The sequence below is a fragment of the Anarhichas minor genome, unplaced genomic scaffold, assembly GCF_050575085.1.
Source record: "Anarhichas minor isolate MPS153535 unplaced genomic scaffold, ASM5057508v1 ptg000017l, whole genome shotgun sequence".
Taxonomy (NCBI): Eukaryota; Metazoa; Chordata; class Actinopteri; order Perciformes; family Anarhichadidae; genus Anarhichas; species Anarhichas minor.
Window position 1 is genome coordinate 19,337,766 of NW_027466463.1, and position 66,236 is coordinate 19,404,001.

General features: G+C 42.5%; 2 protein-coding genes across 2 annotated transcripts; one reads left to right on the forward strand and one right to left on the reverse strand.

Annotated features, from left to right (window-relative positions):
- Positions 1-1,980: 1,980 nt before the first annotated feature.
- osbpl7 (oxysterol binding protein-like 7) lies at positions 1,981-10,179 on the forward strand. Its single transcript, XM_076092891.1, has 22 exons — positions 1,981-2,106; positions 2,571-2,714; positions 2,799-2,852; positions 2,930-3,043; positions 3,121-3,273; positions 3,363-3,489; positions 3,572-3,690; positions 3,777-3,866; positions 4,015-4,038; positions 4,577-4,727; positions 4,920-5,026; positions 5,134-5,302; positions 5,771-5,917; positions 6,048-6,184; positions 6,537-6,674; positions 7,126-7,189; positions 7,348-7,426; positions 7,607-7,751; positions 7,860-8,010; positions 8,203-8,329; positions 8,513-8,635; positions 9,296-10,179. Exons 1-22 carry the CDS (start codon positions 1,981-1,983, stop codon positions 9,402-9,404), a joined length of 2,598 nt encoding a protein of 865 aa, XP_075949006.1. The 3' UTR covers positions 9,405-10,179.
- Positions 10,180-14,968: 4,789 nt separating this feature from the next.
- tbx21 (T-box transcription factor 21) lies at positions 14,969-32,901 on the reverse strand. The gene is made up of 6 exons (XM_076094130.1): positions 32,043-32,901; positions 22,300-22,454; positions 18,410-18,531; positions 17,944-18,102; positions 16,427-16,488; positions 14,969-16,109 (listed from the first exon to the last, which is right to left on the reverse strand). Exons 1-6 carry the CDS (start codon positions 32,591-32,593, stop codon positions 15,287-15,289), a joined length of 1,872 nt encoding a protein of 623 aa, XP_075950245.1. The 5' UTR covers positions 32,594-32,901; the 3' UTR covers positions 14,969-15,286.
- Positions 32,902-66,236: the final 33,335 nt, after the last annotated feature.

Sequence of the window (66,236 nt, forward strand, 5' to 3'; positions counted from 1 at the left end):
CGCTGGAGCCGATCCCAGCTGACATTGGGCGAAGGCAGGGTACACCCTGGACAGGTCGCCAGTTCATCGCAGGGCACATGTAGAGACAGACAAACATTTGCGCTCACATTCACACCTACGGGCAATTTCGAGTCTCCAAATAACCTAAGCTGCATGTCTTTGGACTGTGGGAGGAAGCCGGAGAACCCGGAGGGAACCCACGCTGCAACAGGGAGAACATGCAAACTCCACACAGAAGGACCACCCGGGATTGGGGATCGAACCCGGGCCCCTCTTGCTGTGAGGTGATAGTGCTAGCCACTACACCACCGTGCAGCCGTGTCTTTAAACTTGTTTTTGAAAAGTGCTTATTGTATTGATCATTTCAGATTCACCTAAGCGGATAACTTCAAGTCTTTTATGAGCCAGCGGACGAGGTTACATTGTTCTCACTGTTGTCCTGCTGTGACTGTGGTCTGCACATTTGTACTTTTCATGTTGTGTCGGTGCTCTCTGCCTCGTGTTGCTCCTCCACCGAGTGGCTAAAAAAACATCCTCTGAAAAACCAATTAAGCAGAGGTTAGTAATCCTCCCCCGAGGAGAACGGAAGCTGTTCCACCAGCTTGTGCAAAATCATACCGTGTCCTGTGTGAGGAAGTTCATTCACTTATAGGAAAGTAAACAAGAGCTAAATGAATCAATCAATATTCTAGCATGAAAAATGACATATTTCATGTTGAGCAATTTCTCTCACAGGACTCAAAATGACAAGAATGTTGCACTGCAGCACCACAAGATATGTTCTTAAAAAATGACTATTTGGGTTTTTTAACCACCTTACTCATGTTCAAACACTCAAGATTAACAGATTGTTCTGTGACAGTAACCACAAGAATGACTCTTCATAGCCTGTTCCTGTTTTTTATTACCTTAAGCACATTATAAAGGAACCTCTTGGCAAATGAAAATTATTTTCTTTATGTGCTTACTTTTATTAAAAAGACTTTGAAGCCCAAGTTGCTCTTCTCAAAACAAAGGTATTTTATGCATGTCAGAAATTCTCCCATTTATTGTGAAGCATATTTAGTTTTCTGTGTCTTTAAGACCCAGAGCAGTCTAGATGAGGATCCCGGATGTCCAAAATGTGTCCAGGTCGCTCTGTTAGGTAACTGGATTACACAGAGTCCCATCTCGTCTCCTGCTCTGTTGAGCCGGTTTAACACTTTCACTTTGGTTTCTTTCTGGTGGAGCCGACTCGTCCTCATGGGTCATTAAACAGCTCTTCACGAAGAGACGATATAATATAATAGATGTTCAACATTTGGTAAAAGAATGACGTTAAAGGAAGAGCTGGCTCCACTGCAACTTAAGGATTGATTGCATGTGTAATTCATTTACGCTGCAACAGTTTGTTCATGTATTCCACGTAGACCATGATGTTTAAGAGATCATTTATTATTTGTTGTTTGACGATTAATAAGCAACAACTTAATAATGGATTGACGTACCAAAAGTAATTTATCAGGGAAAAAAGCCAAAACTTAGACGATTCCAGCTCCTTAATTGTGCTTTTCTCTGATTTACAATAATGTAATTTGTGTTGAAAACAATCTCACCAAAAGGTCCATTCAGTAGCTATTCTGGAGCTTTTGATCAAATCAGATGATCTTCATCAGCAGCTGTCATGAATGTATTTGTATTTTGAGCTGTTTGTTGGTAAAACAATGACTTTAAGGACTTGTGAGGAGGAGTTTCCCAGTTTTCTGACGTTTTGTAGAAACACACATTTTAACCAAACAGAAGAGACATAATCAATACCTGTGGCTCCACCTCAGAAGGCTTCACATTTTTATTTCCAGCCGTAAAACTGCACACGGAAAGCTACTTTGATGTGTGTTCTTATTTGTTGTAACACAGACAGGAGACATAACATTGATGATATGATCTCTCCACAACCAGCGGATCCCAGTGCAGAGGGGAGTCTGAGGTCGGCGCTCCGACATGGATTCACACGGGTCTTCACTCAACCGCAGCCCATCGCTGGCGAGCGGCCTGGAGAAGTCTTCACCGACGTGGAAGCCGTCCCACTCTCGCAGCAGTAGCACCTCCCGGTCCTCCTCCAGACAGGTGAGGCGCCAGATACAGACAACACCAAAGGGATTATGGGTATATCTATGTAAATGATTGTTGTTTAAAGGAAACTTTAAGTCCTTGCTTTATATCAGTAAAGATTTCCCCAGAATGACATCTGACCTTTCGAGATTATATTCGTTATTTTGCAGAAAGCTACTGAGTTTAGTGAGCCTTGATGCTTTGGCTATTCGTGTGAAAGGCAGTAAAGATGCCAAAGAGTCCTGGGAGCCAGAAATGAGTTAGCATATTTGCACTTCTGGATTCTGAAAGTGTTTTTGGTGAGATGCCTGAAATAAAGTCTGTGTTTAACACAAACTGAAGAGATTTTAACGTTTTGTTCTACAACATAACATCAGTCAGTGAATACCCCTCTGGTGAATTTAGAAGCTTTTAAATGTCTTTAAAAAGACTAAAGCTCAGTGGATATTCCCCGTTTTCTCCATTCACACCGTTTATAGGTTATCAAAGACTGGGAAGTGATTGACGACCTTCAGGTAGAAACCCAAGCAGGAAGTGACAGTCTTCACGACATGACCACCCCGGGAATCTGTGAAGGATATCTCCTGAAGAGGAGGAAGTGGCCTCTGAAAGGTTGGCACAAGGTGAGGAAACCGTCCTCTCGGTCACCTCGTGTGTTTACAGATAAAGTCGGTGTCTAAGAGGATGGTGTTTGATCTCTTTTTCAGCGATACTTTGTCTTGGAAGTAGGAAACTTGCGTTATTCCAAAAATCAACAAGATGTAAGTAAATATCATAACGGGATTTTTCACCTACTACTTTTAACAACGCTAAATAAATGCACCTTTTTGCACTGTAGGTCTCCAGGGGAAGAGTCCAGGGCTCTTTAGCTGTTAGCCTCGCAGTCATGTCCATAAACAAGAAGACAAATCGGATTGACTTGGACGCAGGAGACATTCTCTATCACATGAAGGTAAGCATGTCCAAACAAATAACCAGAGTGCCTTTAGATTAAAAAGACAAATATATGATTTTTCTTGTCTCTCCAAGGCAAAGAGCCACGAGCTCTTCTACATTTGGGTAACCAAGCTACAAGCCCACCGCCTGTACAAGAAGAATGAGGCGGCTCACGTTCACAGCGGCTTCCTCCACACTTTGTCCCACGGCGCCGCGGCCGGACAAGCTCAGAGCAACGGAGACTTGGTGATTATCAAAGGAGCTGTGAAGTCAAACGTAACACGACAACTTTTACAAGAGACTCAAGGTGAACTCCTCTTCCCTGTGTTTACCAGAGCTCTGCAGGCATGGCGCATCCAGCTAGAGCATCGGCAGGAGTGCTGCGCTCCGCTAACGCCGCTGTGAACAGCAAAGTGTCGGCCTGGCTGCAGCAGAGTCACGACCCAGACACCTGTGTTCAAGGTACGTGTCTTCTAAAATATATTGGTAGACCAGCAACTGCTGTCAATAAATAGATCATTAAATACATCATGTTTTCTTACAGAGCTGAACCGCTGCCATTTGGACCTTTCTGAGATAAACTGCTTAATCCAGAGGCTGCAGATGTCGGAGACGGGTCAGACTTTGACGAACGGAGACCTGAAGCGCATCATCAGCATACAGGTAGACCGCTGTTCACTTTGGAGCCGCTCCTCCCTGGGCAGCATCACGTGAAAGTAAAGATGACTTATTCTCATAATCTGATCCAGAATCTCTCGCTTGAGAAGCCGAAGAGGCCGAGGTCAGGGAAGATATGGGGCCACTCTCGCACACTATCCAGAGTGGAGGCCCTGGGAATGGTAAGAATGATCTGTAACTCACTCAAAGATATGTGACGGACATTGTTTTGAAATGCTAATTGTTTATAACCATAAATTAAGTCGTAATACTCACAATTTCACATCCCAACCCTTCTGTAACATTTTGGGACCTTTTTCTAACCCAAAGCCGATACGTGGGATTACTAAATCGGTGAGTTGGCAACGGGAAGAGACGACCTAATTTATGAAAATGATTAAATGTTCTCTGTAGCAGCCTGAAAATGAATTGTGACTGTATTCATTTTGACAAAATGCTTTTTTCAGATTAAAGTTACAACAAGGAACTTTTAACTGTTCATGAAACGGTCTCAATTTGATATATGACCTACATAAGTAAACAAGACCATCAGCCGGACAATTGGCTATTTCTAGATAGTTAATCTTCTCTAAATCAGACTTAACAGTTCACAACATGCAGGACGTAGTGCTGGGCCCGCTGGAGGCACGGGAGAACCAGAACCAGGACTGAGAGGGGCAGACTGTCAGACCCTGCTGCAGTAAAATGAGAGGTTTTCAGAAAACCTGCAGGGCTGTGATACTAGAGGATCAGGTTTGAGCTATAAAAAAGAAGTCAACTTGATGTTCCAAGTTTAAATAATTATGTCAAAAACAGAAGTGTATAAAACACAAATTAGTGGTTTTACGGTACCTTTCAACCGTCCTCCATCGTTCTCTGTTCCCCTTCATAGCTGTCCTCCAGTCACCTGGGCAGCTCGCCTAACCTCGGTGCATCAGCCTCCTCCATCCCTGACTACGTCTCCTCCCAGCTGTCCCCTCCTACTTTCACGTCGCCCGAGGGCAAGAAAATCCAGCAGGACATCTGCACCATGTCTCTACGAGGTCAGAAAAACAGAACATGCGTGTTTACACACAGGTAGACGGGGTTCCTGTGTTGTAGGTAGATGAGCAAAATCCAAGGCAAGATCAGAGAATCCACAGAGACGATTATGCAAAAGGAATAATGTTATAAACGTTCATATTAAAAGAAATCTGACATGAATATGCATTAAAATGATTCTTATTCCTCCTCAGTGATTGCTTCCCTGAAGGCAGTGCATGAAACTCTGTCCCAGGAGAGGCAGAAGCTGCAGGAAGTCTGGGAGACCAACAACATCCACCAGTCCAACACATTAGCTGAGGTAAGATCCATGCAGCGCCTGTCTTTTGGATTCTCGGACACATATTCCCTCTGTGGGTTTTGATGGCTGGGTTTTCTTTGTTCCTCTTTCTCCTACTCCGTCGACAGCCTGCAGCAGCGAGGCATCCATCCCACGGGCCTCCCTCAGTGGCAGATTCGGCTGCGGAGTATTTTGACGCCAGCGATGACGTCCTTTGTGGAAGTTCTTCTGAGGTGTCCGATGAGTCGGGACTCAGCGATGGAAGCACCACCAACTCTGAGCCAGAGGAAGGATATGGTGGGTACATTTACACGAGTACCATTTAGCTGCGTTTCCGCCAGGCGGCAACCTCCGGTTATGCCGAGTGCAGACGATGCGGAAGCGTCTTAAAACGTGCATTCTCTGTACTTACCAGCAGGGGGCGACTCCTCTGGTTGCAAAACAAGTCCGATTGTATGGAAGTCTATGAGAAAATGACTCTACTTATCTCTTGATTTATTACCTCAGTAAACATTGTAAATGGACCATAAAGCAGGGTATGCTTTAGGGCGGGGCTACTGTGGTGTGACGTATACAGCGTCATTCCTCAGCATTCCGAATATGGTAACTTCCATTCATCGGTTGCAAAAAAAAAACACATGGCGACCGCCGTAATCCAAGATGGAGACAATGAAATCTATGGTTTCCGCCAAAAAGTTCCTGAACAGATGCATCAAACTGCCCTTTTGCTATGATTAATATTGTTTTCTTTCACCTACATCACAGCATCGGCCACCAGGAAGTACCGTGCTAGCATTTCCAGGGCTCCAAACAGCGTTGTTCCCAAGAGCACCGGCCGGCAAACCACACTGCCTGCTCACTGTCCCGACAACAGCCACGTGGGCCTCATGGCTATCCTCTACAATAATATCGGCAAGTCACACCGCTCTGCAATTGACCCTTTCTCTAAGCCCCTCCCCCCTTGGTTACAATTAGGCCTGTCAAGCTTTCGCACGCGGCATGTCAATATGGTGGTATTCTTATGTGCTGTGTTTTTCCTCAGGTAAAGACTTGGCTCGAGTGTCCATGCCAGCGCCTCTCAATGAGCCTCTTAACTTGCTGCAGAGGCTGTGTGAAGAGCTGGAGTACAGTGAGCTGCTGGATACCGCCAACAACACACCAGACCCCTACCAGAGGATGGTAAGACTATTCAAATCTATGAAATAGATGGGAAACAATGTCAACATAGTAATGTTGCAACCCTGATAAATCTGCACCTGCTGAGATGTTGATAATTCTCCCTAAATATATAACTCAGACTCCCGTCCTGGAATATTTTTGTGCACCAATCTTGACTCTATTTCAACTGATTGGAAAAGTTCATGTCCATTTTAAAATAATATTTAAAAATGCTGGGCCTGGGTTAAGCAAACATGGCGACAACACCTTCAAGGGAAGCAAGGTTGTCATAGAAAAATAGACCAAAAAGTCTGAACCTATTCTCTTAACAATGAAATAAAGATGAAACAAAATGTTATTTTATCTCCGACAGATTTACATTGCTGCCTTCGCTATCTCTGGTTACTCCACCGCAACGTTCAGGAACCGCTACAAGCCGTTTAATCCGGTGCTGGGCGAGACCTACGAGTGCGCCAGAGAGGACCGGGGCTTTCGTTTCATCAGTGAGCAGGTATCTCACAAACACTACATTCATTACCAGACATACTGTTATTACATAATGTCTTATTCTTAAGTCTGTAAAGTCCCAGTGAAACGGGAAGTTAGCTTCTGATTCCGAGCGTCAGTGATATTGGTGAGAAGAGGTGCCTGCGAAGAGCTCAAAGGATATTAAAAGACAATACCCAGCCCCAGATTGGGTACATTTGCATTTAGCATTTATATATTTCTTTTGCTAACATTAGCATTATGAAAATTAGTTAGCTAGAGCGATCGCAAACTTTAGTTGACGTTCTCGCGAGTGTGTGGCTGAGACAGAGAAAGGTCTCGAACATACTTAATTATCTCCTGATGTGTGCAAGTGTCAGAGCAGCAGCTTTCTATCTCTTCAGTACTTCTTCTTCCACACCCATAAAGACTGGAAGTATCTGTTTTATAATTCTCAGTAAATGATATTTCACCAGGTCTGCCATCATCCCCCCATCTCTGCCTGCCATGCAGACTCAGAGAACTTCTCCTTCTGGCAAGGTGACACTCTTCTGTTATCAAACCAAATTCATAATTTGGGTTTCAGTTAGTGGTTAGTAGTAATCACGTGTATTTATATCCTCTAACTTTGTTCTGAGATGAATTTGAGAAAGTTGATCAGACGTTTATTCTCAACAATATTTATATGACCCGAACAGACCAGCGATGGAAGAATAAATTCTGGGGGAAGTCGCTGGAGATTGTTCCAACAGGAATGGTGAACGTCACTCTTCCAAGGTAAACAGGCTACACCTGACTTGACACTAGCCGTTACATGCAGGTGATCTTCCAACCAACAGTCCTAAACTTAAAGATACTCGGTTTACAACGATGTAAAACAGAGAAAACCAGAAAACATTTGCATTTGACTGACAAACTTATTTTGGCGCTTTGCTTGAATTTGGGTGTTTTGTCCAGGTACGGAGACCACTACGAGTGGAACAAAGTAGTGACCTGCATCCACAACGTCCTCAGTCAGCAGCGCTACCTGGAGCATTACGGAGAGGTCACCATCCGCAACCTCAAAAGCAACGTCTGCACCTGCAAGATCACCTTCGTCAAGGTGAATGAAACGTCTTCCCGCACCACTCAGCCCTCTTCTCTTCATAATGTGTTTGGTTCCACAGAAAATCTCAGGCTTCTGTCTGACCAGTTTGTGTTTTCGTTGTAGTCTCGTTACTGGGGTTCAGACATGAACAAGAACGAGGTGCAGGGCACGGTGCTGGACCAAAGTGGGAGCGTCATTCACCGGTTCGGAGGTCTTTGGCACGAAGGCATCTTCTGCGACACTCTGCCTACTCCGAAATGTGTCTGGAAGCCAAGTGGGTCTGCGATCATAACAAACAACACTCAGGAGATGTTTAACCAACCTGTTTGTCCCTGAAGGTTTTCATGCTGAGATTTCTGCTTGAGAGGTTGAGGGTTTAAATCTGACGTGACTGGAATTGATCAAGCACTCCCTGTTGCCAAAACCGCTAATCGGCATAACCTGAGCGGCTTGTGTCTCCCCACAGATCCCCAGCCAAAGGATTACCTGCTGTACTACGGCTTCTCCAGCTTCGCCATGGAGCTGAACGAGCTCACCCCCGACCTGAAGCCTCTCCTGCCTCCGACAGACAGCCGCCTGCGCCCTGACCAAAGGTGAGCCGAGCTGCAGACGGTGGTGCAAAGATATCTCCATAGATGAGGAGGGAAAACGTGTCCATGCTTTTATCTTCAGTAGAAACAACTGAGGTCTCCCTAAAATATTAAATTAGACAGCTGCAGCTGATTCACTTGAATTCAGGGTCAAGATACTCTTCAAATTCGTCTTCTTTTGAATAGAATGCTGGAGGACGGAAAGGTGGATGAAGCGGACAGAAAGAAAGATGATATCGAGGAGTTTCAGAGAGAGCGGAGAAAAGAGCTCGGCAGAAGAGGAGAAGAACATGTCCCACGTTTTTTCAGGTACGTTTTTTACGATGATGACAAACTATTAAGTCCTGTTACAACAAATGTATAAACCCTCTTACTATAATGATTAATTATACAGGTCTATATTATTAATAATACATTTTAAATCTTACTGTTTGGTTGCATGTCTCTATATTTTTGATGGAGTTCAACGTGGAATGCAGTTTATTTTTGTTATCGATCGTTTGGTCTTTAAAAGATTAGAAAACGGCACAAATGGTACAAATGGTCATCACGATGTCCTAGAGCTCGAGGTAACTTCATGCAATGTCTTGTTTTTTACAACAAACAATCTAAAATATTGAATTCACTATAATGTCATGTTCTGTTCAAGTGTTTTGTTCAAGTGTTCTTGAGCAAAATCATGAATCGTGTCAATATCAAAGCATGTAAATTATCTTCTGCTTCTTTGTTCTTCTTCTTTTTTGTACTGGTGGTTTTAAGTGAGATGTTTTATTCAAAGACAACAAAAGTAAAATGTTTTCTTCTTCATCCTTTTTCTTCTTCATCCTTTTTCTTCTTCATCCTTCTTCTTTGTACTTTTACCTCTTATTTTTGTTCTTCCTTTTTCCTCCTCTCCTTCCTTTCTTCTTCTTCTTCTTCTTCTTCTTCTTCTTCTGCCTCTGCTTCTTCCTCTTTCTTCTTCCTCTTCAGGAAAGCCAAAGATTCCTGTGGACGGGACGTGTGGTTGACAAACGAGACGTACTGGAAGCTCAGACAGAATCCCGGTTTTGCTAAAACTGAAAACATAACTGTGTGGTAACGAGACACCAGACACCAAATGACATTAAAGAGAGAGAGAGAGAGAGAGAGAGATTTAAAGATATCAGCATTGGATATTTGGACAGCATATATGAACCGCTCTGAGAGGTTCAGGGTGGAGATAGTGCTGCTGGTCTCCTCTCGTTCCTTCTGTGCACCCGTGACCGGATCACGGGAACCCTCGGCGCCGAGTACCTCCATCAGACCATCAAGTCCCCCAGCGTCCAGCAGCACAGGTGAAGAACCGTGGACAGAACTTTCTCATCATCGTCAATTTTCTAATGCATTTTAAAAAACTTTTTTTTTTTTTTTTAATAATTCGATCAGCTCATATATGTTTATATTTTTGAGAGTTTTCTGCAGAAAAGAATGTGTGATGCACACTGATTGCATTTCTCTGCCAGGTTATTAAGAGGCCTGCTGTATTAAAAACATTTATTTAAATCATGCTCTCCTCTTGTGATGAGTACAGTTTGACTGTATGAATGTACTGAACTTGTTCTTTATCTGTGTCGGCCCACACATTCTTCAATCTCTTCTCTGTCATGGCCGTTTTTCAGCCGCAGCTGTTTTCATCATAAAAGCTCTTAAAACGAATTCAACATAAATACGTACGTATGTCGGTACATACACATATTTAAAAGAGTGTTTTTATGTCATTTATAGTGAAAATAGTATCCAGCTGGTTGGAACCATGTACATACTGTACTTATACAGTACATTGAACTGTGTTTTATTCTTCTGTGATATCAATGAATGTGTTCTGACTTCATTTGACTGCAGATAAATGTATTTATGGACTCGTGTCTGGAAATAAAGTTGAATGTATAATTATAAGTTGTTCGATAGTGATATTCCAGCACAAATTAATTCTCACATAATATCTCATTAAATTGGATCTGCAGCATTTTCTTTACTTTGTTCAGTTGATCAAAAGTTCTATACCGTCATTAAATAAAAGGAAATCAGACGAGGTTTGACGTGTGTAAGCTTTAATTTCATGAATAAAAAAACAATACAACACACAATTATGCCACTTTTTTAATAAATAACAGTTTTCCCCGTTCAGAACATTTTCATCTTATTTTTGCAATTTATAAGCTCTTAACAAAAGAGTCAGAGGATTATTGCTCCCTCGACATAAACAGTGCACTTGGCTCACACACAAAAATAACATGCTTGTTGCTCGACCTCGTCTGGTCTCTCTTCTTCACTCTATTTCTATATTATACAGTAAAATCTCTGGAAATACAGTTCCCACACAGTCGTACTCTCTTGCTGAGGGGAAACATGTGCGCGAGGGAAACGCAGACTCATGGGAAATTGAGGAATTGGATTGTTAAACATCAGGGATCGGCTGAAGTTGATTGTAATAGCTGAGATGTCCAGCAGGGGTCGTTCCTGAGGCGTCTGAAAGCTTTTTCATTCTGTTTTTATGTGAGATCTTGCACTCGTGTATGTGCAGGAGTGAACCACGTCAACAAACCACAGCACGTTAAAATAAATAACCGACATCGTCCACAGGCCAGCGATCACATACAACGTTGCTCTCATTGTTTTCTGCAATGCCACCGTTGATCCTAAACTAATTTACTTTCTATTAATTGCACTTGAAGCTCGAGTTGTCTGTCGTACACCTTCATTAAGGTCCATCGTCACCTCTTTCCTACGACATAAAATTTAAATAGTACATCTTTTGGAAATGTTACACAAGCAACATACAATATATCCATTCTGTTTACAGCATAAACACTTCATTACCATTTAACTTTATTTAAATGTTGAGGTAAAGGACTGAGCTGTCACACACTTTGTCCCTTTTTGCATCAGCATCATTGAGACCATTTTGCAGAGTAGGCCTACTGCAGTCAGACTTTAGACAAAACTCGTAAATAAAACCAGCTCGGCTCAGAAAAGAGCTTGAATTTTGTGTCGACATGTGAAACCTTAATAGAGTGCTGCAGTAATGAGTCCGAAAAGCAGAAATGAGTTGGCGTTTTGGCACTTCTGTGTCCCAAGTCTTGAAATTCATGTTTTTGTTTGGGTTAGGGGCCTAAAATAAGGTCTGTGTTTAACACAAGCTGAAGAGAGTTTCACGTTTTGTTCAACGATTTAAAATAAGTCAGTAAACACCTCTCTGGTGAATTTAGAAGCTTTTACGTGTCATAAAAAAGAGTGTAAATGAGACGACTAAACGTCCTCACGAGAACACTAGTCCTCCTTTAGCTTAGTGGAGGAGACGGGAAGTCATGTGACCGTGGTGGAGTTCCTTCATAGCCTAACGTTAGCTTCTTACTGCTGCTGATTGTACTCACGCTTCAAACATCATAAAAGTGGTGTTCATTTGTGAAGAATCATCAAAAACATTTGTTTGCCAAAGAGATTATTTCGTGCAATCATCCAAAATACAAAGGAATAATCCTATTGGCTTTTTGTGGAGGGTGTGAGAGTGTGATGCTAACTTCCTGGTTGGCCTTTAAAAACACGTCATCCCTGCAACACTCTAAAAAGGAAACAGGGATTTAAAAAGACAAATTGAAATACTTAAGTCCAATCATCCAACTCAACCATTAAATATTAACCAGGCACCGAAAACAAAAGCTGTATTTTATCAATTCAGTCGACAGATTTTGCAGATTTCATTTTCCAACATTAAGGTCTTAAAGTTCTCTCTACGCTGCCAGGAATTTAATTCCTTTATTAGTTAACGCTTTGCCGGCCTAAGTCTCATCAAATTTAAATATATTGAGTCTAAAAATACTGCAATCAGCCTGTAAAATACCCGACATATTTAAGTCTCAACTGTACGAGCGGAACTCCTCGCTGGCCCCTAAAACCCCCAAATTCTCTGAAGAAGAATATGAAACGTTTGGTATCAGAAAGTTGATATGTGCTTTGATCACATTCGGTTTTTCTGTTTTACTGTGAAGGAATAGTTTAATAGGAGTTTTTTGACGAGCTAGGCTAGCTGTTTCCCCCTGCTTTAACTCTTTATGCTATGCTATGCTAGGATAGGCTAACGGTCTCCTGGCTCGAGCTTAATTTGTAGCGTACAGAAATGAGAGTGGGATCAATCTCAAAATGCAAAACTATTTCTTAAAGTATTATGTTTTCTTTTCTGGTTGTTGTCACTATTTTAGATACAGCTTAAAAAAATCAGATATCTACAAAAGTACAGAATGCTGCTACCGTTTTCATACGACAATCAAGCATTTCAGACAATCAAGCATTTCAAGTGCAGATGTATTTGTACTTTCCTCTCTCCCTTTAGAAAAGACTAAAGTCACCCTGTACTGCACCGAACGAGTGCCCGTCTGTCGCCTCCAGTGTTGTCTGAGGCCATTAGCACACCTAGGTTTAGGAATGAGGAGCAGATCTCTGATCAGCGCTGACTGCAGCCTCACTCTTCATTTCTGTCACCCGGCTGGGAGCCGGGACTCTTGTCAGCCAGAGTCACGACATGATTGGCCCGAAGACTTGGGAGGAAATTCAGAGTGTCTGTCTGGTCACTTTGTGCTTCCTGTTTATCGAGGGTCTGAGGGTGACAGGGCCCCGTCTGTTTACCTACCGGTGCATGGAGCCGGTCTGAATGACCCACTTTTTAACACGTCTGCACTGGAAAACATGAACAGTGGGTGCACTTAGTTTGTGTTTCCAGTTCCGTCGTTATCGATGTTGGGTTTGATCGCAGGCTTTATGTGTGTGTGTGTGTTGACAGCAGCGTCTTCACATCCACTGACTGCAGCAGAGGCCTGGGTCTTGTCAGCCAGGCCTTATAATGAGGCCTTTTTCCACTCTATGAAACCAAACAGTTTTGTGATGAAATGTTTTGTATCAAATCCTTAAATGAGCATAAAGCTCATGCAATAGGAGAGGGTGAGCTACAGGAACACTTCACCCACAAAATAACCATCTGTGTATTGATTGCTCATCCAGAAACGGCTGAAAATTTAGTAAATCCTTCATGAATTTTGAACGGATTTTGTAATTTGGTTCATCAAGGATTTTCTCCGTCTTTTGAGTCTTTGATCAGCGTGGAGGCATGTCAAAGCAACGCCGGATGAGTAATGGATATACAAATGGTGTTTTACAGATAGTATTACTTTAAAATGGGAGTATTTTAAATTTTTTGTGACAAATTGGTGTAACTCAATGTCTTTAAAACACATTTTTTGCCCAAAGGCTCACATTGCTCTACCTCCACCTCTACTCCAACAGCATCGTTCTTCTCCCACCACACTAACTAGTGGGTAGTACTGCAGCTTTGACCTATCATTATTTAGGGCCATTTTATAGCCGTTTACAGACCCAGAATTGGAAAAGTCAGACAGTGAATATCACTCGTTTTTCAACATGTGACATCCCATAGAAAGGCAGTCAAAAGGTTTATGAAGTTAGTGCTTCGTTCATGCTTTAAAGCTGCCGGTATCCTTCATCGGAACTGCCTGTCAGGTGGTCGAATAGCTTCAAAAACTAGTGTCTGATGTTCAATAACTTTCCATAAACCGACAATCAGACACTCGCACCCATTTCACGGCGTGATTAGAGGTGATTGGGAAACAGAATACTTTGAGGAGCTTTGAAGATGTTGGTTTGCCGCCAAGAGAAACCAGAGTATAAAAGAGCCAAACGTTTGTTGTGTGAGAGCCTGTCCTCTTAAAAAGTACAACTGAGAGCTGTTTGGTAACTAACACCAGAAGGATCCCAGCAGGACTCCCTTACATGGTTACATGGACGTCTTTTTTGCAAAACCCAGGCAATGTTCAGTTCATTTTTGTTTGAGCGATGAATCGACTAATCGTTGCAGCTCTAATGAAGCTAAATGATTCAATTTTATCCTATTGGATGTATTGGATGCCTCTAATGTTAACAGTCTCTGCATTTTAGACATATGCAAGGATCTAATCACATGATAGTGCAAACAGCGTAGATTTGCAAACACCCATATGGGCATTATGTTGCTATGAAATGCAAATTGTTGCAAAATTCATAGGAACTTCACAGATACAAGCTCTGTTTTTACACCTGTGAGATATGTTGGATTGTCTCAGGACTTGCTATTTCTGCTGTGGTTGCTGATTTACTTAACACACACACACACACACACACACACAGAAAAGGTTGTTCTGAGCCGGGTTGACTTAGATTAGTGTGCCGAGCTTCAGATCATGTGCTTGCTAAGCCATTTTAACCTTCTGCCATCGGTTCACTCGGCACTGTCGGCCGTGCAGCGCTCCTCTGCAGCCACCGGTTGGCGCTGCACTTGAGCCGTATTCGGAGAGATGACTGTTTGTGTGATGGTGTGTGTGTGTGTGAAATGTAATTTCTGCTCAGAATCATCAAGGGGAAATGACCGCAAGCATATTGCATGAGTATGTGTGAAAGGTTGAGGGTGAGAAGGAAGAGACAGACGGAGACAAAGACGGAGCAAAAAGAGACAGAGAGAGTGTTTGACGCGGAAAGAACAGACAATCCCTGCAGGCGTCTGTCAGCAAAGCAGATATGCAGATATCATTTTTCTCTCCCCCCCCCCCCCCCCCCTCCCCAAATCTCCAGATGTTTCAAGGGCTTAAGTCACAGGTCTGTTTGTCTGTTTGGTGTTTGTGTGACTCTAGGGCAGTTTCCCCCAGTCACATCCACTTCTGTTCAACACTAACTTTGACAGTAACCCTGGAAGTTTCTCCTGTAATCATTCAACACTTTGAGGGGGGGGGGGGGGCTTTTGTGATGTGACAGAAGATGAGGCTGCACGCTCTGTTTTTTTTTTGTCTGCAGCAGAATCAGAGGCTGTTCCAGCCCTTAATCATGACCCGACCGGACAGACATGAGGGCGGTGTGAGTGTGCGGGGGAGACGCAGGGAGAGACTGTGGCGACTTGTGGTTTCAGTGAGTGTAATAGCCGTAGTAGTCTGCGTCGCTGTTGCTGTCCTTCTCGCAGACATCTCCACCACGCGGAGGCGGGGAGTTTTCAGTGCTGGACGTGTATGGAGACACCCTCCTCTTCTTGCTGTCCCCCACGTTGCCCTCAAACAGGCCCGAGTCAGCCGAGGCCGCTGATTTCACGGAGGGGGGCTCGAGCCAGGGGTCCTCCACCACCACCTCCACCACAGTGTCTTTGGGCTTGTCCTGCAGCAGGGGCGGCTGCAGGGCCTCGAGGAGCGAGGGCGGGTGCAGCCGGGGGTTGCCGGGTGACGTGGAAGAAGATGAGGAGGATGAGGAGGACGATATGGGCCTAAACCAGCCCAGACTTGGGGCGGGCTTACTCGGGTGGCTGAGGTACTGAGGGGTGGGCCGACTGGTGGTCCAGCCCGCCGAGGTGGCCCCTGAGACGGACACGCTTGAAGATGCAAAAGGATGGTCTGGGTAGTAGCTGAGCGCGTGGTGAGCAGATGTCTGCAAGGGGAAGGGCTTGTAGAAACCGTTTCCAGAGAAGTCCCCATCGTAGGAGGAAGTGAAGTCGAGCCGGTTGGCGGCCACGCCCTGCTGAGGCGGCAGGTACCAGCGGCTGTGAGGACCGGGGCTGGAGGACGGGTCTTTGTGCTGCTGGCCCACGGCGATGGGCTCGCGGCTGAAGAAGCGGCTCTGGGGCAGGGGGCTCATGTACTGCTCAGAGAGGTAGCCCTGAGGGTAGCAGCCTCCTGCCAGCAGCTGCTGGCTCTCTGTAGGGGAGGGGGTGAGGCGATCAGAGTCGGGAGGAGCGTACAGCCTATAGGCGGGAGGGAGGAGGGAAGGCAAGAGAAAAGAGTGTGAGAAGAGAGAGAAAAAAAGAAGAAGGTGTTATTTCCTGCCCAAAACCTCAAACTATCTATCAAACATCACACAGCCCCTCACACCCTTTTCACTGCAGCGAGCTCCAGCAGCACAGTAATGACATCTATTACAATATTAAAACATAGCACCAGCAATTATCCAGTCCCACTGTTGATGGTGAGAAAATCCTAGATTCAAAAACACGTGTTCTTTCTGATTTACTGTAGTTTTTACAAATGCATCTTTAAAAAAAAAAAAAAAGATTTTACTTACGTGTCGTAATTGTCGCGGAAACCTTTAGCGAAGGGGTTATGATCTATTTTCAGCTGAGTGATCTGTGTAAGGAATCGGAGGAGGCCAATGAGAGAATGTAGGCATCGGAAAAAAAAAAGAGAAGGAGTGAGCAACCACGTAGGAGAAACAAGAGAGCGGCAGAGAGAGGAGGTCACTGACTAATAATTACTGAGGATTACATGCAACTTCTAGTCTTGTTGTTGGAAAGAGTGGGCACACACACACACACACACACACACACACACACACACACACACACACACACACACACACATATATATTGTGACAAAATCAACATCATCCAAACAGGACGAGTGTGTGTTGCATTTGGATTTCAGTAACTCCTCCACAATGTATTTGAACAGCTGTTACAGATATACTATATGCAGCACATGCTGGGGAGGAGGGAGCAGCAGCGCTCAGGTCAGGTGGGGTGAGGTGACTCTGAGTTGAACTGTATAGTGACCCGTGTTTACACTCGCAGTAGATCGTAGGATTGTAAATTAGCGCGTGTGTGTGTGTTTTTGATACATGCATAAACCAAAGGCTCTATCTGAAGCGTGGCCCTGACACGAGTCACTGAAGACGGATCTCTACTCGTTGGTTCAAAATGTGAAACAAATACGGACGCAAGATTAAAAACCAAGGGGAGACGAGACACTGCAGGTGAAGAGGGTAAAACATGTAGCTAACAGATGTTACTGTCAATCTTCCCAAGTTGATTACTTACATCAAGAGAATTAAGTTTTTGTTATATTGTATGTTGAGGCATTATCTTATATCTTAAATATGTGCGTATTTTCATGCATTTCGGGAACAGAAATCGACATTGGATGAAGCCAGGTTCAAAACTGTTGTTTCATTTTGTTGACATATTAGAGTCAAAGGTTCTTTACAGAGGGACGTTTGGATAATCTCTTTGTATCGCTCCATAATTCAGAAAATACTGTCAACAGACAGACTTTCTCCATTTTTTAGCAATCAAATGTTGTATAAATGAGTCTCTGAATGCTGTGTGAACAAACCCCTCTGTGTGAACCTTCAGAGTATAGAGAGGAATGAAAGTGTACAGTTTGGTGCATGTAAGAGCTGCTGAAGTGGAGATTTCTGGATCAGAGTCTGAAAAAAATGTATTTAGAGAAAACGGCCTTTAAAGATATGTTTTGGTAAATTACAGACATTATGAAGACACTACAGGTCTATGTCAATGAAGTTTTCTGAAATGTTATGTTTGAATATGCAAATGAGGTATTATCTAATGGTAGATTTTGGTGAATTTAGGAGAAATCTACAGACACAAAGTAGTAAAATAAACATCTAAATGTGTATTTTAGACGTTTTCTTTCAACTAGTCTGAAAGAAGACTCTCTAGATCAGTGCATGAAAAATGATGTTTTCACCTTTAGTGTCTCTCCTTAAAAAACTAAACTAAGCTGATGTTGACCATCGTTTGCAAAGAAACAACACAGAACACTACCTTCCCTGATGAGACTTACGTCTGCGTTCTGATAGGCGGTGACGGCGATGAACTGCGTCTCCGGGAAGATGAAGGTCTGAGCTTTGGATGAGAGGTAGGGATCCTCAGAGCCGTCCTCCTTAACCTCCACGATGTGAAGACGAGGCTGGTACTTGTGGAGCGACTGAAGCACGATCATCTGCAGGAGAGAGAGAGAGAGAGAGAGAGAGAGAGAGAGAGAGACAGGTATTTCTAAGACTTTCTGTCTTTATTGGATAGAAAACAATCAGACAGGAAATGTGACGGCAGAGAGGAAGATGTTACAGATAATGAAGATACATTGGATGCATCTTAGACACACAACAATGTGGTTCATTTTCATTTGGTATATCAGAAACATGATGCAGAAGACGTGTACTCGTTTACAAAGATGAACACAAAGCAGAACAGGTTTCAGAAGCTCTTAATATAGTAGCAGGCAGACAACAGGAAACAGGAAACAGTACCTGTGCTACATTATTGGTGCTGCCCTTGTTGTTGGTGAGCTTGAGTTTGCTGAAAGACACTTCTTGTCTCATCCAGTGAGCTCCAGTGTTGGGAGAGTCGGGGTGCATGTACATCCTGTTCCCTGGAAGAGCACCACGAGCAACACTTAACAACATTCTGAAAGTATTTCAAACAACTAACAGCAGTTATTGTTTACTCGTTTTGGTCACTTTAACAAGCGTGACTCTAACGTCAGCCTGTCAGACCGGCATTGTTTATGCAAACGTTATAGATGTGCAAACAATGAATTTGAATATAAAGTAATTGACGGCCATGTCTAATGCATCACTTATAATACGTTATAATCTGCTCATAGCTTGAAAAGAAAATCAGTGACTGACCAGCAATTATGAAAAATGATGTTACTTGACCTTAAAAAATCATTATAAAATGCTTTATAATGTGTTATGACTGTTGTTCTAAAGCATTATGAATATTTAACTATAATTATAAGTAGATTATTACACATTATAAATATATTTATAATGCGTTATAGACATGGGCCTCATAGAAAGTTTTTTAACTCCCCTTCTAGTGAGATGTTTTGCATTTCTTTGCAACAAACACGTCACAGTTCAAGCAGTAAAATATACAGAAAACAGAAAATCAAACATGCAACAGCTGTAGATGTTGTGGATGCTACTGCCAATCTGTGTTTGAAACAATAAGTCACGTTCATGTGTCTGATTCTGTTAAATAGGTGAGAAGCTGCACCATATTTTACCTGAAATAAAATAAAAATGTGTTTCTGCCAACGGCTCCGACGTTGTTTCGTCTCTTCTGTATTTGATGCGTTCTTATTGCAGGATACAATCCGGGCGCCATGACTTTTCACAGCGTCACCACAATGGCCTGCTAACCTTCGCCGAGCACACCACATAAGTGAACTATTAAATCTAATTGAGTAAAGTTGTTTCACCACAGTTTCCACAACTGTAGCACATCGTCACCTTTCCACAACACCTGGTGCATGTGTGACAACACCTTGCACTTTCTCTCATTTATATAATTGTGGTTAGTCGATCATCAATCACACACTAAATATCCTCTCGCTTGACTTGCTGTTGTGTTGTTGTTGTTTTTAATTCTCTGAGGTGTGAACAGGAAGAATAATAATGATGGAGGAAGTAAAAGAAGAAATCCATGTTCTTTACAGAGATGAAAACTGGAAATAATGAAATATTCAAATAATTATGTCCAAGAACAACTCCCTACAAATAAACGAGTAATGTGATATCACAGTATATTTGGGGAGAAGCATGAAGGGATTTAATGACCGATTTTAATACTTTATAGTCATAAAAACGATCGGAAAGACGTTTTCAGTTCCCTTATTAAAGAGTTGTTTCTTCATGATATTCCCAAAGATCCCAACGCAGTCCTCCAGAGACTCGTTGCAAGAGAACTTTTCATGAGCTATTTCAAATCTGTGACGATGCATTTTTTCAGATACTTTCTTCATAAATAGTTTATTTAGTTAAAAGGAATAAGAGACACAAAAGAAACAGTTAAACCTTCATCGTTTCTTTTGCAAAATCCACACTTGGTCGGCCGTGACGTGGTTGATACTCTAATGATTCTGGATTTTTGGATCTGATATTGATATTGGAAAGCTTAAATAATCAGATAAAGACATGTCGGCCGAAAGCAGTATTTTGTTTAAAGAAAAACAAGCAACGTTGATACAAATCCCGTAGATTAGTTTGCGACCAAGATACACTCTGAGCCTTTACAGTTGAAGACTTGTCAGAAGTCTCTGTGGAGACACAGTTCCATCTCCTGCAGTTCCTTGTCACATAAACACTGATCCTAATATATCAACGGACATCTACTCATTATGCGGGACGTCCCACTTCAGAGGTGGGGCTGAATTGAACTACTTTATGATTTATTATTACGGATAAATAATTGATTTGTGCATGTTTTGTATTAATAGTAGGATTCTGCAAATCGATCATAGACTTTCTTAAAATCCTTCCAACAGTTTCTAATAACTGATGCTTCTTCTTCCACGTTCAACACCTGCTGTCACAGAGTCTTCCTCTCTGTCCTTCCCTTCGTTCTCCATCCGTCCACCAGATGACCTCAGACTTTCCCACCTGTCCCTGTCCCTGTCCCAGTCACCTGACTGAACCACCCACCTGCTCACCTGTTCCCACTTTCCCTCGTCAGCCCTGCAGTGTAAAACTGGCCCATTTCCTCTCACCACCTGGCAGGTTGCCTTAGATATATCTGAACCTGAACTTGATGTGATCCTGTCTCTAGTTCCTGACCTGCTCACCTGTCTCTTGGGCTTGTCTGCTCCTGACCATCGCCTTGAGTAAGTCTCACACTACTCGTGTCCCCTACATGCTTACAGTAAACAATACATAAAGATAGATGTACTTTATTGATCCCACATACAAATAATCACTCCTTTCCTAATTTAGTTTTTGTGACGTAAGGTATTTGGTTTCTTTGAACTGTTTTTATGGATTTAAAGCAGAACAATGGATCAAGACAAACTGACGATAAATGTGCAAATGTATTAAAAATGTTTACTGCAAAGAGACTTAAATAAAAATGAAATGTAAGCAACTTAAAACATTTCAGAGAGTTGCTATAAATATTCAGTTTGACAAAGATAATCGAATCGATTATAAACTGAAATAAATAGATGCGGTGTTTGTCTTGCATCAATAAGTTCTTAAGCTCCGCCATTGACTTGTCTTGAATCAGCTCCCTGCAGAATGACTTAAACAAGACAAACATGTCCACAGAAACTTCTCAGACTACTTGTGCATCATGATGCACGTCTTGGTTTCTCTGCTGTGTGCATGTAGGTTTGCTACCATATTGCTAAATAAACCACTTCCTCAGGATCCCCCATGTTTTGCGCACTGAGCTGAAGTCTCCGGCTCGTTGCTTGACCAGAGTTCGTGCTCGATCGCCTGCTTTGTGTCAGTATTTTGCTATCGGAAGCCCCAGAAAGAAAAGTCAGCATCGTTTATGGCTGCTGGGGGTACGTTTCTTTGATTCAAGAAGATTCTAATGTTTGGGAGACAAAAACTCTGATTCAACTTTGCATCTTAGTGCTCGGATTAACAGGAAACTTTCAGAATTAGATTGCATGTTAATAGCTGCATGCTCTGCTAATCATCATTTCAAATGTAGGAATACTAAATTGGAAGAAAGGACACTTTTTTTTTTATCAGAGGTTGATGAAGCACTCATATTTTACTAAAGTAAAAGTACCACAGGGAAGAAATACTTTTGTTAAAATTGTATTGGAGTAAAAGTACAAAAGTCTTAGCTTTGAAATATACTTAAGGTACTAAAACTACTTAGTATATATGTTGCCCCATTTCAAAATAATAAAGTCTAACTACTCAATATACTTTATGATTTTTAATTATGCCTGTATGATTTATTTGGGGATATTTTGGATTAATATATATATATATTTTTTTAAACATAGAAGGGCAAAAAGTACAAGTATAATGTCGCATAAAATGGAAATGTTCTAGTACCTAAACATATTGTACATGAAATTCCTTGTATGTTGAAACCTGCTTGGCAATAAACCAGATTGTGATTGTATTTAGTACTTTCTCGCTTAATGTTTTTATTTGATTTTTCTTTTACTAATATATAAAATATGCCTACTGTGGCTTCTGTAACAAAGAGCCATCATAATATATTCATGTAAATTTACTAAAATAACATTCTAGTTCTGTTTTTGCACATTTGAATGTTAATTATTATATTTTCTGATCCTGGAAATGAGTCGAGTCATAAAGACGGCAGCAATAGAAAACATAAAGGACTCCGTTACTTTGGGCCTGATTATGTGTCGTGATTTGAAGCGTACCTGGCATGTTGCCCTCTGCTTTCCCACATTGGACCCACTTGCCGCCCTGGTACCTCCAGTGGTGCTGATCCGCCAGAACCACGTCCACGTAGACGTTGTAGTGGGCGGACGGATCCAGAACACTGATGTTGAAGCTCAGGAAGGGGAACATCCTCCTGGACAAACGCACAGGGGAACATATGATTAATAGAATATCTATGTCCACGCATATCTATATTTAATTATTATTTGAGTTGTGAAACGCATTAAAACTGGTTTAAATATAACGAAATAGACGTCAAATCTGATATAATGAGCAACAGATCTTAACAATACTTCCCTTTGGAATTTGATGCTTAAAGTATTTGTTGGGATATAAAATGCATGTAATACTACCATTAGGATCTGCCCGACTGAGATTGTGTGTTTTTTTGTTTTATTTTTACAAACTATGCAAAGACAAAGTGATCCTCCATCACTGAGCTTCGTCGGTGCAGTTTGTCCTTATTTGTGCAACTAATGGATCTTTTCAGTAGTTTTCCCCCCCCCCCCCCTCCCCCCAAACAACTGTATACGTCTTCCTCAAATAAGACGATGAAGATGAAGTCACATAATATCAACTGACATGGAAGATATTCCAAGTGCCCTTATAAGAACAATGTATGAAACGGAGGTGATTCCTGTTTGGACCTCATGACTGAAAGACTCTTCTTCGCCAGATGAAGAGTAGTAGTAATGGACGAGGAGATGGCTGACGGTGGGGGTGTATCGGTGAATATTTAATGCTGCTGTTAATAAAAGAGCTCCCTGAATAACTCCTATCTTGTAAAAACAGATGTGCTCAGATAGAACCAGGCTAGCTGTTTCCCCCTGCTTCCAGTCTTTATGCTAAGCTAACTGTCTCCTTGCTGTAGCTTCACATCTACACACGGAAATGAGAGTGGCATTGATCTTCTCATAGCTCTCGGAAAGAAAAACAAATGAGCGCATTTCTCAAAGTGAATTGAAATAAAAACACACTCCACAGTATCTTTACCAATACGCGAACCACTGACTGAGACCCGAGTCATTCACTTCATCCTCACTCATGTGTTTGCATGTGAACCAGCATTGCACTCTGGGTCTATATGAGGCACCCAGTGTGTAGTTGGTGTTTAATAAATCAGGGCAACATGTTTGACATTCGGCCCAGCTGTTTTTAAACCGGCTAACAGCACCCGAGGCTATGGAGCATTTGTAATGAGTAGCCAGCGCCGCCCTCCATCCCCCTTTTTGATTAGTTCAATGTGAAAAGTGAGGGAGTTGTATTTTAAACTATACGTCCTCCCTGGAGAATGTTTGCAGCACAATTACATGTTTTCATATTAAAGCATGAATAAGAAGCGTGTTCAACTGTTTCAATATAAATGCATTGAAAGAGTTCACAAGTTTGGAAGCGATTCGTGTGTTTTATACAGTGCATGACTTCAATTAGTCATCGTAAGAATGTACATAAAAAAAATGTCCTATTGAGAAATAACCTTTCCAAAGACTGGTGGAACAAAACGGATAAAATCTATAATATCTAAAAACAAGAGTTGTACTTGTACTAATAATGTGATCTGAAACATGTAAAGCGTTCTACGTGTTGCCAGAGTTGAGCAAAGTAGAAGTGTCCCCCCCCCCGCCTTGGATGCACATTTACCTCATTTATATTCAGCGTGTCTCCCTGGAGCACTTCGGTCATTTAGTGGCGTAAAAACAAGTGAGGTGTGTAAAGAGACGATGCGTTCGAGGCTCGTCGGACACCTGGAGGGTCCGTCTTTGTTGAACAGAATTTTTTTTCTGTGTGTACATGCATGTGTTTATGCATCAAGAAGTAAAACATCTATTACTAAAATATTTAACCCTCTTACTCCACAATATTTACTGCTGCCATTAGATTACAAACGTAGTCTTTAATACAATTTCCTTTTATTTGCATTGATGCTTTTATTTATTTATTTATTTATACATATATATATAATCTCATTTGTTGTCTTTGTTCTTGTTGCTTATATTTCTGTGAAAGCACATTGAGAGAGATGCAGAAAAAACAGTGAAGTTCCTTGAATATGCACACAAACTCGGCCAATAAATCTGATTCAATGAAGTCATGTTGGTGAGGACAGCTGTCAAATCTTGACACAAATCAGTTGTCACACGTTGTTATAATGGATCAGTTTATTCTATGTTTCTACAAGACACTAGTCTAAGGCTGGGTATCGAACCTCAATATGTTTTCTTATTTTCATTAAATCCCATGAAAATACTGAAACCTGCAGTAAATGTATTGTGTGTGTATCAAAGCCTGATATCTCTTCTTCCTCTGAGCCATAGAGCTCCATTAAAAACACATCAATGAGCCTCACTGTTGCTCCTTCATCACCATGAACACACACACACTGTAGTTTATTGTGACTCAATCAAACACATACTGTTCTTCTGCCACAAATACTCACTAGAACACCTAATGTGGATTAATCCACCGCTGAAAATAGTCCCCAACAAATGCACTATTTCCTCTGTTTGATTAAAAACTACAGTGACCAGCTGTTTAAGGAAGTTATTTAAACTTGGATGTCGTATTGAAACAATACTTCTGACACCTCTCGCATACATACTAATATATCCACACAACTAAATATCAAAAGACTGGTAAAACATCTTCACACGATATCCTTGGTTTATTGTATTGATGTTGATGTTATCTCTGCACATCTTGAACTTTGCATGCATCTTTTAAAAGGTTTCTTTAAATTTGTCTTGAGCTAAAATCCTCAAAAAAAGCTCCACAAGTCAGACATTAAGAATGAGTTCTGGATTGGGCCTTTGAATGACTGCTTGTAGACTGAACACACACACACACACACATGCCAGTAAGACAAAACCCTGCCATGAGCCGTCCCAGTTGGGTCTTTCTGGCAACATGGCGAGTCCAGATTAACAATCAATCATAGTAGAACCGTGGCAGCAGCTCTTTTACTGGCTCTTAAACAACAGGTGAACCGGCTCTTCTTCCACTGCACAGTTTAATATAAGGGAAAACAGAAACTCTGCTGTTCAGCATATGAATGGATCAACCCTCCCACGCTGTGTGAGATTAATCTAGAAAGTGGATGAGTTTTCTTTTTGTTTTTGCTCCAGTGATATTGTCGATTCACTTATCTGAAGCCTTTTATAAGAAATCAGAACTCGGCAAAAGGGGGAAACCATAGAAAACACAACACAGAGGGGTATTAGCATGCGGGGGCGGCACTCAGGCACACTGACAGAGTTCAGTCAATGTGGTGGCGGCGTGGTAATGAAGCATAGACAGTAGCTCTGCTGCTTTCTGACTTGTTTGATACATTTTTCTATTGTTGCATGACGGTTTCAATCACGAGGAAAACGGCTCTGTCTGTTCGCAGTAGACTCACGCACAAGAAAGAAAACATGGACTGGGAATCAAACTTGCAGCTCTTCATCCACCAGACAGGCTCCCTAACCGGCCTGCCAGTGTGCCAATCTGATTCACTGGAAACCTTGACGGTGACGACAACCGGCTGGTACTCCCTCAGCCCAATCCAGATGTATACGCACATGAATACTCATAACTGTAGTCCTTTTTTTTATTTGGTTGTTGTTTCAGACAAAATACCATAGAAACAGATGAGTGGTGAACCAGCCAGTAATACAGAGACGGTACGGCTGGTGGTGACATTTCAGAAACACAACAAAAATCAGAACAAACTGTGTGGATGTTGGTGGAAGAGAGAGGAAGGGGGGAGGATTGGGTAGGCAGAAGGGAAACCGTGGGGGGGGGAGGAAAGAGCAGAGGGTGGGTTTGTCCGGGGGATGCACGGCGAAAGCTCAGAGAGGAGAAGAGAAACTGGATTCACCAGGGAGAGGACTTTTCTACATGAGCGCACCCGCTGATTCATCCGGACAGGAGTTCAGGTCCAGTTTTTGTCACCGTGCGTACGCTTGATCATCTGTGACGAAAACATGCCAGTCTACAGCTGCTGCCGGACACGAGCACTCTTTCTGCACAAACACTCTGGCTGTTGTATTGACTTATTGCAGAGGAATTCAGGGACTAGACGCGTTGAGATTTGTGTTTTATAGTGCAGCGTGACATCTGATACTGTTAGTTTCATGCTTCATTCATAGTCAAGGATATGACTGACCTTATCCTGTATTTTTGTTATCAACAAAACAATGTTTGTCTTTTTCCCACCACGCTCAGCTGAGCTCACTGTCTATGACACCTCAAGGCCATTTGTTCCTAAACGGGTCACAAATATGTAGTTGGATTTTGAAAGAAGGCTCCGTGGTTTCCTTAAACAGATGTGCACTGCAGTTTGTGATGGAACGCCACTCAAACAGGAGGAAATAGTGCATTTGTTGGGGACCATTTTAAGCGGCGGATTAATCCACATTAGGTGTTCCAGTGAGTATTTGTGGCAGCGGGACGGTGTGTGTGTGTGAGTCAGAATAAACTTCAGTGTGTGGGTTCATGGTGATGAAGGAGCAACAGGCTCATCAAGGTGTTTTGAATGGAGCTATATGGCTCAGAGGAAGAAGAGAGATCATATGTAACTTGTTAGTCGGATCAATTGGTTGTTAGTTTTGGGATTTGTTGGCATTTTTGTTGAAAAATAAACTGGCTTCGTATTCGTTAGGCCACCCCCTCTTAGACAAATTCAGTGTTTTAGTCTTTAGTTGGTTTCGTCAATTTTGCTGAATTATTCTCTTCATGCTGAATGACTTATTTCCATTTTTTGCATGATTCTTTAAAGGGAAACTTAGTTTGCGTTCCAAATCTTATACTTCTTCTTTTGAACTTTTAGTACATACTGCAACGGCCTTACTATTGCATGCATCCAATTGGGACATACTACTTGCTGCAAAGGATTGTGGGTAAGAATAGCCAGAGAAGCTCATGCCTGCTGCCAAATGTGACCGGATGTAGTAGAACATCCTGGTATTTTTTTGGCATACTGCATTTGACAAAATCTCTTTCTGGCACACTAATCAGTGGATCATGTGGTCAGTTTTACAGATTGTCGATTAAATCAACTAATCGATAAGCCGACAAATCGGTACGAGTGTTAGTCGACTAAGAGTCTCTCTAGTCACGGTCAGCCTTCACATTTGGTATTTAAGTAATCACAACAAATAATTAGTTTATTGATCAGTCCAGTCAGCCTCAATGTGTTTATTAACCCTCTTAGAATCCAAATATAGAGAGACACAATAAAATAACATCGTTGAGGCCTGTGGCTCAAACAGCGGTGGACTTCACCACTCAATTATTAGAAGAGTTATTTACACGGTAAGAGGAAGGACTCGTTTGGTTATCAGTAAATATATTGGCACTAGATGATTCTGTGAAAAGCTGCACACGCACACATAAACAGCTGAACAGGAAGTGACAAGTCATACTGTTAAAACCTTGAAACAGTTGCACTTCTGCTTTTTAGACAAACACACAGGACGGTAATTAACACACGAGACTTCCAAACATTCCTCAACTTAGAACGGCGACTTTTTAGCACTCGTGATGAGAAACATAATTCTTCCATTTGTTCTCTGACATGTTTGATATCACTGCATTACATTGCATCGAAACGTCTGTAGCCAGGCACAACAGAGAACACGCCCACTCTAATTTCCTAGTTGATGTCAAGTGATCATTTCCAAAATATGACCTATACTTTGGAAAGAAACTTGATTTTTAAATAGATAGTGTTTTACTTTGTAGGACTTAACTAAGCAGTTCCAATCCATTTGAGAATCACACATTCATATTTTATGACTATGTTCTAGTAAACATTTTACTAGAGTAAAACTTAATGTGTGTCGTAGAAGAGCAGAAACAAAAAGTATGTTGATTATTCTGCCACCATAATTCTGCAAAACTTCTCCTCATAGCAGTACTGTCTGATTTGCACTTAAGTTGTTGATAAATAATAAATAAATGAAAGGATGATTTTCAGACTCATCGTTTGGACTCGGTGGAGCAGAGAGAGCAGAGGAGCATGATTCCTTTAAGTCTGAAGTTTAGCTCTGCATTATTTCCATGAAAGGTGTTTGAATGGTGAGAACTCAGTCAGTCCATCTCCTTCCTAGAACACACACTGGATGACCGTGCAGAACTTTGTCAGCATGACTTGCGACTTATTGTCATTATCTTTAAATCTTTAAACGTTTTTTTTTTCTCTCGAGTACAGGCCCATTTCAGGATTGTGACATACAATTGTCTTTACGAAATCAATAAATATTTAATGATTTTCAGAAAGAAAAGTCCCCTTTAAATTAACGTGCTTCTTAGAAACCACGGCAGGGTAAAGTTTCACCTCTTGACTCACATCTAAACTGAGCACACAGGTGTGGGATCAGCATGCTGGTCAATCAAATGAACGAGAAAAAAAAAAAAAGCTTCACTTTCTCTTTTCAGTTTGAGTCACTTGATTTCCTGTTTCACTATATTAGAAAAATCCCATTACGTTGCGTCTGAAAAGCCTCGTTGTGCCTGTTTTCTCTCCATCATTATCTTTCGTCCTCGTGGACGACAGAACGCGCCGCTGTGTTTTCGCATCGACCTCGCGCCCCGCTGCGTGCAGCCTCCATGCACTTTGTGCACGAGTCAAACAGCAACCTGAGATGGCCTCGACTAGAGTGGGGAACTGAATTTAGCTCATGAGAAGTGCAGATGAATCCCCCCACCCCCTTACTCACCCACCCCACCTTTTGCTACAGGCCATGAAAAATGATTTCAAAGCCCAGATGTGGTGCGCGAGTAAAACTTGTGAGAGATCTGTTGGGCGTAGTGCAGGCTGAAGAAAGTAGAGGCATAAAAAATGAGAATCTAGTCTTTTACTTCCTGAACTTCAAAGGTGCCTCACCTCCTCCGCGTGGCCATCTGAAGGCTCAGCTGTGTTTGACCCTTCTCCTCTACACTGTTTGTCTGGAGCTTCTTTCAGCTTCTCTCCTATAGATACCAGGGTTTTGATTAACATTGCAGACCCTCCGACTCCTCTCTGAAATCACAGCTAAATTATTGTAGGAGCCGAAACCCAAGATGAAAATTTAAGGCGGATGTTGCCTCTGATATTGAAAACTTTTTCTTTCTTTTTTTGGTACTGATCCTCTGCTGAAAACTCCAGAATCTTGCAGGAGTTTTTATTGTATTTTGAAGAAGTCTCCATCACTTATTGTGCACGTGAGCAAGGGAGGGGAGATAACATTGAGACATTTTCGTAATATGAGTTTTTTTTTTTTTTTTTTGCGCAACATGAAAATTAGCTTCTTCTTTTTTTGTCCCATGCATGCGGAAGGATAACACCTCCGCGCCCATTTCACCGAACCTTTTGCCACTGCGGGTAGTTTTTAAACTTTTGTGCAGAAAAGTCTGACAAGTTAGTGTGCACTGAGAACAAAGGCCACTTCAAAACCAAGTACACGAACAATACATACAAGGTGTTTTTGTTTGTAATAAGTGAAAAAATGTGCCAATGGGACAAGTGAAAAATCGATATTAAAGATGTATTGTCTAAAAATACATCTTGGTAAGGTTCCTTGAAATAAGACCTTTTAAGACAAAACTAAATCTTGGAACTAGTTGGGAAAACTCATTGTGAGCTGTATTTCACTGGTATTAGAACGTTTTGTGTCATAATATAAACTGTGATGCTCAAAAGTATTATTTATTCACTTAAGATATTAAATATGAAGTCCACATAGCTCAGTGAAATGTCACTTGTTGATTGTAATACGTTTAATGAGTTATTCTGACGCGTAATTAGGCAAAATGGTGAGATTTTGTGTGTGTGTGTGTGTGTGTGTGTATGTGTGTGTGTGTGTGTGTGTGTGTGTGTGTGTGTGTGTGTGTCTTTGTCTTTGGGGGAGCTGTGTATTGAAATTGAAAACCTTGTCAAGTGTTTTTATTACATGTGTTTACCAGGACTTGGTATGTCAAACTACACACACACACACACACACACACACACACACACACACACACACACACACACATTTGCAGAAAAATATCGTGTCGCAAATTTGTATTTTACGATCTGAAACTGTAACTGCTTTCACAAAAACTCTCAAAATCTCCACACAGCTTAACATTTCTAATAAATGTTCTTTTTGCATAATGTCACTGCCTTCTAATAATCCATATAACTATGATTCAATAAGGTGAAGCGTGCGAACAGAGCATCTTGCTTTTTTTTTTTTTTTTAAAGAAAAAAGAAGATGAAATGTCAAGAAACTACTTCAAAGATGCACAATGTAATGTAAGTGACTCTGACAGGTGAACCTGCAGTCAACCAGAGAGTGAACTAAAGAAAGCGTGCAGGTCAGAGGGCAACGTGTTCCAAGACTGTAACGTGCAGATTACAATGTAAACTCTGGTTCTAAATCTGTGAATAAAACGTGCAAAACATATTTTTTAAAAAAGACAATTCGAGTCAGAGTATTAAAAAACAGAGGGATGGAAATATCGGTGTCCTATGATGTGACAGCGCACTTGTTCTCTGCTCATGAGAAACCTCCAGCCTGAAACCTTCTGTCAAACACAAGTGTCGCGCATTAGTGAATTAATCCTCGTGGACGTGGCTGCATGTTAATGCTCGGTGACCCGTCAGAGAGGCCCGGCAGCGCCGCTGTCTCCCCCCTCTCTCTCTCTCTATGGAGCTCTCAGACCTCACAGACGCTTCTTCACGTTTGTTTTGTGTATTTTTTATTCTCTATTTTAGTATCATCGCTTCTACAGCCGCCTACTCGAGATATGAGGTTGAGGTTTATCAACAAGTTTCCTTCTTTATCACATCTCAATTAAAAGCCCGTTCACGAGCAGAGACATCTCAGTTTGATTTGGCTCTGATTTTAATTTAGTTGAGTTTATTAATATTCAAAACCACAGGGAGATGAGTGTTTAACAGATATTTGACGAGACATCAATTAAACATATTTAAGATTTAGTGTAGTAAAGTATAGTGAGTAAGAAGTCATAACAATGAACTACAAAAGATGTCAAATACAATAGATTTGCCTCCTTTTTGGGGGGTTAAACTCCCGCTGTGTTACAGTGAAGGGACCCCTGTGCCTTTAGAGGTAAAGCAGAGGTGTCAAAATGTTTTGCAGCAACTCAGCCTGCAACTGATATTAGCTCCACTTCATCGTTTCTCTGGAGCAACTTCTGCCCCAAGCATTTTTATTTATACAAAAATAAACAACAAACAGAGAGGCAATATTCAAGAGTAATGAGAGAAAGGACTTGTTTTTAATCAAGTATTTGAAATTGAACAGCACCATTCTTGGGATATATTTTAAAATGAATTCCTGTAAGTAGGTTAATTTCTGGTCTAATTATTACTCAGCTCTGACCAATTTTGCGCAAAAGCGTGTTAGCCTATGCTAAACATGTTCAGAGGTCATTCTTATCAATTTAAAAAAGAAAAAGAAAAAAATGCGGACACTCCGTCAACTGATGCCTGCAGAGTAAACAGGAGCCAAAACGACCAGTGATCACCACGATGACAAGGTTATAAAGTGATATTAGTTCTCAGAAAAACAGCCTTTTAAACTGGAAGTTACTGCAGCTGCTCGACGTTAAGATAACACCGGTGGTGAGTTGAGTAGAAAGTGTGTAAAACCAAAAGGACAGCGGTGCGTAATTCATTTATTTAACCCCAACATCTGACCATAACAGAGGGCGACCAGCTTTTAAATCAGTTGGAGCTGTCTGTCGGACTTACCTCCCCTGTTTGGTGATAATCATCTCCGTTTGGAACTTGTGGAACTTGGCCCACAGCGGGTAGTTATTGAGCAGAGCCTGGGTCTTCCCGCACACCTGTAGCCCAGGTAACGGGTAGAGAGGCGGCCGCTGGAAGCCGTGCTGAAAGTTCACCGCGTAATTCTCCGGAGACGGAGAGTACAAGTCTTTACCCCCGGTGGGAAACCCATCTCCCGCCGTCGGGATGTAACTCTGCCCGGCTCCGCTCCTTGGCGGCGAGCGCACTCCACCGTACGGGCAACTGCCGAGGGTCTGCGCGTAAAACCTGCCGGACTGCGCTCCGTACCCTCCCACCGCCTGGTCCGAGTGGTACGGCAGAGCCAGAGCGTCCTGCCCGCTCGGAACAGAGTCCGGGTAGTAAAACCTCGCATCCTGAATCCCCATTTTAAACTCGGTTAGGTCCTTGCAGCCGCCGCGGTGGAGATGACTGCTGATGTCGGGGTTCTTTCCGAAAGTTTGCGTTTCAGTCCCATTCAACATGCTGAGGTAGAGGTTGCCACCTATGCCGCCCATTTGCAGCCCCGCTCCCGGTGTGTGCGTAATGTCATAAGGCTCCGCTTCTGCGTCCAGTTCAATAAGAGCATATACAATAAGAAATAATAATGATAATAAAAATCACAAAACAGCTGGACTGTTATCCTCACTTATGACTCACTGACATGCCACTTTAAAACTCTGCGTCTCGGTCGGTCTCAGCCTGTGATTTAAGATACAAAACCATCAGCTCACCGTCATCAGACTGTTCATCTGTAAACTTTTTTTATTACCCAGCAGCTGATTGTCTTGTCTGTTTTTTCACGCGTGGAGTCGCTACCAGTGACTCAAACACACGCTCGCTTTACTAACCTATGATATATACATTTAGTGAGCGCTCATATGTCGGAGGTGTGTCTGAGGCAGAGGCGGGACGTGATAGGCTCCAGATATGAACGAGCCATCCCCTCATCACATAACGGAGCACAAATCACACACGCACTGCCCTTTGGAAGAAAAAAATAAGAAGACTATAATTAGGTTAATATATTATAAGAAGGATATTATTTAGGATTAAGACATTCTGGAACAATTATGAAGGCCACATGTTTGGGAATGATCTTTCGTTTTATTTAAGGGGTAACGTGTGCACATTAATTATTAATGTTGATATTGTTTATCATAATAATTGGATGGTGAATTAGTAAAGTGGCCCGCAAGGAGGTGGATTAAAACTAACCATAATTAATTAAGCGAATAATTTACGAATTATTTTTGACACATTCATTTGACTTGAATTCACCAACACAATAGAATATAGCGCTCTGGGTAACTTACGTTTAACAATGAGACGATTATTTATCTTGTAAATGTAATTAAAAGGAATAATGATTAATTATGGCTTTTCATTTTCGCTAAATAACTCCTCAAAAAACATAGTTTGACACCTTTAAAGCTAATTCGATTACTATATAGCGATTTGTTGTTTATTTTCTCGAAATGTTGATAAAATATCTTCCCCTCTGTTATGTGGCAGAGTAGCTTTCTCATGAAATCGATCAGTTTTTACTTTATCTGTTCAGACAGGTGACATGTTGCATCATCAACCCAATTTCATTTTTATTTTCCATTTGAATCATCAAAAACTGTACTTTTTAGATTCAACGTGTCATGACGTAATAAAGACTCTGGCTGTGCTGGGTCAAATTGATTTATTTCCCCTATTAACAGTTGTTAGTATGTGGTGTCACTAAAGGCAAATTAACCCAAAATACAATACATTTCATTAATTATTATTTTATTAGGAAATACAATGTCTTCAATTAATCTTTTTTTTTTTTAACTTAAAATTGTTCAGGTCATGAAAATATGAAATGTATTTACAATAACTGTTAATATTTGTACTGCTGTCTTTTATTCGTTAACTACTTTGAGTTCATGTTAGAATATAATGTTAAAGGAATTTGTGTCTAAATGTAAACAGTGTTTTTATTGAAGTGAAGCAGATTGTTTCTTTTACTGAGCTCCGAGTCACACCGTCATAATAGACCAGAAAAAGATCCAGGCAGAAACATAGCAGAATGTTCCTTTAAGGCTGGAGGTGATCTTATACTCCAGCACAGGCCTGTGAACACCAGCATGTTTAAATGGGCCAATCCCATTTCGTACTTCTACCCCTATCCCTCATTTTCAACGTGGCCCCAGAACAGAGTTAGAAGGGCGATGGTAACCTTCCAGACCCGGATACGTCATCAGTAGCCGTCGATAGCATTTACGTAAGACGCAACGAACCACTTCATGACAGAATCGCGATGCTCTGTCGGCTAGTAACCCGTGCTTCTCCCCTGCAGGAGGAGGGGAAACTTCGCTGCTAGACTTGAGGTACATTTTGGGCACCACATGGCATCAACCGGGAAGAAAATGCGACACGGAAATATGTTGAATGAATGCACGACAACGTTGTAACGTTAGCTAGCTAGAGACATCGGAATATAGTGGTTTTATTTTTACGCTTTTTATAAGGAAAACGTCTATAATACATTGAAACGTCACAAAACTAAGATTATACAATGTTATCGTCATTTTCAAACTTTTATTAAAGAAAATACTTGTCAGATTGTGCCTCTGATAAACCTAATTTTGGAGGGCGCTATAGCCCTCTGTCACAACTAATCTGGACACACTACCCTAACGGAGGGGTCGGGGGAGAGGGGTGTCTTGGGATTGGGCCTAACTCTAAAAATTCAAAAACAGTTTCATAAAATATCGATCAAAGATGATTTTGATCTGCTCGGTGTTTGAACAAGTTACCATTTGCGGCAGCACACCTCAGAACACCGTCAGGTCAGAAGTCTCAGTCATTTGTGCAAAATTAAACACAAACATGGATTTTAAATCAAAGTGTCAACTGTGTCATTTGCTGTGGACGAAGCTGACAGCACTCTCTGCTCTTTAAGGCCGTTTTAAGTGGCTTGTTTTCTTACCATCACCGGACAGAATCAGCCTCATAAACCCAGGTGGAAGAGAAAAACCCTGAGGTATTACCAGCTGCATGTGTGTGTGTGTGTGTGTGTGTGTGTGTGTGTGTGCGTGTGACCACATTAATAGATGAAACCCCCCTCCAGTGCAGGTATGACACAGACCCCCCTCCCCTCGACACTGTCACTGCTCTAATCCCACTTCCTCTCCTAGCAAGGTGAGCTCATAAGGGCACACACTGAAGTCATCAGTGTTGACACGGGTGGCGAGAGGGCAACGGTGTGAGCGACACCCGGCCGCCACGGCCAGCCAGGCGTGTCCAAACCCCCCACCACCACCACCACCTCCGGCTGGAGTCACCACTTCCTCTCCTCTGCTCCCCCTGCTTCCGGCTGCAGCCTCGGGCCCATCACCTTGTTCAGCTTTCATTTTCTCCTGAAAGTGTTATTAGCAGGTCAGGGTGCTCTCGTGAGCACAGGCGTGAGGGCGAAACACGGCAGGTATTCTGAGCAGGATAACCCTTGTTTTAATCCTGATGAAGCGCCTGATTCTGATTTCTCTGCGTGTCTGTCTGGGTGAGCAGGAGCGCTGGTATTTTTAAATGAAAACATCCCCCGTGCTTGTAGACATGAGAGGCAACTGGACACTGATGTAAAAATCTTTACGGCAGTAAAATAATGTAGTAAAAGCAAGTGCGGTGGGCTCACACACCACTTCTAAGAGTTTACAGATTTAGACTTGATAGACGGGAACATCAGCGGACATCTCGACATGTCTTCATTAACAGAGTCTCCCCAGACATCTCAATTTAAACCGATGAGATTTTGTGAAAAGGAAGACGTGGCGATGATTACCACATTGTAGGAATTACACCCCGAAATCATCAGCTGGTTAGAAATAGGATGTTTTATTTGATCTGTAATGACACTGTGGATTCCTGGCTGACATTAAAGGCCTCGGTGTGCTTCAGATGAAGTACTTGTCAGACGGTCAAACAGGGTCTGTTTTTTAGATGTTGGAGTTTCTGACAACTTTTGTAACTTTCAGAAGAAAATCACACAAGAGCGTCCGAAGTGAACAAGTTCAAGTTCGAAGTTTTTTTGACCGTTCCACCCCGACGTCCTCATTCTGCCTGACTTTGTCGATCTATAAAAGCCTGCATTCTCTCTAGTGACCATCAGGGGGCGACTCCTCTGGTTGTATAGAAGTCTATGAGAAAATGACTCTACTTCTCTCTTGATTTATTACCTCAGTAAACATTGTAAACATGAGTTTATGGTCTCAATCTCTAGTTTCAAGTCTTCTTCAATACAGCATGATGTTCATTTAGTGAATGATGGTCCATTGAGAGTCAAACAGACCATTGAGCATGGAATGGTTTAGGGCGGGGCTACCTTGTGATTGACAGGTCTCTACCACAGTGTTGTCCATCTTTTCGTTTTAGAACTTGAACCCTTTGACAGTGTGTTCATGAAAGTTAATTGTAACATTTTGGTTGTTAGCTCCACCCTCTTGTGTCACTTCTGGTGAAGAAAAAAAACAACCTGGGATGGAGTCTGACAAAAAGTAGAACTCGAGGCTTCAAAACATCAGTCAACAAACCAACAGGTGACGTCCCGGTGACCATGTCCACTTTGTTTGTACAGTCTATGATAACATCACTCAACTTCCTCCTTTCAACCCAGTCGCCAGCAAACCACTGGATATGTTGAATGTCACCGTTTCTGAGGCAAAAATACATGTAATGAATACGTTTCATATCAGCCTCGTGTCACGCTTGCAGAAACACACATTGACACGTGGATAACGATGTGAAGCCAATTGGTTAGCTTTAGGCAACAATACTACTTGGTTAAGGTTAAAAGATCATGGTGTATGTTACAATTATAACGACCGTAACAATGTTACATCACAAGCCTTGAGTAAAAATGTACTTTTGGTTGCACACTGGACATGAACAGCGACCTACTGGGTGAAAGTCCTGTCTTTGTTTGACCCCTCCCACTCACCCATAGAGGACTTTCTTGCTCGTTATACTCGCTATACTATATATATTATTATATCATTTAACTTCCAATAACTGTCGCACAATATATTGCATTGCATGATCTGACTGTATGCAAAAATGTCCACATATTCATGGTTTGCAGAAACTCCTTTGCTCTTGACGGACAGGAGTCATAATTCTGCTGAAGGACTTTGTTTAAACGTAAAACATTTCTGATGCCGATTTATTGGGAGGACTGTCTCGTATTAACACTTTCTCCTTTAAGACAATTTTGGATGAGACTTCGTACCCATGAGTTCTTGGGACACACTGAACCCTAAAGTCAGGTATAAAGTTTTGAGGTCGACTCCACTTAGTTTACAGCTGGTTCCCGCTGAATCTGCACTGGAAAGGCCCAACAGCCCCCATGTGAAACCTGAGGAGTCTACATGTTGCTCTAGCTCATGACCACAATGTTCACTATGTCAAACTCATATATGCTTGTCTTAAATATCTTGCTTTCCTACATGCTGTATTTCAGCCCCACGCGTCTGAAATATTATCTCATTAATAGCTTCAAAATAATAATTACCGCAGTGTTTTTGTGTGATTTTTCTGTTATCCTCCTCGCTCTTGTTAGAAGTCCACTGTGCCGTTTGGATGCATAACCCCACAGCCATAAATATCCGCCTCTTGACACTGCGTCGATGTGGGTGGGCATGGCACGTCTCACACAGAGTTCACAAATCAAATCCAACGTGCAGGCTGAGCCGCGGCATTCGTTTCACTTGAGCACCAGTTTGGTGCTAGTAGCAAGCGGGACTAATAAAAAAGATATGACGTTATCGTCACATGGATGGGCAGATTTATGGCTTACAAGTGACGACCCAAATGTGCTGATGTAGTAAAACTTCTGAAAACTAAGAAGTCGCTTCTGACTTTGATGAACTAAAGCACAGGACTAAAAAATCTGGTGTCATCAGACACTTGTTCCCTAAGTTTCTGGCTTGTTAACCGTTTAAGATCCCTTGTCTCATGTTGCAGACTATGAGTAATGATCCCTTCACATTTGAATAGTTTTTAGAAGCACAAAGAGGTAAAACTATCGGGTATTTCACAAGAATCAAACAAAAAAAGAGATAAAAAGTCAGAAACTTTAACAGAATTTGTCTCACAATCCTTCAAATTTGTCGTGTGATTGCAGATTGCAACCAACCGAAACTTCTCCCATGTGACAAACATGTAGGAGAACATACGATGGCCGATGCGTAAATGCCCAGTTGTGACTCCCTTGTTCCTCAAAGTCTTCCGCTGTATCTACACTGAAGTACCAATAGGAACTAATATTTCACTGGTAGCTGATTCATAAAACTAAATTACCCTGTAAACCCAACACCGTGCTGAGGCGTTTATTAAAAACCAGGGTACATACGTCCCTCATAATCACCATGTAAACGTTCCTCATTGGAGCGACTTAGCTGGAGCGCAGACTCCCTCCGAAGTGGCTGCTTAAGAAAACGTCTTCCTGTCTGAGGACGCACCACGACACTGGTTTCCAATTAACGCGACATATGTTTATTCAAATATCCGCACGGGTGTGAAAGAGGGCTTCAGGAGGCACCACCCGCAGAGGCTGTGAAAACAGAGGGCGGTGGAATTAAGTGAGGAAAGAGAGAACAGAGAGATCTTGTGAGAAGGCAAAGATAGCACTTAGTGCTCAGCAGAATTCGCACTCGATAGCCCACGAACTCTTGGTGAAGTGCAAATGTATTCCTCGGCAACCCAGAAACAAACAAGCTGCCACTTCCTTTTGCCTATAATTAGCTGGTAATCAATGCTGGGTGGGTTTCTGTCCTGTCAGACATCCACAGCCACCGTGGGGCAACACTAGACCTGCAGCTGTACTCTCAGGTGTCAGATGACATCCAACATACATTTGGTCACGTTTTCGGTAACGGGGCTTCCTCAAAAAAGACAATTTAGTTCAAGTGACGCCATGCAGCTTTATTTTTGTGTGTGAACTTTTAATGATATTTTGACTTGAGAAAACCCTAAAAAAAAACACCACCACCTCCTCCCTGATCCCCGGTGGAGTTCATAGACATCTCCATTTGCACATGTGACTCCCCCAGACATTTGCCACTTTCTCCAAGAGCTTGTTTAGGAGAGGGGGGAGTGTTGTGGTGGTGGGAGAGTAATGGGACAGCGTGCACTCTCTTGTTGGCCTATGAACCCTCGCTAACCCCCCCTATAAACACAGAGAGGGGATGTGTAGGCTGAAGGCAAAACAAGCACCACTCCACAGTTACCCATGTGACTTCTCAGCCTGGAAGTATCAAACACCCAGAGTTCATATCGTCATTTCAAATTCCGGTTTATGCCGCTTTTGACAACATATCTCATTGATTATCTCATGGGAATCTCACAGGCCGTTCTCTGTTGTTTTCTGTCACTGTCCAAGTCTGCAAGATGTAGAATTTAGAGACCTCGTCTTTCTCTGCATGCTGTCAAATCCAGTGCACAGTTTCCTCGTCTGCTCAGGGTGTGACTCATGCTGTGGCATTTGAATGATCACATGGGTGTTGAATGTTGAGTGTGTCAAAACTTTCACTATGACTTTCAGGCATTTCAATTAATCTCGAGGTTTTCAAGAAATCCTCGGGAGCTAATTTTAAAACACACTCATTTTCCACTCTGCTCAGAAGAACCAGTTAAAAAAATGCTATCTTTTCTTCCAAATTACCAGTGCCTTCATCATACCAATGTTGAAAAGTAAGTGTTGCGATACATGAGGTATAGTGTTGAAGTTAGGCGATTACTCGGCTGTTGGAGGGGTTTTCCAGTGATTTAGTTTTATAAAGTTGGGGAATTCACTAATAGAAATGGTCAAAGCAGCATATAGGTGTCCTAAATATTAGTCCTAATATGGATCAAGCTTAAAAAAAACTGGATCCAGTTAAGGCCTTTACACACCGGGGGGCTTTTTTTGGTGCAATTTTAACTTTTGTTTTTGTCATGAATACTTTCACACAGCCACAAAAAAGCCACAAGCTTTAGATTTTTAGTTTTTTTCGTAAAGTGGCAGATTCTTGGGGAGTATTTTGCATTTTCGTGTTCATTTGTCACCCCCGGGGTGTGTAAACACCTTTTCACTGCAAGAAAATCAGTGTTTCTAGACCAGAAAACCCCGAGTGCTTCATCAAATTAATATTCTATCAAAATAACTAAGAACTACTAAACAGTTTGACATTACAGTCGTTTACTGGTGTGTCCACATATTACAAAAAGTCTTTAACTTAAATTTAATTCAATACTTTTAAACTCGAAAATAGTATGATGATATGTGTAAAACTGTAAATCAGGCAGAAACTGCCAAATACCAATACCTACCAAGGGCCTGCTAAAAAGAGTCTTAGACCCTCACTCTGGTAAATATCTTCAAACACGTCTTTCAAACATCACAACTGCAGTTTTTACCACAGACCTTCTAAAAAAATGAATGCCCTGCCAACCCAAACCAAGATAACCGTGATGAGAAGATAAATTGTGTTTTTAACACGTTGAGTATTCTCCATGATGACAAAATGGACCTTTTATGTGTCAAAAGTTTACCTTAAGTCCTGTTATAATTTGAACCTACAGTCCGAAAAGAGTAAATCATTTCACTGAAAGCACCGAATAGACCTGACAGACTCATGGGCCACAACTTAATAATAAACTAACTGAGTGATGGTTGGTGTATGAACTGGTGCTCGTGGAGGTTCATTCATGCTGCGGATCCTTGGGAGATCCTGCACATGAGCACACAACTCTGGCAGCTTAATGTCACTCAGACGGACAGCGCAGTGCACGGCCGTGACAAAACAGGGCAGCTGTGCACTACCACACATTCCTCTGGCCTGCTCCACGAGATGCCCCCCCCCCCCCCCCCCCCAAAAGAACATCGCCGGGCTTCTCATACATCCCAGCGCACCCCCCCCCCCCCCCCGCCCCATACCCTGCACCCACCTCATATGTAGACAGACTCGCCGCCGTCCACTTGCCCTCTGACTACATTGAGAAATCATCACCCTTGTCAGGTTCAAGCTGACCCTGCTACACTAAGTGCTACTTGTAAGGGTCAGCTGGTCCAGGGTCAGCTGCACGTCTGCAGCTACTGTTGGAGGTTCAATTACATCCAAATGAGAAGCCTATAGAAGTTGTAGCATTGGGGAGTGACAGTGAACCCATGCAGAGTTACTGACTGTTAAACGCTTGAGTTTCCCCACATCCATGTTTTCCACGTATGAGAAATTGTGAATGAGCGGTTTGTGGTTGTGCGGTCGTGTTTCTATTGGCCAGCGGCCCGCACTATGTGCTTGGCATGTTGCCAGGTTGTGATGCATCTTTTCATGCGAGTACGAGAGAGAACGAGAGTTTCTTTTATTTTTAACCAAACATGACGTGTTCAATGAAGCTGTTTCAATGTGGAATCATTTCTGAAAGAAAGGAGATGATCAAAGAGAGAAATGGACTTTAATGTTAACGCACGGAGAGTTATAACGGAAGATTGATGCCACTCATATCGTTTTAATTTCTCTGCAAAGAAAATAAAAAAACAACCTCATTCATGAGTCTGTACATCCCGCTTTTCTTCATTTTCATAACATGTGTGCTTATCTTCTGATGCTTGTCTAACGTAATGAAGTTATTTAAGGCATGGAGGAATACAGGATGTTTTTCCTTCCACTCACCAGCTCAGTTGTCTTTGTCTATCCAGAGAGGCAGCTGACGGCCGCTTGTTCTAATGCCTAATTATCAGGCCATAAATCCTGCAGGACAAAGTGTCAGGTGCTCTCAGTTCAGCCAAGGATTTCCAGGGATCCGTGTCACCGTATCCAGACAAAAGCAAGGTCTCTTCATTAAATAATTGATCGTCCCTCATCCAGGTTCAGGACATAAAGGCCCCTCACACGGTGTGCGTCGTCAACCCTGCCCTCTTAATCCCACACTGACACTTGAGAATTGCCTTCATTGTCCTCAAAGTTACCGTATCGTAACTGATGGAATTCAAGGGATGCTCACAAGAAATATGAGACGGCATATTTGGTGAATTACATCACATTTTGACTGCTGTTTCTGCTGACTTTGCTTGATTTCAAGCTCAACCAAAAGCTCGGACGATCTCGGCCTGTTTAAATAGCAACAGTGAGTTCAGAGCTTCAGAAGCAGCCACTCTGCCGTCCTCACATTCACATTGACCCACTTTACTTGCCATACTCACCGTTCACCTCTGACACCTGGTATATGTAGTTGTCTCACTGGGGTCGTTGAAGGCAGAAGCAGAGAAAAGGATGTGAAGATGCCTCCAGTGTTTTCTATCCTCCAGTAGCCTCTCCTCGTGTGGACAGCTGGGTGTCGGAGGGGCCGGGCTCTCTGGTGGTCTCTGAGGTCCGACCCTGCTAACAGAGCTGACGGTGGTCTGTCAGAGGAGAGGACATGGTGAATTTCATTATTCCACTCTTAACGAGAAATCTTCTCAAACATCTTCCTCAAGCTTCCTCATATTATTTTAGTACACTTCCTAAGTTACAGTTAATCTTCTCATAAAAAAACACTAGAATGTAACATAAATCAAAGATAACACTATAGAGAATAATGCTTTTTGTTGTAAAGATGCAGATATAATATTATCTATTATATATCTAAGAAACTAAATGACTTTAAATGTGCGTCAAAAATACAGTTTACATTTCTTTTACAACCAATAACATGGAAAGCCAAAAACAGTTTCATCATGGTTTCGTATTTGCTAGATTGATGTAACAGAAAAAAAGTTGCCTGTTTTTATATTTGTAATATTTGAATTGTTTCCCAAAAACATGACGGGGAAGTTTTCAGACTTCTCTTCGGTTCTTATACCTTTGATTTTAAACTTGTTGAAAATAAATAATACTCGAAAACTGAAAATGGCAAGAGCTGATGGAGGGAATGTGTCGTAGAAGACTTTAAAACTGAGGAAGATGCATTTACATCTCACATGGTAGAGGTACAGGAAGACAAAACCATTGAGATGACTGCAGGTTGAGATGCTAGTGGGTGCTAGCTGATGAAAAGACAAATGTAGTCAGATGTCAACTTTCTCTTAAGAGACTTGATCGACTCTGAAAACTTTCGACCCCCCTTGCGCCTCGACTCCGTCTTTGAAGAACACCGCCTGGGAAGGTGCGGCAGAAAATTCCATTTGAAGGAAATCTGATCTGAACGCTGTGTTAAAATAATCCTGCCCCCTTTGCTCCTCATCATCCTGCAAGCTCGACGCTGCGGGCCTTGATATTACAATCACTGTAATGAAGCCGGGATTGATTGAATGATTGGCAGCTGGAGACATGTGCGATGAATGACCTGAGCCGCCGACTCTATGCACAAACACAGTGATGGACGCGGTGTTTTCAGGGGACGCGTAGCCGTGGAAAGTACAGCACAAGAGGCTAAGCCCAAAAGTGTGTGTTTGTGTGCGTGTGTGTGTGCGTGTGCTGCAGTCCGGTAGCTCTTATTTGTTTCACTTGCTCCTGGGCGAGTGCTGGCATTTGTGTATATGGCTTGAGTGGCAGCAGGCAGAGGGGCACTGCTAGGGGTGGTCAAACACAACAAGTGTAGGAGGAGGAGGGGGAGGTGTACTCGTACTGAGGTGGTGTGTATATATATGTGTGTTGGGATTCAGATCAGACACGTTTAGCTGGACACGTTGGCTTTAAGCGGCGTTTCGGCTGACAACAGCTTGCCAACCAGAGGTCTTGCCCGCCACCGCCACCACCGAAGCCCTCTGATTCATCTGGCCCTATCAGTCCACTGCTATCTGTATCAATCATTAGAAATCATTTATTTTTAGTGGGATGTGGCCTCTCGCCCTCCTCGCTGCCCTCTTGCCCCCCGCGGGCGCCCCTCTGCCTCGGAGCCCCTCACTAATGAGTGTCAATCTGGAGGGCTGTGGCACTTTTACTGCAGACACCTCCCCTGACAAACGCAGGGCTGCAGTCAACATGAATCACACGAATGGACGCCAGCGAAAGTGACAACCGTGCCGGCCGACGCCAAACCCCTCCCTCGTTTCCTCCCCGGCCGTTTTAAAAGTTTGTTCATTAAAGCCAGAGCAGCTTTTTGTATTTCTTTTTTTAATGGATGTATTTTCGCTTCTTGATGCAGAAGACTGAGTCTGAAACCACTCTGCATTTAGTGCTTCATATTTACTATATTTATTTGAATGGCCAGTGTGACATTTATGCCATGCTAGCAGTTCTGTTAGGATGCACTTCTACAAGGCTTTGAGCTAAATGCTAAAGTCAGCTTGCTAACAGCTGCGCACAGTGACAATATTAACATGCTGATGTTTAGCAGGTATACAGTTTACCATGTTCACCATCTTAGTTTAGCCTGTTAGCATGCTAATATTTGCTAATTAGTATTGGACAAATTTAACTTTTGACCTGATGTTGGCTCTAATTGAAAGGTTTAGGAACCACCAAAGTCAGGAGGGATCATCCTCTGGCAACTATGAATGTCTGCATCAAATTCCAATGTCAATTCGTCTGATAGATGTAGGGATATTCAACTGGATCAAAGGGAAACTTTGACCTGCTAATGGCGCCAGATGAAAAGTCAGGGGGTCACCAACGTCAGTAAGGGTCCTCCTCTGGGCATCATGGTTATCAGCACCAAATTCAATATCAATCCATCCAATAGTTGAGATGTTTCAGTCTGAACCAAAGCACTGGACTGACCAACCAACCACCGGACAGATATTGCCGTCTTTAAATTGTGTGGTTAAAAACAATTGGGATACAATAAACAAAGATTTTTGGCATCCTTTTCTCACAAAGCGCAGGTTTGACATTTACGCCAGGCAACAAAAAATCAATACATCAGCTGTGGAGGACCTGGGCTATAGTAGCTCAACTTGCGTGGTGCTGTTTGTTGTATTGATAGTATTGATATGAGGTCAAACTCCGGTCACTATTCAGACCACCCTCTCCCCAGCAAGCTTGACATGACTATTCAAAGCCTGCCGCTCTGTGTGACACAGTCATGATGGTTTGTCATTACAACAACGCCCTGTAGATACCAACATATCTGCATTTGAATTGACTCGTGTTTTTAAGAGAAGAGTAATATGTCCTCTGTGTTCCTTTGATTCTCAGGACATCGGCGTAGTCTAGTAACCAGGCGGACGTCAGAGATCTATTCTGGATGCCTGGTGCGACAGCCGGCCAGCAACAGCAGCAGCAGCAGGGGGAAGGAATGCCGTCTGTCCGGAGGCCTGGGCAGAGTGATCGCTGATCCTGTCGGAGGAAGCGGAGATGGCGGCTCTCCTGTTTCATGGGTTGTGGAGGAGAGAGAGAGGGAGAAGTGAGTTGGACTGGGGACATGACGCTCATGAGAGAAAAGAGTGAGAGTGGTGTGGGGGGGGGGCTGAAGGCATTTGGTTTGGTGCCAGTCGAGCCAGCTTTCTGGCATTCCGCATTCCAGGAGATCAACACCACGGTGTTTCCTTTCACCCCCATCCACCACCCTGCCGCCCACCCCGATACCCAGCACCGTTTGTATTCAGTAAATCTTTATTGAGCAAGAAAAAGTGTTATCATCTGAACAACAAACAATGTGCCACAACAATGGCGAGTGGTCCAGATACCGTGTTCAATAGAAGACTTCTTCAAATGGAAGACACCGGGGAACACATGATCTTTAAAGTGGCACCACGTGGTTTTTGACAGAAGAAATATTGTATTGTTTCTTTTACAAATGAAAAGAAGAAATCATACGCAATAAAAAGCACCCTTCCTAAATTCAATGCACCGATTTATAAGTTAAAATTGTCGTGTAACATGATATGACTGAGGGTGGTCACTGACTTTACATCTCTTCTGTTGCTGGTGTCTATGTTTTAACATTTACAATTATTTTGTAATTGTCTACAAAATTGTCTTTTGTCACGGTTCAGTTTATAAGCAAGGATTGTGGTTTAATTTTGCCTCAAGATGCCTTAAAAAAAATCTATTTCCAACAACGTAAATATACTTAATACTTTGCTCAAAGAGGAGAGATGTTGCCTCTCTATGAACCCTCTGGAATCACTCAGCAGATTGTCTGGTACATGTGTGTTCGGAAATGCTGGCTCACTGACAGTGCAGGCTTTCAGTCGGGTGATGAGGGAGATGACAGAGGATAATAGTTTGATATCAAAACATCAACAGATGATTCCCACTCATCCAAACCCATGCAATGGAAAGACATTACACTGACATAATTCATTAGTTTTTGGAAGGACTTGGATCCTTTTCAAGACTTGCAAGTTTTGTTGGCTGGCTCTCTTGTGGGATGTCCTTATGGGCAAGCGGTTTGGGACGCTGACCATGTCATTAAAATGTCCCTGGTTGTGGCCAGGGATGTTTGTTGCACGTCACCCAGCGCACCTCTCTCACCTCACCTCTGTCCAACTCTCTTTAGTATCTAATAATGGTATAAAATGCACCAAAATACACAAACAAAACTAAGAGTCAGCTCTGTGAAGCTGTACTTAGGCACTGCATTACTTTGAGCTAAATGCTGACATTAGCGTGCTAACATGTTGTGGTTTAGCAGATGCAACGTTAACCATGTTCACCATCTTAGTTTAGCATGTTAGCATGATCAAATTTGCTAATTAGCATAAAACACAAAGCACACCTGAGGCCAAAGGGAATGTCATTAGTTTTGCAAGAATTTTAATTAGTATCACTTTGCCATAATGTTTTACTTATGTTTATCTACAATGGCCAAGCAACCTTCTGGACGATGCACACACCGTTATGAAACAGAAACTGTCCAACAGTTACTGATAGATTGCAACAGGTATGAATTAATATCAGGACTAGATAGAGAACACAAGATTAGACGACATCATGGAAAGTACGCAATCTTCTGATTAATTAGTCAAGGTGGCGTTAATCCACCTATAAGGTGAAGACAGCGTAAAATCTCAAAGGAGACGCATGGTGGAATCAGCGAGCTAGGTAATTAGCCAGCCTCTAAATGAGTAGGAATTCAAACACCTTAATGTTTAATCCACACACTCTTGTCACAGCGTAGGAAAGCACGCTGCCATCACCAGATGAGTGACAAAGCATGAAAGCATGGTGGAAACAGCTTGCTAGCCAGGTAACTAGCCAGCCGCAACTGCAACTTCAAGCAACGCCCCCTGCTTCAAGTCATGCCCCTGCTGGAATTTGGTCATAATTAATATGTTCAAATTTCATGGCAATCCATCCATTGATATTTCACACAAAACATCATGGTGATGCTATGCAATTGTCTGCAAGCTAATTCAGACAGACAACTCAAACTGCTGCAACACTCACAGATGACATACTCTACTTCCTGTTTATATCAAACACACCCTTTGTCACGAGGGGGCCTATTTAAGGTGAAAGGTGCCCAGCCTGCAGTGCTGCAGCTCTTCACTGTTCCTTTGCTTGCTAGCTATCTGCACTTTAACACTACTATGAACTTCCGTACACCACTGCTACAGGTACTTGAGTAGTATTTCTCAACACACCAGGCCAATGCGGTTACTTTTGGTTGGCTTGAAGGAGGAGATAATGGTGTCTGTGCTGCTGCCTGGATTTATCAACCCTGTTTGTCACATTAGCTGCAGGCCTCAAACACTCACCTGAAGCCTGCAGCTGGAGTTCCCTGTCCCTGCTGTTGGCTGTTTGGCACCACAGAGACTCTTCCAGGAAGGTTTTCATTGAGATGCCCGACTGCTTCACTTCGTCAAGCTAAGTTCTGCTAACATTTCTTATCCTGAGTTCATGTCTTCGCTCTGTTCGGTCTGTGTTCCTGTGCTTGGAAATGTCAGAAAGCTGTGAGCTATGTCATGGTGGTTGATATTTTCTGCTCTTATGCTTTTGCTGCTGCAAAATGCAACATCTGCATTGGAGTTGGTTTTTGCATTATTCATTTTTTTGTAGTTGCTGAACTTTGTTTTAATTTGGTCGTTGTTTGGCACGTGCATTGTGATGCTTTAATAATATTATGGACTGTTCTGTTCTGGCCTGAACTGGTTTTGCACATATATTTAAGTTGTCATTGTATCATTTCAGCTAATTGCAAACTAATTACTCCTTTTAGAGATTGTTTTTAGAAATGTATGCTTTCTTGACTTCAAGGGATTTTCACAGCATTCGTCACCCAAAAGTTCCATTCATCCGAAGCAGATAAACTCAAAAGCTGAGGGTTTACGTGTGAACTCGCTTTACTATTCCAATCTCATCATAAAAATAATTGCATCGACAGAGATCTCCTGAGCATCTGTGATATGAGTTATTCTGCAGTTACACTCACACTCTTGAATTTACATTTCTAGACGAGGCTGCTTATCAACACCACGTTCAAGTTGTGAATTCTTCAGTTCTTTTAATGTGTTGCCAACTAATTATCTGCTGCTGTGTGGTTTTGATGTGTCGTAACTTGCTGCAGTTTATCAGGTGGGTTGTTGGGTTTGGATGTATCCATGTTACCTCACCACATAACGACTGTGCCGTAATGGTTCACGGTGTTTGTCTGGGAACGGCCACACAGCGGCTGCAGTTCAGCCCACACGTAGGAGATTCCACCGCTCTGTATATACAGTATATTTGGTTTCTTCCCCTCAATCTGCTGTTTGACTTTACAGCCATGACACCAAACTTCTCTCTGTGCGTTGGTGTTTTCCACTAAATCGGAGGTTCTTGATCCTTTATTCAGCCAAGGACCCCTCACAAGATGAATAAGATTATCTTGTATGTCTCTTGGAATAATTAGCCTATTTATTAAACGTCTAATCTTATATAAATGTATTAGAAAGATACTAGACATTAACTATCTGTATGTTTTAAATTGTAGATTTGTTAAATTAGAAGATATTCTATGAAATATTTCACTGTAGATTTAAATATGAAAATATTTGAAGCCTTTTGTTAAAAAAATAGATTTTATATCCTGATAATTTAAATATATGAATCTGAAAACTTTTCAGGGTCCCCACTTTGAGAGTCCCTGCACTGCATCAGCCAATTCTGCTTTAATCGTCTGACTAAAACATCCGAACCTGCCGGACTGTGTAACACGGAGGAAATGCCACCGACGACGTCGACGTCGAAATCTCAGTTTCAGACTTGTATTTCTTCATGTGTGAACATCGATGCTCGCTAATGACTCAGACGGCAGGATCTGAAGTGACATTTTGAAGTGACATTTTAAACTTCAGGGTACATTATGCGCCTGGTGTTACATCTTGGCCTTCCACTGCATCCAAGTGCCCTTGAGCAAAGCACTGATGCCCGACCTGCTGCCGGCCATGTGAGGGATGTACGTAAGGGAGCATTATCTGTGTGCCTCCAGCAGGTGTTTGTAAAGTTAAAGGTTTGTCACATGTAAACAGTCAATCTTATATTTAAATAGATAGTAAAGAAAAATAAACAAGTATTTAAATCAACCGCCATGATTTGCACACAACAGATGAGACGCTGTCCTTTTGAACCCTGTGAAAACTACAATACACTCCACTGGAGATGCATTTGACCTAAAACTGTTTCCACTCTTTGTTTTGTGATCTGGTTTCTAACCACACCATGATGCTCACGTGAACATGCTGGGTGTGAAACCCATCACATCCTCGCAGAACTTTGCCTTTTTATTTTCTACTTCTGTGAATGTGTGAGTGCATTCTTTACTGGTGATGCCGATAACAGATGGAGATGAAATATGAAACATTCCTGGATATATTTGTTGTGAACTTAAACTAACTCAATGAAAGCATGTTAGTGGCTCTAGTGATCAGTCCACCACCTGGAATATCTATTGGATGGATTGCCATGAAAAGCAGTTGAAGACGAAACTTCCAGACTCTGACTTTTCCACTACGACGTTGACATTTGTGGTTTTGAAGGAAATGTCTTGAAAACTAAAGGATGCATTTTTATATCATTTGGTGCAGATATTCATGGTGAATTTGTAGATGATCCTCTGACTTTTCTGTCTCTCAAATACTTTTGTTTTTGACCAAATACCTGCGAAACTACTTCTCTTCAGTCTCAGCTGCACTTTGTGTTTTGCTGATGGTAAACATCACACCTGCGTGATGGCATTATTATTACTGTGAGCATGTTGCATTCCCCTGAAAGAACCGCTGCGCAAACATATTGAGTGTGTGTGTGTGTGTGTGTGTGTGTGTGTGTGTGTGTGTGTGTGTGTGTGTGTGTGTGTGTGTGTGTGTGTGTGTGTGTGTGTGTGTGTGTGTGTGTGTGTGTGTGTGTGTGTGTGTGTGTGTGTGTGTGTGTGTGTGTGTGTGTGTGTGTGTAAAAGAAGGTTTTGTGTGGCTATGGGTATTTTTACAGGTTTGTGTGTATTTTTATGAATCTGTGCATGAGTGCCGAGCGGTGGACTGGTCTGTCAGCTCAGGTTAAGCTGACGCTGAGTGGCCACACCTCGGGGGCGTGCAGGCCTGCGAGGCGGGCTCTCTCTCATCAGCAGCATTAGGCCGCCGCGTGTGATGGCTGCTGACCCCCGGCGGAGCGTCGGCCGTGCCGGTTTGGCCCGGTGTTGGGCACCAATCAGGCCAGGTTCTGGGCTCACTTCCTGCCAGGAGCAGCCCTCACTCTCCTGATGTCAAATAGCAAGTGGCGATGGCAAAGATGGCACTCTGGGTAATTTGTTCTGGGCCTCATCAAGGACACCCTGTTAAAATGCCCCATGTGTCTGATTCATAGAGCACGGAGGAGACGGGTGAGAGGGAGGGAGCGTCGCGAAAGTAGTCTGAACAAACATTTCTCTACTTTTAAGAGAATCGAAGGGTCGTTAACTAGAATTTGGATGTAATTCTTGTACATTCAGCCATCGTTTATATCAGCTTTTATAAACTTCTGCAAGGCACTTTTAGTGATACGCTTTAAAAATCCAACAGGAGAAGAATCGTGAGCAGTCAGACAATCACACAGGCTTTAAACACAGACAAAGAAGGCAAATGTTAGAACTATTACCCAAACTTTGTGGAAACAAACATCACATTTAACAGACCGACATCCTGGTTTCAACTTAGACCTACACTCAACCGTAGCTGTGCATACACAGTGTGCAGGATTATTACCGACGTTTGTGTGCTCACTTCCAGTTTCACCTCTTAGTTGGTTTGTTTACATGCTGTCCTCTCTGTTCCCTTCTCCCTCCTACACATTTACCTTCCAACGTCTTTCCTCCCTGATTACAGTCCCTGTTTTAAACGTTCCCATAAATCGAAAAAGAAAACCAAATTGCAGCAAAACTACTTGATGGAAGTGATGGACGTGAATTAAAATAAGTCAACGTTGACTTTTGGTTTCACACAAGACAAGAGCAGCAGCCTCCTGGTTGAACTTTTTTTTAAATACATTTCCTTTAAAACATACAATTGGGATAAACGACAAATATCCTTTTTTTAAAGTAGCGGAAAACCGCTCCATGTTTTGGGGCTTTGAAAGGTCAGAGCCTGCACTACGTTTACAGTACGTTACGTGTGTGGGAATTTCCTGTGTTTTTTGTCAACACTGCAGATGAGGTGGATCAAGTTCAGATCTCTCATCTGTGAACGGAGACATTTGGCTCCCTGCCGTGTGACGGTCAACATCGGCAGCAGGTGCACCACAGGGAAGAACAACAGGGAGGCAGGGCCACCACCAGCAAATGACCCCTGCCAGAGACAACAATGAAAAAGCCAGGCTTTTGGAGCCTTGGAAATATGAAGTGACAAAGGGTGCCCTTTGTGTGGGAATTGACATGGTGCAGGGCTGACACCGTGCACCCTCTAGGGGTTGATCTTCCAGTCAGGATCAAATGCCAAAACTAGGTCAGAGGGAAGAGAGAAAGACAGAGACGGGGAGGAGGAGGAGGAGGGAGGGGTCCTAATTTTTTGAAAAAATGTTTATTTTAGTGTTTAACACCTGAAGCAGAATAGGCTGTACAGTCAGTCATTATCATCCACTCATCTACTGCTTTGAGACGAGCATGCCAAAGTCAAAGCCGGCGGTTTTATCAGATGGACGACACCAGGAGCCGGCAGACACTGACAGACTTGTGGTTTTTGTTGTCAGTATTGGTTTGGTCCACACTGCTGAGAAGTCACCTGTGGTTGTGACTGCAGATCCTCCACACAAACAGATGATACTGACACAGGCAGCATGTGAACCTGTAAGAGTTTCATCATCCAGATGCAGGATGTTCAGAAGAACATGTGACAAACTGACTTTTGAAAACGGTCATGACGAGGAGCGTCTGTCACTAGTGGGAATGGGTACAGGAAGTTAACATCAAATCTAATCTTGTTCATTGATCAGATGATTACCTATTTAAATCAATCGCCAATTTTGGACTATTTTATTTAATTAAGCTCTGTTTGTTAAAAAAACAATTCTGCCTGGATTATGTCCAGTGGTAATGTTTGTTTCCAGCGGTGGGTTTAAACAACAAAAACACTGATGAAGGTTGAAACATTTCATCCAGTCTCAGTGCCTTGTGTCGCCTCTAACATCATACAAACATATCAATGCTTTACTTGTTCTTGTATAACTGCATTTATAGACAAAATAAGTAAAATATTTAGCTTAATAGTTTTGTGTTTAAACGTGTTTTCCATGAGACGGGTGTCTGCAAACATTTTGTTGGGATGTTTGTTTCAATATTTAAGAACTTTGGCTTTTCTGTTTTAGAAAATCCGTTTTATTTGAAGGCATCAGGTGGTGATGAGCATTTGTTACTAGTTTGATTTCCTGGCTGATTGATCCCAAAATATACTTGGCAGATTAAGTAATTGGGTAAAAAATATGAACTTGTTTCAGCCCTAATGGAAACATAATTCTGGAGTGGCAGAATGTATTTGTTTATTTAACGGAGTCGTAAAAAAGACAAAAAAACATATCCCATGATAGTCATTTTAATGACAATCGAAGCGAGGTAAAGCATTGTTTTCTCTAATATTTCACCCCCAAATAAGAGTTAAGCATAATTAAAATTACATGACAACTTCTTTCTCCCCTCTCCAATCACCTTCTGCCTACCAGCCATGACTTGCCTGTAAAGTTCTCATCTGGGAACGCAAGGCTTCTCATTGTGAGATGAACAACCGCATTAATAACAAGGACTGGACTGATCTCCCCCTCCAGAGGATCGGGGCTCCGGCTGGTCCGAGCACACCGGCGAGCGACCCTCCCTCGGCCCTCGTTTGTCACGAGCTGACCCTTCCATTTAATTAATTAAATTTAGCATCTGTCCCCTTGGCATTGACTTGTTACGTCAGATAGAATCAGCTTTTGTATCAGCGGGCCCCCGGGCGCCTGGCCCTAACGAGGCCCAAGATCCTAATTAGACGATGTAAGAGGGAGGGAGGGGAGGGGGGTGGTGGGTGAGAGGTAGCTGGACAAGGAGGGGTCTAAGCAGGGGGAGGCAGGGAGGGTCCTGCTGGGCTGAGCGGGCCCCCGGGGGCGAGGAAGTGGGGTATTTATACACCCGGCCCTAAACATAATGGAGGGGGGAGGAGGAGGAGAGGAGCAGCCCTGAATCTTTCTCTCCTCCTGCTGTACATCTCCGTTTACCTCCCTCTGTCTTTGTCTCTATTTCTGCCTCCCCCTCACCTGCTCCCCCCCCCCTCACCTGCTCCCCCCACTCACCTGCTCCCCCCCCCCCCCCCCCCTCACCTGCTCCCCCCACCCTCACTACCACATTAAGAAATACAGCATCAGACAAAGATGTTTGATCATAGATTAGAGAGCAAGCCCCTCGATTTGTGATTCATTTATTTTTAACACTTCAAGCTGATATTTATACCCAGATTTAAGAGGGTTAGAAGGAGAAAATAACAAAATATGCTACTTTAAAAAAGTATTTAAATTTATTTTTTTTAAGCGAAATTATGTATTTTTTGACAGGAACAATAAGACGGCAGTCTTCCTCTTACAAATGAAATGTTTTATTCATAAACACTGACAAACTAAACTAAAGTCAGAGGTTTTGCTGCTCCTGACTCACGTGTTAATATGACCATGTAGCTTATGGTGGGTAAACAAGAAAGCTAATATTTTCCTGTGTAACCATTACTAATATCTTTTCTCTTATCACTAAAGGTCCAGTGTGTAGGCTTTGGGGGACTTATTAGCAGAATATAATATTCAAAACTATGTTTTTATAAGCTTTTAATCACCTTAACATAAGAGCTGCTGTGTTTTGTTAGCTTAGAATGAACCCTTTATATCTACGTAGCGGATCCTCTTCACAGGGTCCGCCATGTTTTGCACCCTTTAGAAAGGTTCTTTGTGTTTTTATATCACCTGATGGCCGTCGTAGTTCTCACAACCTGTTCTCATCCCAACGCCACAAATACCGACACTTTGTCTCGTCTTCTTCTTTTTAGTCCTGGGAACGGGAACGGGCTGTTCTCCGACATGCTTGGAAAGGGAGGGATGAGCGGAGGGGTATTCAGTTGGTTGCAAACTGCAACCTCACCACTGGATGCCACTAAATCCTACACGCTGCTCCTTTGAAGCAACTGACTGAGGAGAATCTCTTGTAAGAGCAAAGAATAGATTTTTTTAATCTAGATTTCCATTCGCTGTATTGAAGTTGCACCTCTAATCATAAATCACACTAAAATCTCACATTTGGAATAATGACCGTGTTTAGCGGCTCGCCATCTGCAATACCTCAATTCTGAGGTGCTATAAACAGGACCGTATTAAGTTGATCAATACCAGAAAAACATAGGTTTGCTGCCAAAACAATGCCCTTTTCAAATAAATGGTAAAAACAGAAACTTTAAAAAAGTTGAACAAAAGAAGCCAAAGTTCTTTTTAAATGTGCAGTCACAGGAACGTAATTAACATACAGCGTTAAATTGGCAAATTTACATTTTAAATCAGCAAATTTCAGATCAAAATAAACAAACAATGTCATACAAACGTTTAATGCCAACAAGTGTTCGATACTCTGTGCTGCAGATACTCATGTGCTGCACACAGCCTGAGCTCAACCTAAATAGAATTGCTAAATGAAAGTGTACGAGGTCTCCCTCTCTGCCTCATACACTCACACACACTGACGTGTGACCTACTCTCTCTACCTGCTGCTTGTTGCTTTGCACTGCTCCCCATCCCTGTTGTAAAAGAAACAAAACCACAACGGTGTCACACGTGACTCTCTGCAGCCCGGTGGCTCGGTCTGGGCTCCAGGCCGGCGTCATATCCTGAATCCCCTCACTATCTATCAGATGCTGGTGTTTTGGGCGGCTGCTGGTGACGAGGGACCGGCCAACCCGAGCAGACAGGATGTGGGCAGCGACTCGTCCCGGGTAGACGTGTGTCAGTAAGACAACGGGTGACAAGGGAGGACGCCCGCGTGGTGGGAGACGTTAAAGCTTTCTGAAAGTCTTGGAAGGAGACGGAGAGAAAGAAATCAGTTTTAATCCACAGCACACACATAAATAATGTAAATACAAACATACACCACGATTAACCGACTCTTATCAAATGAGTCGTGCAAATTCTGCACATGCTGTTTGTATTTGTGTGCCCGTCTGTTCACATGTATACTGTAGGTGCATGCGACTGTGTGTGGAGAGTGTTTTGATGGGGGGGGGGGGGGGGGGGGGGTCAGGCAGTCAGTCATCACCCAGTTTGTGAGTGAGCGGACTGGGACCACATGCCCCTCTTTTAACTGTGTCAGATCGAGGTGGCCTCTCCAAATCATGTCCCTGTCACAAACACCAGCAGCACTGCACCGTAGACACCTCCAGCTTTTTATTTTTCCAAAATATTGTTGGACAAGGTGCACTTTCAGCAATGTTACATTTCATTCTAGTCGGTTATGTTTTCTGCAGGAGTCGTTGCACTGTCCTTTTTGTTTACATGCATTCATTTTTCAGATTTATTCGTATATTATTTTTAACCAACCTTGAAAAGAGGCTAAAGTGGAAATAGTCTTGCAAAATTGAAAGGGGACAGATACGAGTGTTTTCCTAATTGATATTCAATTTGGTGTAACTTTGCAGTATACATGAAGTGCTCTGTAAGTAATAATATGAATGTAAATGTACTCAAAGTAAGACAGCAGTCAACTAGAATGAGGGGAAAACAGGGCAGCAGGAATGTGTTGATTGTGGCTGTAGTTCAACGATTATCTCAGTCTGTGTGTGGCCTTTTGAGACTGTGTGTGTGTGTGTGTGTGTGTGTGTGTGTGTGTGTGTGTGTGTGTGTGTGTGTGCCCAGCGTAGCTGTGAGGAATTCCTTCAGCTACTCCCTCGTGTTTGTCAGCTGGCGAGCGTTCTCAATATAAGCACTCTAATTGCTCAGAAAATTACAGCTAACGATGATTGCACTTGACACTGGCTGACATTACGGTGACACCACAACGCCTCACGCGCCCCAGCCCCCCCCCCCACCATCCTCCCCTCCCCTCCCAAAACTCTCCTCGGGATGTTGTGCCAACCCCCATTGACCGGAGCCTTGCCCCCAGTGACCGCCGCGTGCCCTCCGCTTGTTGAAGCTGTCCAAAGCAGAGATGTCCCTAAATTCAATGTGCTCTGGCATCGCTCTCTGCCAACCCCTCATCTGTCGGCCAAACCGTTTGTGAACCATAACGTGGTCCGCTGTACTTCACGCACGATTCAAATGGACACAGAAAAAGATCAAAGTTCGCTCTTCTCCTATTCTATTTGGGTGTTTTTGTGTTGTGGTAATGTTTGCAGATTATGGGTGTCAAAAGATGATGAAGATGAAGATGATGGGACAAAGAGGGAAGCTTAAGAATTCACACAACAGACAAATGGATTCCGTGTAAAAGACTGTAATTCAATATTAAAAAGTTTTTTGTTTTTTAAGTGTACATAGTTTTTCCTTTATTGCCACCGCACACTGACATATACAGTAAATGCATTTGTGCACATGTGAATGTGAGTAAAATGCCTGCATGTGCATGTGCATGAGCGTGTCCGTACAGCCGGGCCCCTGCAGGCCGCGATGTGTCACCTCTTTGTCTTGTCAGTGTTAATGTGAGCATGGCCAGCCAGGCGTGGAGCTGTGACAGATCAGCAGACGAAACCCCTGCTTCCCCACCCGCTCCCACCTCCTCTCACCCTATTTCCTCCCCTCGCCTCCCTGCCCTCAGCACATGGATTAAATATCCTTTACTGTCCAGGCATCACCTCTGGCATACGGAGTTTTTATTTAATTTTCAGGTCAGAACCCGTCCCGTCGCCGGTGCTCGGGCTCCGATGCATCAGAGGAGATGCCCAGTGGGCTCCGGCGGAGGGTGGCAGAGAGGATCAGCGGTGATACAACAGGCGCCTCAGAGGCGTCACACTCATGGCTGAAAGCCACGGTGTCACAGCGGCTTTAACCGGTTGCACAAATTCTTACAACGGCACATATATGGTGGGCTTAGATTCAGTGTATGCATGGTTGTGACGGGCAGGTAAAGTGTGCAGACGTTGTCGTGCTGTGTAGCAAGCTCCTCCTTTAAGCTGACCTTTAAATGACACAACTGTGTGAACAGCTTCAAGTAGCCTACGCAGTAAACATGGTGGCTTTGTGGCTGAGACTCCCTGACATGTGAAAATGTTTGAAAGCCAGAGCAGATGCAGATCTCACATTTTGCCACAACAGCTTGTTTAAATAGAGTTTGTGGTAATCTAAATACGGCATCACAAACGTCAGAAATCCTGTAGTGTGCTGGGTCAAAAGGTCTCAAAACTCCCGCCTCTTGTTTGGGCCTCAGACTAGTCTGAGCCGTCACATTGTATTAAACATCGACAGATTTGTTTGACATGAAGCAACATTTGAGCCTGTAGTTTGAGTTAATCAATGATGAAAATCTGAGGATCACACTGTCGCTTGTCTACAAGCAACATCTGCAAAAGTCCCTTTATCATTAATGATAGTCGATACTTTTACTAGTCTGGCATCGTCTGATTTTGATACGTATTCAAGTGATTGTTCATCTAAAATAAACAACATTGACATTTGGAAAACTTCTGTGCATGTGCTATCTGAAGGATCTGCATTATAATGAAGAAGTGATGTTTATGTGGTGCATGCATTTCCACACATGGGACACAAATTGACCATAGACGGCAGATAAGAAGTGGCCGTGGTCCCTGTGGCGTCACCCACGGGCCTGTGGACTGACGTTGTGAAGCCTCAAGTTTGGCATTTTGGCCGGTGCCATCTTGTTTCTTTTGCAACCAGAAGTGACGAGAGAAGGTGGAGCTTAGTACAACCGAATGCTGAATAAGACCATTTTAGGTTGACCAACATGTTACAATTAACTTTCATGAAGGGAAAACACACTGAAAGGGTTAAAGTTATAGACAAAAACTCAGATCGGAACTGTCAATCACCGTGTAGCCCCGCCCTAAAGCATCCCCTGCTTTATGGTCTGTTTGACTCTAAATGGACCATAATGTACTAAATGAACATCATGCTGTATTGAAGAAGACTTGAAACTAGAGATTGAGACCATAAACTCATGTTTACAATGTTTACTGAGGTAATAAATCAAGAGAGAAGTAGAGTCATTTTCTCACAGACTTCTTTACAACCAGACTTCTTTTTGCAACAAGAGCAGTCGCCACCTTGCTGGCTATTGGAAAGAATGCAAGTTTAAGGCACTTCAGCTTTGGCTTCACTCTTCAGACCCTGAGGTCAACATGCAGTAATTAAAAAAAAGAAAAAGTATTCAAGTAAAATGTAACATTAAACGGAAGAACTGCAAGCTGCCTGCTCAAAATTAAATGTAGGCTCATTTCCTTTCACAATGAAGTATCTACTGACCACAAAAACACAGACATAGATATTGTGGGTGGGTGGGAACCCCCCCCCCCCCCCCCCCCCCACACACACACACACACACACACACATATACAGATGCGTGCAGCATGGCTGATATGTTTGCTTGTGGTCTGCGATACACTTTGTTAGTCAGTGGAAGCCTCATGACTCACAGAGTCGACACTATCTCCACTTACTGAGACCACTCATCATCTGATCCAGATCCAGGCAGCACAGTCATTAAGTCTGCCGCAGTGTTCTGTGTAATAGGCGAGTTGGAAACTATCATTAATATCCTGTCTGCTGTTTCCTATGTTTCCACTCTGGCCCTTATTTGTAATGTACAAATATACTGGATATTTTTTTTCCATCATCCCACAAACCAGCCTCTCACCTCGTTGTATGCGACCTCCACTGCAGCGCTTTGGTTCTGAATGGTTTGATCGTGTGAGGAGGCGTCTTCTGTCGGATACTAATAAAGCAGTAAGTGACGTTGTCTTTTTTATTTTTTGCTGATGATTAACTAGACTGATCATTTAATTTAACTGCCCTCATTTATTGGAATCACTTCACAAATCACAAATGTGGGCGGTGGTTTCAGAGGTGTGGAATCTGGGTAATCGTTGATGTGGAGTGAAAGCTTTCAGTCAGATTAAAATGGAAATTATGACAAACGTACGCAGTTAACTCTCTGTGTTATATGCATGATTCATACTGTTGTACGGATTAACCATATTAGTTTCAGTTATGATGCCAGACATTGGAGTCTAAAAACAAGAGCTTGTCCTAGATTAAAAGTTTAATTTGGCAAAATTCAGATTTCAATCTGGAGCTGAATCTGTAAATTTGACAAGATATTAGATGCCAACTCTTTGTACTCAATATTTTTCATTTCCCATTGCTGCAAAAGTGTTGAGATCCAACACGCAGCTCACATGAAACTGGATTATAATGTGGCCCAAAGCTTTAACCTGCAGTTTGTCCAGAATATCATTGCATTCCCTAATCTAAATTAATTTGAGCAAAACTCTCTCCATTGACAACCCGATCTCATGGGAAGGCCTATAAATGGCACAACAATTTCACATGTTATTATTGCATATTTTAGGCTTTTTAAAAAAAAAAGTCATTCAAGCAGTCACAGTTATGTTTAGGAAACAAAACCACTCAGTTAGGTTTAGGAAAGATATCATGGTTGGACTTAAAATAAACCGCAGAAACAAAGTAACTGGAAAACGCGACGCAAACCTTTGCTAATGTAACTTAACTAACGTAAAAACAACAACACAACTTTGTGATCGTGGTGTCTTTTTTTTACATTTAATACTACATCAATTATTTAAAGTGTAATAAAAAAGAAGACACGCAAAAAGCAAGAACGGCGTTTTCATTGCATGCAGTGGCATTCACACGCCAATTGGTGATCCCATGCTTCCATTGAACCAAACATGAGATGAGTAATTGAAAAAAATGGTCCACATGAGCTGCCCCCTCTCTCTTTCTAAAAGTTTTTGTTGTTATCCCACCCAGTGGACCCCTGGCCCCGGCTGTTTGGCGCTCCCGTCACTCATCCAGCCAACAGTGATGGAGGTGTGGCGGAGGAGGCGGTGGTTGCCGGTGATGTGTTGTGACAGCGGGAGCCGGGGCTGGCGGGCGGTCACCATGCGGCACCATATTGCCGGGCTCCCCGGGGACGAGGGATCAGCATGCCAGCCTTGCCAAGAAGTGCTAATAGGCGCAACACGTCTTGCTTTCACACATTAAGGCAAGCGAAGGGTGACAGATCAGAGCTGTGATACTGCCGCCTGTAAGGGGGGAAGAAGAAAAAGGGGCCACGCGTTTGCCATGCAGTGCAGGCTAATGATGAAAACTCCCCGAGTCGAGCAATATGCCCACCAATCACCGAGTTGATATGTGCGCAGACAGACGTATCTCCGTCTCTCTCTCTGTCACACAGTGGAGACCAGTGCAGCCTCACTCTTCACCAGAGTGATGCTGAACTCCATATTGTAACTGACAATAAAGCTACGAGTGTTGAAACACTTATTTTTTTCTCCGAAGGAGACGTTCTCACCCAAAGTAGCCGAGGTCAAGTGGGCTGCTCCGGGCGGCGACACCTTTCGTCACATCTGTTATCCAGAAAACCCACAGCCTGGATGAAGTCCGCTGAGGTGGATGTCTGCAAAACGAGAGCTTCTGTGCACTCTCTCTTGTTACTTCCACCTCAGGGGCCATATGGTTGATTTGGCAGACTCTCAAGCACCTGCCTCCATTTGTTTGCCTCAAAGATTGAGTTGGAAAAGGGTTTGTTTGAGGAGCAGAACGAGAGATCTGAGCCCAGAGAAATGCTTATATTGTTATCTCGAGTTTCGATAATTAATAATCATTAATGGCAGTACAGAGAAGACTTCTACCAGAGATGTTGGCTCAATACGTTTTGGAAGCTTGGCACGTGTAGCTGAAGAATACTTGGAACAAAATGAAACATCCTATGCACTTGATTAACTTTAAAATAACCGTATTAAGCTCAGTCTTAACTTATTAAGCCCTTCTTTCAATTAGTCTCTCTGATTGAAATGATCTTCTTGATGAATGGGAGCAAATCCCTTCAGCAGGTGGAAACATTAAACCAGAAGAGTGTAATTTCTGGGTGTCCTCATACCTTTGACAGTATACTTTATTAATACCAGTTTCCTACCTGGAAACCTGTCATTTTAGGGTCTGAAAAGCGGGTGACATCGTAACCCGGTCGTGTCAGTGCTTCTTAAGTGTCGGGCGTCTGAGAGGCATTTCATGTCGTTGGATACCCGACTGAAGACCCTTGTGATACGTCAGCGGCTGCCTGTTCTTGATCAAATATTAAAGTAGAAGGCGGTGCTAACAGTAACAACCGGCATCTCCACCCTCTCCCCGACTGTAGTAACCTTCTAACATCAATGATGGATCAAGTGTTCTGGATTAGAACATATGAACATTTGCGCTGCACTGACACACTACATGAAGCTGAATATTTCATACCGGATTCTGAAGGATGTCCTTTGGCTTTACAGTGCAACGCTAATGCAAATGAGACGATTGTACATGAGAATGAGATTCAATGATTCATGGAGACGGTGGCTCACCTCTGTGTCACCCCGGATGTTAGCGGGTTCCCGGAGAAGACACGTGACTGGGGAAAAAGATTTAGTCTCTACAGTCACATCCTACAACAACTGTGTGTTGACTGTGTGTTGACAACACTGTTAAACTATTATATTTACTATATAGTAGCTGCACTTCTGTAGTCATTTTTACCCAAAGGACGATCTTTTCCCAAGCCTAACTAAATAGTTTTGGTGACTTAACCTAACTTAGCTGTTTCCTGTGAAGACGGAAGTTTCTTGAAAGAAAAAAAGACTCTATGCATGTAACAAGCGGAAATTGACACTTGTTTGTCGCTGGCTGTTGTAAAGCACACGAAAAATGAGTAACTTTTCCGTATATGGACACGGTAACAATGTCCCTAAAGTAAATATATCACAACCGCCTTCTGTGCTTGTTCTTACGTAGTGTTATTTAACAACTTAATAAGGTAACAAGCTTTAAGTCCACGTTTACTTCTGGTTTCAGACGAGAGACGAACAGCGGTCTCTTGGGTGAAAGTCCTGTGTTTGTTTGACCCGTCCACCTCCTTTTCATCCCGCCTTTAGAGGACTCTCTTCTTAGCTATACGTGTTATTATACTGTACCCTGTAACCTTCAATAGCAGTTGCTTTATATACAGCGTCACTTGCTCCATTCATCGTATCTGCGGTTTGCAGAAACGTGCAATGCCAACATTTTTTCCAGGTGACTGGGCTGCTGAACTACATCCAGTCTCGTCTTCTTCTTTGAGGATGAAGAGTAAAACAGTGAAGCACAAACCACTGTGCCATCTCTTCAGCACCATTCACTAAACCTCCAGTACCTACTGGGCATAAACATCCGGTAAGTTCATGTCTCTTCTGTGTGTCTTTGTTATTCCACCATAACACCTTGACCTATAAACTTGACTGGCAATATTTTCACTTGCCTGTCAACCGCTCCATCCATTCATCCATCCAGCCAGCCCTCCCTCAACCGCTCCCCCCATTGACGCCTACAGTCCCTGGGGCCACGCTGTGCTTGCTGAAGCGCTGTGTTTGTGAGCGAGTGCGCTGCCCCGCCATCAATATGGGTGAGTTACAGAGGTCGCCGGTTCAAACGCAGTTCACCGCTTCACACCAACACTGTGCCTCTATCCGTGCAGATCCCGTGTGTTGGGAGTGTCAGAGTCAGTCGCTGTGTGTCATCCTCCTGTATGTATTGTTTTTGTTGGCTTGCGTGTTTCCTCACTCAGTCACAGCACTGAGGGGTTTCGATCCCTGGCCTCGGCCTTCTGCCAGCCGACATAATGAACATGTCGTCAGTGGGGCATGTGGGACAACCAGCATTGAGTCCTACTCGAAACAGCAGGTGGTGAATCTGTGTTTGTGTGATCAGCTGTATCACTGCGCTCAGTCACTGAAAGGAAAATGTCACGCAACAATCAATCCGGTGGTAGAAGTCATCTTGGTTGATCTTTCGCTGAGTGGCTTTCTGCACATCCATGTGACACACCGGCTAAATCTGAAAATGCAATTCATGTAAATTGTCTCGGTAAAGTTCTCCATCCACACTGAAATATCTAAACAAAAGGAAACTATTTGAATATCTGAATTTTTGGATGGAAAAGTCTGAATACTCTCAGATTTTGATACAATCAAACTCTCAATGAAGATCTTCTCATTCATATATTTCTGTTGAAAGCGGCTCATGAATAAAACCTGATAACACAGCAAACAGTCAATGAAGTCACTATTTTATGCTCCTAATGTTACCTGATAAATTAAGGCATGACAACAACAGCCGTGGTTAAAATCAGTGATCACAGACAGTTGGCAACTGCTACACAGCCCCGAGCTGTGTTTTCCTCACGCACACTAAAACACGTGTTTTCTGTTGTGTTCACTCTGGAGTCTGTTTTCAAAAAGGTACATTTCTGGGTGTCAAAAATGTAGAAAGATGCGTTTTTTTTAAAGTACAGTAGCCGGTTCAGTGTGGACGTAGTCTAAGAGTCTTAAGAAGAATCTACTGTATTGCTAAGTCATCTTTTGGACAGTGAGGACATCTGTTAAAAAGTGAGGACATCTTTTCAAAGGACATTTCTGAAAGGTGAGAACATCTTTTGAACAGAGAAGTCGTTATTTGACGATGAGGACAGTTTAGACAGTGGGGATCATTTTGGAAAGGGGCAACATTTTTGGAAAATGAGGACATTTTGGACTCCCAGGACAAGTTTGGATAGGAACGCTTTTTTAAGGGCGTGTTTTTTTTGTTTGTGTTGTAAATCAAATTCTACCAAACTTTGTCTGAACTTAAAATACAAAAAGGAATTGACATAGCGTATAAGAAGGTCCAGAACAGTCCAACAGTCCACTTCCACATGGCCTCTGCCTTTTTCCACTTATAAATTCAATGGACTCTTGCTCCAGTCTATGAGCACAATAAACAACTTCAAGAGATTAAATGTGAACACCACGAGTAGAGTTTGTTCCTTCTTTTTGACAGAGTCTGCTGTGGTGTGAAGCTGGATACAGTTCTGTGGTTTATGTGGTTTATGTGGCCATCTAGTGGGCTGGTGAAACACTTCCCACATAAAGACTAAAGATGGAAAATGTTTTTCTTGTCTCGCAAATGTCTTTTTTACACAGCTTCTGTACGGATGATGTCATGTCATGTCTAAGAAAATACATTAAAAGAAATGTATACAAATCCTCGGGTATAATGATTTTCACTTTCTGTCCATATCTATCCATTTATTTATAAAACAACTTTATACAGCAATTTACCATATAACTAATATAAATGTTCAAATATGATCAAATATGCAACAGAAAAACAGCAGAGCTGCGGAGGCAAACTTCCTTAGTGGCTGTCAGCATCTTAACGTTGCAATGCATCTGTTTACCCTCTTGACTGATGCCACTACTTTCTGTTCGATCTGCATTAATGTAGAAAGCGGCAAACAAACACGTTTTGCTGATGTCAAAACATGTGAAGAATGAGCTCATTTTCACTCTTTCTGCTCAGATTTTTCATCACTTCTCTGTGTTTCAAAGTCCAAACTCGGTCCCATCATTATGATCATCATCGTCATCATATATATACACATTATCATGCAGTAATTTAAATCTTAAATATTCAAATTTTGTATCACTTCAAAACAAAAAACTAGTGATCACAAATGATTAAACTTTAACCTTGTTGCCAAAAGCAACAGGCAAGAAGTGATGAGGGGATTACTGGAAATACAGAAATGACAAAAAAATCAGTGACTTCTAAGAATTTAGTGTGTGCGTGTGTGTGTGTGTGTGTGTGTGTGTGTGTGTGTGTGTGTGTGTGTGTGTGCGCGCACATTTAAATATATGCATGTGTGTTGGTGTGTATTTACAGCATTGCGTGTGCGTGTTGTTGTTTTTGATCAGGGCTGCATTTCGTCACTTATTGACTGAGTTTGTGGTTTTTCTCTATAGTTCTCTCTGCGTATGCGCTGCCTGTTTAGCTTCTCATATACACGTCTAGGGTTTGTGGTTTTACGGCCCGGATGGGTGGGTGCATTTGTCTTTTTCCTTAGGTAGACTCTGCATTGAGGTTAGAGCTAAAGATGTAGGAAACTAGCTTGCTTAGAAGCTTGGAGGCAGAGGGAGGGAGTCAAAACAACCTTGACTTTAAACAAAGAAGGGCAGGGGTTTTCATTACTTTCTATTAGCACCAACATTCAATATATACTGTATATATTTTTTTAATACATTTTCGTTGTATTTATGATAAATTGGTTGATCTGTTGATCTTTGTGTGCAAATCAATATACTTAAAATTACATATTTAAAAAAAGATTATTCTTCTTCGCTCATTTAATGGTTCATAAATGTTTTGTTTTACAGTTCAGTAATATTATGTTCTAAAGACTAAATTTGGGATTTTCATCTCGTTAAAACTCAATGTTGCAGTCAGAACCAGACGATGCTTGACATGCGTTGGTACGTTCACACACACATCTGTTCTGGAGACGATGGCGAAGCGAAATGAAGTTGTTTGTTGTGTAAAATGTTTGACTAAACTGTCAACATCACAAACGAATGTACAAACGGATTCAACTGATAAAGAACCAGATGAAGCTGAACAAAAACCAAAAAGGTAATTTGTGAATTCTTTGGAGACGAAGTATCCCAACATCTTTGAGCTGGATGGAGAGTTATCATTTTGAAGCTTTTAATACGACTGTTTTAAGTCATCTGTTCTACCGCTAGCTTTTATAGTATGTTTATATGTGCAATAT

Excerpts from the sequence above, each read along its gene's own strand:
- tbx21 (XM_076094130.1), bottom strand. The coding sequence starts at position 32,593 with ATGGGCGGCATAGGTGGCAACCTCTACCTCAGCATGTTGAATGGGACT. Across the intron at positions 18,103-18,409 it reads GCACCAATAATGTAGCACAG|ATGATCGTGCTTCAGTCGCT; the intron begins GTACTGTTTCCT and ends TCTCTCCTGCAG. Across the intron at positions 16,489-17,943 it reads CCGCCTATCAGAACGCAGAC|ATCACTCAGCTGAAAATAGA; the intron begins GTAAGTCTCATC and ends TTCCTTACACAG.
- osbpl7 (XM_076092891.1), top strand. The coding sequence starts at position 1,981 with ATGGATTCACACGGGTCTTCACTCAACCGCAGCCCATCGCTGGCGAGC. Across the intron at positions 5,303-5,770 it reads TGAGCCAGAGGAAGGATATG|CATCGGCCACCAGGAAGTAC; the intron begins GTGGGTACATTT and ends CCTACATCACAG. Across the intron at positions 7,752-7,859 it reads GCAAGATCACCTTCGTCAAG|TCTCGTTACTGGGGTTCAGA; the intron begins GTGAATGAAACG and ends TTTTCGTTGTAG.